This window comes from Cibotium barometz, chromosome 40 (assembly GCF_041138505.1).
Source record: "Cibotium barometz isolate CiBa-2024 chromosome 40, ASM4113850v1, whole genome shotgun sequence".
Taxonomy (NCBI): domain Eukaryota; kingdom Viridiplantae; phylum Streptophyta; class Polypodiopsida; order Cyatheales; family Cibotiaceae; genus Cibotium; species Cibotium barometz.
The window spans coordinates 43,045,626-43,117,714 of record NC_141085.1 but is presented as its reverse complement, the minus strand read 5'-3'; the positions used below and the strand labels follow the sequence as shown (position 1 = coordinate 43,117,714).

Sequence of the window (72,089 nt, the reverse complement as noted above, 5' to 3'; positions counted from 1 at the left end):
AACAATCTGACGCATAAGAGGCACCATGAGAGCCAGAACGAGTGCGACTAGACAAAGGGGCATCCAACTTGCTGTCACGCAAAGTCTGCACCAGCCATCTAGGCATATTCCTAGAGCCCTCAATCTCTTGTCTCTCATCCTCAAGTGCATCATGCACATCTGCATCAGATATAGGCTGATCTGTGCCATCATTTAAAACCTGCATAGGCTGAAAAACTGCCTCATGAGGTATTGCACTTGACTGTGCACCACTGAAAAGAGGCAACAATGTATCATAGACATCACGTGAGCTGATATCTGTCTCCTTAGTACATGAAACCAAGGGCTGAACTGCATCTTCCACAAATACAACATCACGGCTAACCAAAATGCGCTTTGTCTGTGGATGATACAAACGATAGCCTTTGCTCTCAGCACTATATCCAACAAAAATACATTTGACAGCTTTGTCATCCAATTTTCTGCGATGTTGCACAGGCACTAATGCATATGCCAGGCAACCAAAAACACGTAAATGGCCAACAGATGGCTTGCGGCTATGCCAAGCCTCATATGGAGTGACAACCTGTAATGCTTTGGTGGGACACCTGTTTAGTACATAAGTGGCACACATGACAGCCTCAAGCCAAAAACCATGTGGTAGACTTTGACTCTTAACCATACATCTTGCCATTTCCATGAGAGACCTGTTTTTTCTCTCAGCCACACCATTTTGCTGTGGTGTATACGGCACTGTACATTGGTGTTTTATCCCACGCTCAGCCAGAAATGCATTAAATTCTGAAGACATATACTCCCCCCCTCGATCTGAACGGAGGGTGCCCATCTTACTTTCTGACACATTTTCAGCCATAACCAAAAACTGTTTGAAGCACAAAAACACTTCGGACTTTGCCTTCAAAGGATATACCCATGCATGCCTGGTAAAATCATCAATGAAAGTCACGAAGTAAAGGTAGTTTCCAAATGATGGAGTTTGCATGGGACCACAAACATCACTGTGAACAAGCTGCAATCTGCGTTCAGCTCTCACTGATCCATCTTTGGGAAAGGAAGCACGCTGCATTTTACCCAATATGCAGCCCTCACAAACATGCTTGACAGGTGCCTCAAGCTTAGGCAAAGAAGACACCATTTCAGATTTCTGCAGGCGCAGCAAACTTGCAAAATTCAGATGACCAAAACGTGCATGCCACAGTTTTGCATTTGAAATAGCCTGCGTATCCATAATAGCACATGCTGAATCCTCTACACATTTGCCATCCATATTGAGCTTATACAGCCCTCGACATAGTGAACCAGATGCTACAATGATGTCACCACAAGAGAGATCATGAACAGTACATCTGTCATCCACAAATTTTACAACCAAACCTGTTTTGGCAAATGCGGATACTGACAGCAGATTCTTTTTGATCCCTGGCACATACAATGCATCAAAAAGTGTAAAGGTGTTGCCATTTGCAACATTCAGCACAATCTGTCCAACTCCTTCAACGGGATAAGAGGAGTTATTGGCACAAGTGACAGTATTCCCTGTGGGAGCAGACTCAAGGAAAGTGAATAAACTGCGCTGCGAGGTGATATGCTTAGTGGCACCACTGTCAAAGTACCATACATCTGAATCTACTGCAGACATACATGTGTCATGCAAAGATGGGTCATAACTGCACTGCGCATTGAATGCCCATTCTGTATCTAGCACAACATTAGCAGATTCATTGTTAGAAGGAGAGGCATCTGCAACAGCCATACCAGCCTCTTTCTTCTTAGCCTCTTTCGCAGCCAGCTTAGGACACGCTTTGATGACATGATCATTTCCCTTACAGTACTTGCAAAATGTCTTCTGTTTGTCACCCTTCTTCTCATCTTTGTCTTCTTTCTTTGGTTGCGCAGCATTTGCAGATTTCTGCTTACTAGAAGAAAAGCCAGCTTTACCTTTCCCGCTTCTCTGACTAGCAACGAAAGCTTGATCTGCGACACGCATAATATTCCTGTTTTGCCTTGACTGGTCTTCTTGCAGCAAAACAGAAACTAACTCCTCAAATGATAAGGCATTGGGATTGCCTTTCATCATCAAGCGAAGAGTGGAAGCAAAACCCTGATAAGAATCTGGTAGACCATTCAAAACAGTCTGCACAAGTGAACTGTCTGACAGGATTTCATCTGCAGAAATGAGCTGCTCTTTGAAATCCTTGATCTTTGTCAAAAAGCTATCCATAGAATCACCTTCGTTCATATGCTCACTCTCCAACTGTTTTCGGAGGTAAGCAACACGAGCCTCATTTCTTGCCTGATACAATGTGGCAAGTACATCCCAAGCATCCTTAGAAGTCCTGCAGGAGCGAATATGTGGGATAATGGTACGTTTGACAGACAGCGCAATCAAGGCATGAGCCTGCGCATCTCTACCATCCCAACGAATCTGCTCTGCTGAAAGTGGTGGTTCTCGAACAGCTGCTACATCACTTGTGCCTGCACCATCATCAACAGTACCTGTTTCTGATGTGTTTGCAGCATTCCCAGCCACAATAGGACGTGCATCAATACCCTGCACAATGTTCCATAACCCCTTTGCTACCAATACATGTCGCATCATATATGCCCACAATGGATAGTTGGTGCCATCCAACTTATCCTCAGCAGCCAACATGCGGAATACATCATTGTTGTCAGCCATGGCCAATGACTGTACTACTAGATGTAAATGCTGTCTGTAAGAGGTAAACCTGTATAAAATCGACCTGTGCTATGCAGCACAGGTCAAAACAGACGAATGGGCACCTGTCCTGCAGATTTTAATCTTGACAGAAAATCTGCACAGTAGGACGATTTTGCCTGCGCAGTACTTGGAATGCAAAAACGGAGGGCGAAATGACTTCAGATCAAAATTCTGAAATGACCGAGCCCTACGGGCTCGCCCACGGCATATACTAACCTGCAAACGCTCGTGAAACCTCGTCGCAATCGGAGGAGATGAAGCGGCAGGTGCCGGTGATGCTGCCCGGGAGGAGGAAGCCTGCTCTGATACCAATTGTTGGAATTAGGGTTGCAGGAATGCACACACAACTTCAAGAAGATGAGGAAGCTTGAGCACAACACAGTAGTGTATTATGAGTGCCAAAAATGAAAGATAACAAGCCCTAGAAGATAATGGGCGTATATACAATGCACGGGGGAAAAAACCTCCTAGTGAGGGAAAAAGTGCCCCGGCGGTCCTAAGTGTGTTCACACACATCACTACTATAATATGGTAACAAAACCTGGCCTGGTGACCGTCATGTAGATCAAGCTTCCTACTATGTGCCTATACATAGTAGGATTCTCCAAAATCTCTCCTGAATCTGCACTCAACTTGCCATTCTGATCCAATGGCACTGAGATAGGCTTACAGCCTCTCATCCCATACTTGGACAACATGTCCAAGCCATACTGTCTCTACAGTAATCCAATACCATGTGGTGGTGACCTAATCACCTCAACGCCCAAGAAATATCTGAGCTCCCCCAAATCCTTCATCTCAAACTTCTGTCTAAGCAATATCTTTACATCAAAGATCTCTGCATCATGGTCCCCCGTAATGATCAGGTCATCTACATAGATGACAATAAGCACAACCCCTCTATCACTGTGTCTCACATACAGCGAGAAATCTGCATTGGCTACATGAAAGCCAATAGTGACAAGATATTCAGAAATCTTGTTAGACCATGCTCTTGGTGCTTGTTTTAAGCCATACAAGGCTTTCTTCAACTTGCAAACATGCTTAGGGTGACTCACATCCTCATAACCAGGTGGCTGCAACATATACACCTCTTCCTGCAAATCCCCATGCAAGAATGCATTCTTTACATCCATCTGACTCATCCTCATAACCAGGTGGCTGCAACATATACACCTCTTCCTGCAAATCCCCATGCAAGAATGCATTCTTTACATCCATCTGATGTAAAGACCATTGCTTTGACGCAGCCACTGCTATCACAACTCTCAACTGTTGCCATCTTGGCAACTGGGCTGAAAGTTTCCTCATAAAATCAATGCCATATGTCTGCACATATCCTTTGGCCTACCAATCTAGCCTTGTACCTGCTTATACTTCCATCACTGTTATGTTTTACTTTGTACACCCACTTGCATCCAATGGCTTTCTTGCCTTCAGGCAATTGCACTAAATCCCAAGTCTCATTTCCATATAGTGCATCCATCTCCTCATCCATAGCTTTCTCCCAACACACATTTCCAACAGCCTCATCAATGCATGCAAGCTCTACAACCTGCACAACTTTTGCCATGTATGCATAGTGATGTGCCACATAACCATCATAGGTAAACCTCTGCATAGGAATCTTCACTCTTCTAGATCTTCGCAGCTTTGCATTCACTTTAAACTTTGGTAGCCCTATCACAATTCCTTTAGACTACATAGACTTCATTCTCTACACATTCACATGTCCAATTCTTTTATGTCAAATGTTTGTGTTTGCAACAATTCCTGAACCATTTGCAAACATCGCAGCACTCACTTTAGGCATGTTTACATTCAATGTAAACATTCTGCCCACTCTGTTGCCTTTAACCTATACTTGTCTTTAAAGTCTTCAACATATGGTAACCATCAGGGTTAAACCGAACCTGCAAACCCTGCTCAAGCATCTGGCCAACTGAAACCAGATTCTTTGTTATGTTCGGAACATGAAGTACATCTGCAAGGTACTTCACTTTGCCATTATGCAAAGACAATGGCACATCTCCAACATGGGCAATTGGATGAGCAGTGTCATCCCCTGTTTCCACAAAACCTGGTCTTTCAAGGTTTTTCATCTCCTTGAACCACTCCCCCCATGACTTGTTGTGGTTTCGAAGCACTTGAATCAACGTACCATACATCATCTTTATGTGCTGCTTCAACATTTTCAGACATGGCATTAATGACATGCTGCATAACAAACAACCTTTCATTATCCTCATTGCTTCTGCTCGAGGATGCATAGTTGTTCAGTTCAGGTACATTCTTTAGTGTTGCTACAATGTTTTCATAATCTCCTTTATCCACACTCTTCAAAAGTACAGCTAATGCTTCATCATCTTCTACCTTTTTGCCAATAGCTGCCAGCTGTTGCTTAATGCTTTTATATTTGTTCAAGTGTGTGATTAAGGGTTCACTTTCCTTCATGTCCAATTTGTAAAATTGCATTAATAGATTTATCTTGGAATTTTTTTGCTTGTGTACCAAATAATTTATTGAGTTCATCCCATGCATCTTTTGCCCACTGTATCCCTGTGATATGAATGATCTCATCATTTAAACTGAGTGCAATAAGCCCCAATGCTTTTTCATTCCTACTCTTCCACTCATTTTCCCCTCTCTCTGGGCATTCATCTCTCCCTTCAACTAATCCCCACAGATTTTTCCTCATCAGCAAATACATGGTTTTTGTTTGCCATGTATAGAACTGTTCTCCATTAAATTTGGCTATTTCCTGTGCTGAATTCATGGTGAAGTGAAGGGGGTCTTACCTCTTGATCCAAAAACAAGATTCAAGGGCAGTGTCTACCCTTTTACAACTCAATCTGGTGTTTAATAGATGATTACAACAATTTTATCAGCATAAAATCACCAGAAATTACATTAAATTGAGAGTAACCAATTTGTACGGGATGGTTGGAGTATCAAACCAACTCCGATTTGAAATCTGAAGTTATAGGGATCTGTATCAGATACCTAATGGTTAATTTGAACCCTCAATTGCACCAAAGTACAGTGATTAGCACTGATTAATCACTGATTAGCAAATTAATGCTCTGGTTTATGTGCAGAAAACAGAGTATGCGGGGAGCTCAGATCTGGTGCCTTCCACTTCAAATGAGCTCAAATGCTTTGAAAGGCATCAATAGCAATGAGTCTAGTAGAGGATTAAGCCAAGAAACACAAGATTTGACCAAATAATGAAAGCTTAATCTCTGTTTTACCAAAGTCACCTGCAGATTTGATGAAGAGCTTTGATCTCTCTGTAGACTTGATGAAATTGATTTCTGTCTTCACCAGCTTGTAGAGCATGCTTGATTACCCCTTGTGCTAGGAGGAATTAGCTCAATTTGATTGGAGCAAAGAGGAATCTGCAGTTTGCTTCAGAAAAAACGCGCCGGTTCAAACGTTGATTTCTGCTTCATTTCTGCGCGGTTTGCAGCGCCGTTTCCATGGGCTGGTAGCCAAGGGTGTTGGCTAGCTTAAGCTAGAAGCTCATGACCTAATTTGAAGTGTGCTAAGTGCTAGAGACCCTCCACTGGCTGGGGGTGAAGGGGAAGAGTGAAAACTCACTAAAAACTGATTTTTTTGCTAATTATCTTACTAATCTTGATTAATTCACTAATGGGCTCATAAATCTAGTTGATTCTAGGCATGGCTCTGATACCATGTTGAAATTTGAGCTGAATGATGAGCTATGGTGGATCAAACACTAGAATCAACATAATTAACAAAGTGATAAGCAAGTGATTAAGACGTAATTAGTGAAAAATTAGCACATAGATTAATGTAGGCATGGATACTCAAAAACCAGCAAATTCTCATTAGGGCTATGCCTCAATTTATAGAGTTTACATCAAGCATCAAATCCCATTGATTTCTCCATGATTCACTCCCTGAATATCTCCACCTCTTGCCTGATTCTCTCCACCTCTTCTCTTTTCCCTGAATATCTCCCAGAATAACTCCACACTCCTAAATTCCCTCATGCTACCCATTATTCTCTCCCAGTAGATTCTCCTAACCTTTTCACAGGTTCTTTCACAATTACATCTCCTCTTTTACAGCCTCTATCCAAGAGCTTGTTCCCACACACACCCTTTTCACTTGTATATTTCAACAGTAATGCCCGAGCTCGAGCATTACACGTGGAAGTTGCCACATGTAATACACGTGGCAAAGGATTACACGTGGTGGTGCCAAATCACGGGCATTACTACACGTGGCAATGCCACATGGCGTGTGGCTGTCCGCAAATGGCTTTAAAGCCATTGGACAGCGGAGGGCTCACAAAGGGCCCCCCTCTCCTTCCTCGACTTGCCCCTTCTCCTCTCTCAGCACATGGTAGCCCCCCTCGACTCAAACCCTCTCCTCTCTCAATGCATGGTAGCCCCCCTCAACTTGTCCCTCTCTCCTCCCTCAACGAGTGGCAACCCCCTCTCCTCTCTCAACGCGTGGCAGCCCCCCTCTCCTCTCTCAATGCATGGCAACCCCCTCTCCTCTCTCAATGCATGGCAACCCCCCTCTCCTCCCTCAACTTTCCCCCTCTCCTCTCTTAATGTGTGGCAACCCCCCTCTCCTCCCTCAACTCACCCCTCTCTCCTCCCTTAACACGCCCTCATCATGGAGTATAAGCAGTATAAGGAGCATTGAGCAAGGAGTGATGGATTAAAGGAGCAAGGAGTTGATTCAATCATTCAAATTCTTGAGGTATTCTTTTGTGATTAATCTAAATGGCATAATAATTACTAAATATTAAGAAATTATATGCATAGAATGGATGCCTTGGATCAGTAATAATTAATCATGATTAGGGACTAATTTAAGTACTTTTCTTAATTATGACTACATATTAATAACTAAAGGACATATATTAATTACTAATCGTATTTAAAATTTAATTAAAAAAAGAAAGAATATGGTTGAAAAAGCTTATGTTGAATTTTTCAAGGTGGCATCTTTCAAGTGTCTGACTTTCAAGCCAAAATGCCTCCCTGGACTCGTTTGCATTCGAAGGGGTTCACCAAAAATCAAGATGAGGTCGCATTATCGCAAGGCGTTGGCATATCACAAGTGGCCACATCAAGCGAGGTAGCGAACACCTCTCAATTGCAGTTGACTCTGGGGGTTGGTTCTTCAACATTCGTCGACAATCGTGTGGCTAGCAGTAGTGCCACGATTTTTGAAGAAGAGGATTCTATAAAAGAGAGTTTCGGCCAAGTGGTTGATCGACACATCTCCAAGAATTGGGTGGAGGACCACTTGGTCGATAATTATAACCACCTTCCTTAAGTGCCACTTTGTCACCTCCTTGTAGACCTCGTAATGCATATGAACGAGGATTCCATCGAGGGGTTAATCAAAAGCATGGAGGAGAGCACATACCAATCGACAATGGTGGCATTCATTGTCTCTAAGGGATTCCCTGGTAAAGAGCCCATTTCATTTTACTGTCGAAGTGTAGTTGGTCACGACCTATTATTGTCAGGTGAGTTTGACACGATACTAGAGGATGGCAACACATGGTTGGGAAGATGTTTATTGTTTGGTATGGAAACCATCAACTCAAATCTTGGCAGGAATGGGCAAAAACTACTCGAGTTGAAAGAGAGAAGATTCCCAAGGTGAATTGTAGAGTGGTCCAATTCCTTGAGGAGGAGGAGGTAGAGTTCTTGTTGGTGCTACGCATGATCAACAAGTAGATTGTAATTTTTTTTTTTTTGTATCAAATGAACAAACATTGTATATGTCATCATTTACCTTGTTTTATATGCATGTAAAATTTCCAAGGTCACTACCATTCATGTGCCGAACACAACGGGCACATGATGTATTTATGGTGCAACATGTGGGTCTTGCCGATCCACAATCCTTGTTGTCAAAGTTCAATGACGTTGATCTTGCATGGGCCCAAAAAGCTATTACTCATCGGGGACCTAACAGATCCAAGTGGCTGAAGCTTCCCACATCTCTTTCTTAAACCATAGTAAAGCCATGTTTTGATTTCGAAATAGGTTTCTTAAATATAAATGCATTACAGTGAGAGTTGGATGCCGCATACCAAGCCAAGATCAATGCCTTGCCTGAGCGAGGGAGTAGAGAATATCAGCTAAATGTATAAATGTTCGACAAGAACTATAGAGATGCCCTGAAGGAGATAGAGGCACTATTTACTAAGAGGGGACATGAGCTTGCACAAATTGCCCAACCCTGACTGTGGAAAAGAGTTTTTTTAAAAAGTGATCTTGTACCAGAGTTGGGTTGAAAAGGCTAGCAAATTCACTACTCCTAAGCTAGTAGAGATTGCTCGAGCACATATTTCAAATGGAGAGTAAGATCTCTAACTCTCTCGATGCATTATTTTTTTTTAAATTATGTAGGTAGAAACATAATGCTCGTTGATAATGCAGGAAATGTAGGCTCCTTGACATATTGGCTAGTGGCGAGTTCGCTATGAGGGATGCCTAGATTCCGCCATCCGACAGAGCTTTCTTTGTGTGGATCAATCGTCAGGTGTACTAGTTCCAATTAACCAAGTATACACTACAATTGTACGTGAAGTTGGAGACAGGCTCACCTGCTCTCCGGCATGCATGAGAGTGCCATAGTGGACTCTGGAATAGGTATCAAGGATGCCCTAAAATCGTACAGGAGGAAGACTCATTTTGAGAAGGCATTCATAAGGTGGAAAGGAGGGCAAATGTGTGCCACCTTAGATCCTGACCAGCAACCACAACTGCCATGCATAGCACAGTGCCTCTTGCACAGGTATATAGTAGCACACCTCTTATTTTTTTGCCTTATGTGGTGGAGAAGTTGTTATTCTTATATAATGTTTTTGTATTAGGTGGTGTAGTGTGTGTGATTGGGTATATGTTCCCGAGGCACCCTTCAAATGCATGGGTGCTGTCTGAGACAGAGAAGACATGATTATACCCCGAAGAGTGGATTGACGAGCTTCAGGGCAAAAGCACATGGATACTTTGCCCATGGTGGATAGACTACCCAGAGGGAGAGTTTCCTACACAAGAGGCAAAGCAGTTTCAGAGAGTACGTTTCATTGTGTATAGTAGATCATTTGTATGAAGCTTATTTTTTCGGAATTTAAAGTTAACATGTTGGTTGAATGCAGTAGCAAAAAAGGGTAAGAAGCCTAGAACCGAGTAGCAATCGGCCCCTGAGAAGAAAAAAAGTAAGAAATCAACAAATGAGGAGCCTCCATCATTCACAACCGAGACACCAACACCCAAAAAAAGGTCATGGAAAGTTGTTCTAGAAATCTTATAGTATTGCAACAATTCATGGGATCTCTGTGTGACGAGGTTGGAAAGCATGGATGCCTTCAATATCCTTGGAGGCATGTGCTTGGTGTGGGCCGATTTTCCAAAAGATCTTTGTCTCTGTAAGGATGATGTTGTGGTTCCTCGGTGGAATGTTTTTAGGGAGGTACTTGTGGAGTCGGCTTTTATGCTTGTTGTAGAGTTCCTATAGGCCGATGGCACTATGGTGTACACTCTACATGCGGAGCAGCTGGGGATTGCTATGCGAGAGGCAGGAACTTGGAACTTCACATTGCAAAAGGACTTTGTTCTTGCGCTTCCCGCGATATTTGTATGTCATGTTAGAAGATGGCTAAGAAGAGGTGAGCGCAAGAGTGATTGGTTTTTATTAAAGTGAAGCTCAATGATTTCCCTCCCTAACATACTTACTAGTGTGTGCATGTAGGTCACTGTTTTGGTTATCACCATCTTCACGCACCCCAGTGAGAGTACATCTTCACGCACCCCAGTGAGAGTACATCTAGTCATCCAAAGCATGACATGTGGGGAGGCGAGGTATCTGCAGATTGTTCATTTTTGAGGTGGACGACGATATCTTCTTGGAGCTGAAACCACAAGAGGAAACCTCGCCATACTAGTTGGATGCAGACAGGAATCCCATCTGAGATGCTATTGAGCATAGCGAGCCTTTCTCAAGGTAATTACAACACTCACTTCATTACAATTCAATTTGAGTAGTGTAATCATTATAAAGTCATTGCCTTAAACATTGTTGCCCATTTATATATATGCCAATTGTGAGCTTGTACTATGGAGGTGGTTACTTAGGACATTCACTGATCATCGTCTCGCGGGGATGTAGTCCTAGATTGCTTTGCCGGTTCTGGGACCATGGCTAGAGTATACAGAATACTGCAACAACATTACATCAGCATGGAGAGCGTTGAGATGTGCCTTAGTTTATGTCTATGACCACTTGCCTATGTGCACGGTGCCTATGTGCACGATGCCTATGTGCACGATGATTTGGGTAACCAATTTTTTAAGGGTGAGGTCAGTGAGTATGCTCGACAGGAGCAACAGACGGATGTGGGGGCATTGTCTCCACACGTTTCTCAGCCATATCCTCCAGTCCTCCCAGTACCCCATGAGCCCAACACAATCAAGTGCCTCATCATGTGGCCACCACACCTGGTGTTCCAAGGGAGCCCCAATATCGACATGTCATGCCACATATATCCCCCGTGGGTTCTTTTACATTGGCCTCATCATGGGTACCATGGCCTAAACTTGCGAGGTTGCTATTCCCACCTGCACACCTGCACTATTTGGTAGAGATCTCTACCCCATATGACCTTTCTTCTTCCACCAACACCTGCGGTGTCTGTACTGATATATTTCACTAGCTTGTATTAAAATATATTATTTTAGACATTATTGTTGTACACTCAAATTATGTCAATGGCATTGTTTTTAGCTTCTTTTGTAACCATTTAGGTGATTAAATTGATAATTGAGAGAGATAAAGCAATTGCAAAGAAGTCTCAAAACGACGAGAGAGAGAGAGAGAGAGAGAGAGAGAGAGAGAGAGAGAGTGAGTGAAAGAGAGTTTGAGCGAGACCTTAAAATAATTACATTTATGCTTAAAATAGTAATTTTCATGCTTAAAATCATAATTTTTATTTCTAAGAAGTTATAAATACAATGGAGATTGCCATGTTCCAATACTCTTCTTCTAGGCACACATCCCACCGCACCCTCCCCCCCTTATATCTTTATATTTTAATAGGCTCTTTGTAAACTCTTTTACCATGGCTTCATCCGGCAATCCCTCTAATACTACTATGTTTGCAAGCATCTTAAGTAAAGCTCTTTAAACTTTCATGCACCTCAAAGAAAAGGAACCTAGATTAACATCTAAAGTGTAGGAGCTCTACAAGAAGCTTAGAATAGAGAAAACGACAGACCTTGCTAGCAAGAACATGCTAGAGGTGAAAGCAACAACAACCATTGGGATATGGAGAGCTTTTGGCATCATTGAAAAGGAAAAGGAGGTTTCTCTTCAAGCTGAAGTTGCCACCTTCATTGCAAATTTAGGGTAGACGGAGAAGGCAAAGATGATAGCTGAGGTCCAAAATGCTTTCATATAGTGTTGCATGTGTTTGACATAGTCACGGTGTTTGTCATAATATGCTACAGTATTGCTATTTTTATTTGAAATATAATGGAAGTTGCATCTCTCTATGGTATGTTTGTGATGAAGTAGCAACGATAGTTGTGTGTTCAACATCTTGTCCAGAGTTTGCTATGTAATGCTGTGATTTGTAAATAAGATTTGGAATACAATGCAAGTTTTAGACTATAATATGGTGTTGTCTAAATGAGTTGCAATGATAGTGGCCCATGGAAGTAATATGGTGTTGTCTAAATGATTTGCAATGATAGTGGCCCATGGAAGTAAAGAACATTGTGTACACACATGTTTTCATGTATTGTTGCCTGTGTTCAAGTACCGGTAGGTGTTTGTCATGCTTTGGTCTTGTAAAATTTGATTTGGAATGTAATGGAAGTGCTAGATCATAATATGGTATCTTTGTAAATGAGTTGCAAACAATGATAGTGGCCCATGGTGTGTAGTGCTCAACATCTCGTAGGTGTCATAGTAGAGGGAGAGGAGTAGACAAGAAGTGCAGAGAGAGAATCTTCTCGCCTGAACATGAAAAAGTGCTCACTAAAAAATGCTCGCCAAAAAAATACACCCGTCATGATACATTAGCATTGCCAAATCTTTGCATCCCAATGTCATGCTACATTAGCATTACCAAATCTTTGCATCCCAAAGTATATTGAGAAAACAAATGTCTTAAAGCTTTAAGAAGTGGAAGGAGTTCCATGTTGATAGATGAAGGATCATCCTTATACCAATAAAACGAGGAGAAGAGACAATACCCAACACCATGCAATTAAACAATTTCAAGTTAAACCTTAAGCATCCTAACATGGAAAGAGAGGTTTCACCACCCTTTCCCACATCATAGATGTCACGAATTAATAATATAAGGCTAACCCCAATCTTAAGGAGGTTTCACTTCTTAACTTCCCTAAAGACAAATCTTAAGCTAGGAAGTTTAGGAAGTGAAAGTAAGATGCTTACATGTAAAATAGCAAAATATCAAGTTAGGAAGTGGTTCAGAGTGATTGGATTTTGTACGTCAAAACACGTAATGAATCAATTATTCTTGGGGGTAGTAATGTAAAATGGAAAAAAATTCCTATGTTTCTTTAAGATCATATAATTAAAAAAGGGAGAGAGAGAGAGAGAGAGAGAGAGAGTAGAATTAGAAACAATGTTTTATCTATTTTTGTACCTCAAAACACGTAATGAATCAATTTTTCTTGGGAAGTAATATGAAATGAAAAATATCCTATGTTTCTTAAAGATGTGTGTGTGTGTGTGTGTGTGTGTGTGTGTGTGTGTGTGTGTGTGTGTGTGTGTGTGTGTGAGAGAGAGAGAGAGAGAGAGAGAGAGAGAGAGAGAGAGTGTTTAACCTATTTTTGTACCTTAGAACACGTAATGAACCAAAAAAAATTTTGGGAAGTAATATAAAATGAAAAAAATCCTATGTTTCTTAAAGATGTATGTGAGAGAGAGAGAGAGAGAGAGAGAGAGAGAGAGAGAGAGAGAGAGAGAGAGAGAGAGTGCAATTAGGAGACAATTAAACAAAGTGTGATTAACCAAATAATATGGGTTCAATAAATTTACATATGAAGTATAATGCACAAAATAAAGTAGAGAAAACAAAGTAGTGTGGTAAACCAAATAATAGGAGTTTAACAAATTTACATGTGAAGTATAACATACAAAATAAAGTAGAGAAAACATTTTAATTTTTAAAGATATGCTACAAAGATGATGTTAGTAAAAATAACTACTAGAGCATAAACCTTTTGAATGCCTTTATTGAAGAAGCATTATTACAAAGAATAATTCTCAAAGTTTAGAGCAAGGTTTAATGTACAAAGATAAATTGACCATGATCATAAAGGTCAATGTATAGGTTATCATAATCTAACATGTATGCAAGTATGAGGAAGAATATAAGCAACTAGGCAAACATGCCTTTATTGAATGCCTTTATTGAAGAAGCATTATTACAAAGAATAATTCTCAAAGTTTAGAGCAAGGTTTAATGTACAAAGATAAATTGACCATGATCATAAAGGTCAATGTATAGGTTATCATAATCTAACATGTATGCAAGTATGAGGAAGAATATAAGCAACTAGGCAAACATGCCTAGTTGCCTATATTCTTCCTCATACTTGCATACATGATCATAAAGGTCAATGTATAGGTTATCATAATCTAACATGTATGCAAGTATGAGGAAGAATATAGGCAACTAGGCAAACATGCCTAAATCGTACAACATGGTGTGGGTAGCTCTATCAATAATATCCCTAATTATGCTAGGAGAGTTAGCAATACATTATAGAGATATGATATTACTACTGTGAGGGAGACTAGAAAAGCAACAATCATGGCCAACTTATGTAGTAGCTTAGAGTAGCAATCTAGTTACACAAACTACTACTAAGCTTTAAACAAATTTCGATCTCAATGCTATAGAGCTATGGTGCAGCCCTAGTAGAAGGAGGCAATTACTTGGGTATAGCAAGAAGGGGGCTAGCCATTAGCGTAGGCTATGAAGAAGTGAAGCAAAGCTAAGATTTTCCACAATCGTGACTTGGGTATGCATTAAGAAACTTAAGGAGATGGCAATCGTACATAAGGCTTAGAGTTAATAAATCTACAGTCGGTGACTCGGCACCATCATTTGGTTATGGACCCAGTAGTTGTGAATATCATAAAGAGATTAAATAAACAATTAATATTTAAAAGTGATTGCTATAAAATATACCAACATTTTCTTTGCCTTTTCATAACCTTATGCATGTCTCTATCATCTATGTAACAAAGTGAGTAGAGTACAATGGCTTTTCAAGCATGCTACGTGGGGGCTACATCTCATGTGGAGGTACTTGGTTCTAATAATATAGTCTCACATTATCTCTCCCTCCTCTTTCTTGAGGTTATAAATGTTATGTATTATGGAAATTATTGAAATATTTTTATGATACATTTTTCATGGATATTTTTTTATTTTATTTTACACATGGTCAGTGACTTACCCAGTCGCACCATGTTAGGTAGATCATCCATGGATATAATCTTATGCATGTTAGGTAGATCATCCGTGGATATAATCTTGTGCATGTGTTTTTGATAATAGATCAGTAGAGGGAGGGCTTCAGCGGGCGGCATGATGATGGTTGCACATTTTTGACATGCATATTGGATGCACATTTTGGCATCACTATGTTTATGACGATATTTTATTTTCCAAACATTATATTTATGGCGATATTTTATTTTTCAAACATTATATTTATGTAACATTTTATGTAGTAGCTTGGTGGCCGTCATTATCTTGTACATAAAACGATGACACACATATTTATTATGCACATTTGTTATTATAGGGACATATTTATTCAAATGGTTTGTTTACCCTTTGTAGATGGCCCATATTAATTCATGCATGACACTTTGCTAAAGTCAAGGGCCAAGGATGGTTCACATTGCTTCATGCATAAGACTTTCCTAAAGTTTAGGGGCAAGGCCTAAAGTGGAGTGTAAAACTTATTTTTGGCTCACAAAGTAATAAAAAAAGATATCTAAATACACTTGCTTGAAAGCGTGCCATCAAGATTGTACCCAATGTGTGTCGTGCGTCTTCTCTTCTTTCATGTTCATGCAAGTTTATTTCTCAATAAGCTATGTTATTTTGAGAGAGGTAGAGTGAGCTTTTGTGCATGAGGACAACAACCCTCCTGCACAGTGGTATCAGAGCCAGGTCCACGTTCAGAAGTGCTACAGCAATCAGTCATCGTCGATAAGTGTGTCACTCGCTGGGTGACAAAGAATCAGTCCTTGGTAAGTGTGCCACCTGCTTGCTGTGCGCAAAGAAGCATCCAAGAGACACGTTGCGCGAACGCTAGCCTAGCCTACAAAACTGGGTACATCGTAGCATAGACTGACAAAGGCCCCAAGGCCCAAGACCCAAGGCTATGTAGTAGAGGATCAAGGTAATTAGTAGGAGCGAGTAAAGCCCACAAGCTCTCTCCCTTCTCTTTCACCTCTTGGATATATGCAGATGACACCAACACATTGTATATACCCCTGTTCCAACTCCCCATATTTTGGCTTATGGGATTTGTCCTTTTCCTTCTCCCCTCTCCTTATTGACCCTCCCACTTTTTCATAAACCCACCCCCTCCCAAAAATTCTCCCCAAATTATACTATTTTGCTTCTAAAATCCACATCGCACCTCCAAATTCACTTCTATAAATTTCCCCCCTTTTCACCTCATCAACCCCGTCATTTTTTGAGCACCTACACCCCTATTTTATTTTAAATAGCATTAAAAATAATAATTGTTAATTCATGTGCAAAGGAATTTGTGAACTTCATAAGCAATGTACTTTTGTGAATGTGCTGGCCTCTCCATCAACAATTTCACTCTCAAATCAACCCTCTTGCTTCATCAAAAACACCTTTAAATCTTTATTTTGCGGGGTGAAAAAGCAACAAATTAAAGTAGATTGGTCTTGTAATCTATTCAAAGCAAGGTGATCCTCTTCCCACATTCAACATTCGACATCTTTTTTCTTAACTGTGCAAATGAGGTAACCAATTTTCCAAATTCAAAATGAGTTCTTCAAGTGATGATTTGCATATGGAAAATGCTCATGGCTTCACCAATTCTCCACTTCCTGAGTCCACACTCGATCAAAGACTTTCTTTGATGCAAGCTCAACTCCAAGAAGAGCAACAACGCCGCATGCACACATAATCCTTATTGGAGCATGACAAGTGTGCAAATGCCATTGATTCTCTAGAAGATGATTGTCTCACCAAGATTCTCAAAGCAGTTTTTGAAGCCCAAAGCACATGCAAGGAATCAAAGATAAATCATCGCTCTTTCACTTTTACAAAATTTGATGGTAGAAAGGATGGCCGCATTGTTCTTTCATGGTTAAGCCAATTTGATGATTACTTTGCTAATGAAAACTTCTCCGAAAAAGAGACAAAATTAAATATGCCATTAATCACATGGTTGATAAAGCATCTCTATGGTGGAATGTACTCTGCAATGCTGCTAATAAGCCAACCACTTGGCTTGAGTTCCAAGACAAAGAGTCTTTCCTTCCACCTTAGTTTCATGCAAGCACGCCGTGCATGGAGCAAATTCTCTTGGAATAATCGTGATAATGTGTCACAATATACTGAGTATTTTTGGCAAACATTATTATATATTCACATGCTAAAAGATGTGCATGATGACACTTTGCACCAAAAGTATGAGGATGGTCTTGAAGAAGGCTTGCAAGCAGAGGTGAATATGTTCCAAACTTCTTCTCTCTATGAGGCTATTTCTCTTGCTCATGATGTACAGAAGAAGCTTCGCTCCATTGTAAGGTCCCTCCCAAGCCATGTATGTATGTGTCTCTTTTAATATAGAATTCAATAAAGAAAGAGAGTGTAATTAGAGAAGAGTGAGACAACAAGGCTAGAAACATTAGGAAAGGTTAGAATAAAAATATTAGCTCCAAAAATCCTAAAAGAAATAAGAACATAAGAATAGTTCTATTAAGAGATAAGTATTCTCAAAAATAGAATTTTGAGTTTAGGTGATAAGAGGTCATATTTAGAGTACTTTTACACATTTAGAGTCCATGCATACTAAAAATGTGGAAAAACAATGTGTTTCCAAAGATGGCGCGTTTGTGGCTATATACAGACGTTTTTGCCTATTCTGCCCGCGATGGCTTGTAGACCAAATGCCTTCCCGTTCTTTTGACTGGTTATATGACCATATTATGAATTTTTATTAGAGAGTTATGGCCGAAACAATTTGCTATTTCTGTCAGGGTCTTTACATAGAGAAAACTGTGAGAAGACAGCAAGTAGCCTCAAGGTAATCCTAGAGTTTGAGATGCATATATCCCTTCATTCTTATCTAATATCTCAGAAAAGAAGCTTAGATTGCTATAGTCTTTCGGAGGAAGAGACCAAAACTCCATAGCTTTTCTTTTAGAGAAAAAGAATAGTATGTCGTAGCCCTGTAAGAGAAGGCTATTTTGCCATAGATCTTACTTAGAAAGAGAGAAGAGTCATAGTATGAGTAAGAGGAGATAAAGCTTGGAGATGATTGGATGATTTCAATCAAAAGACAAGGTATATTAGAAGACTCTATTCTCATATGTCAAGTTCTAAAGCTCTTGTTAACGAGCAAAGGCAATGATAAACGACAAATTTCTATAAGGTATATACTTATTTTATTTTTCAATTATATATCATTCTTAGGGGTTGAGGTATGGCCCCGGCTTCTCTATTGATTGTTACAGTGATCTAATTGATTGATTTACCATTTAAAGTTTGTATTCTTTTAAACAACAGCATATGCCTTAATAAAGAATGTCTTATCGCAATCTCAAGTTGAAATGCTAAAATCTGTGTGAGAAAAGGATTGTTTTCTTAAGAAGGTAACATGGATTCTAGTCCTATGGTTTAGTGAGTAAATGGATTGTTATCTTGGTTAAATTAAGATACATGTACAACTTCTCCCTGCCTTGACGCTGCCCCGTTCTTGTGCTTGTATAGCCGGACGACGGAGACGTTAGTAAGGCCCGGAGTTGGCCCATGGTATCCCTCATACCATCAGGAGAATGAGGTTTGCCGATTGAGGCGAGTGATTATGATGCTGCCTAGTTCTGAGGGCCCAGGCTAGTGCGGTGAATTAGCCCACCCTAGTGCGTAGACATCCCTCTGAGGGACGGGAGGATCAAGCGATGGAGCCTGAGAGGGCGACAGGCCAACTTGAGTCCTCGCCCCAGCGGCCGACGATGAGGTGTATGGTCCCGTAGGGTTTTGCCCAGCATGTAGAGGCTGGAAGGTCGAATTCTAGATCATCGGCGGTATAAAAGAAAAGAATAAGAGAGCCGGTTTGACTTGTATAAAATTGATTCATGTTTAAACTTTGTTTTTATAAATCTTGTCTTTGGTATGATTGTATTGTAAAAAAAGGTTGTTTTAACAAACCTTGTGAAAAGGGTCATGTTTTTTTATGTCAAACAGTGTGGTAGGATTAATTAGAAAACAAATTGACGCGTGAGTAGGGTGGAAAGTGGGAGGATGGAATGCCTCGACGGCACCATCCTACGGACGGGTGGACCCGATTAGTCGGGTAGCTTTCCAACAGATTAAGTGAAAGCCCTACGCTAGATAAATAGGTTCTCGCGCAACTCTATTCTAGAAGACTAGGCCAGTGGGCGGCTGTGCCTTGCATGGATGAGGAAAAAAAGCGTTGCCTCTAGAAATCAAGTCTTGTAGTTGCCCAATTTATGTGATCAATTACCCTATGGGTGATTTGATTTTAGAAGACCACGCTCCCCCTGCGGGATAGAACTAGGTCTTACCTATGAATCGTATCCTTGACTCTCTGTATGGTCAAGGTGTCGATGAGTAGGAAATTTTCTCTAAGATAAGACTTAGTGGACTATCTTAAGCGTTTCCCCTATTTGTGGAAGGGGGGAACCTTACATCCATCGGCAAGTTTGTTAGGCGGCAAGTTTGTTAGGCGGCCTATGCAAGGGCCTAGTTCAACAAATTGGCAATCATATTTTGTGGATAATAATCGTTCATTTAGACGATTTTTTCAACCTAATTCTTTCAATTCAAATCGCAATAGCAATGTTCAACACTCATGTGCATCCATTTAGTGGGGCAACTTTAAAGCCAAATTTTATAAATTCAAATCCCAAGCCTAGTCACAATAGTGCTCATAATGTCTCATCAAAAGCACCTAGGCCTACTCCTACTTGTCATTGTTGCCTAAAGACAGGTGCCATATTGCAGCAAATTGCTTCGCCAAGTTACCACCTCCAAAGAAACCAACCATCTCAGTCCACTACATTGAAGAAGAAGCTCATGAGGTCAAAGATGCCACCATTCTAGAATGGACGGATGAAACTCTTCATGAGATGAGATTAATCAAGAATCAAACAACCCTCTAGGTATTCCTCAATCTATCCATTCATTATTATGCTTGTAAGGTTCTATCAATGGTCATCAAGTTTGTGTTTTGCATGATGACGAGAGTTCGCATGATTTTATTTCAAAAAATCTTATAAGAAAATTACAACTGCACGTATCTCCCTCTACATATAAAGTAAAATCTGCATTCCAAGGAACTCGTTATTAACAATGTCACTTGTGAAATTAAAAATCTTGAAATTCAAATTGGGTCATATAAAGAGCATCGTAATTTCTTGATTGCACCTTTACATTCCACGGACATCATTTTAGGAATGCCATTCCATCATTAACACAATCCTAACATTGATTACAACACTCATACTATCACACATAATGGCACATTGATTTCTCTTTCTAGTGACTCTTCACTTGAACTTTTTTCCATTGATTACACATACACAAGAAAAAAGAGCACTTAGAAAAGAGAAAAAAGAGCACTTAGAAAAGAGAAAAAAGCATACATGATTTATGTGAATGAGGTAGAGAAAGTAAATCAAAGACTCACACCACATCAACAACACTTTCTTGATTCTTTTCATAATTGTTTTGTTAATAACTCTTCCCCTCACTTACCTCCTTCTCGCCCCCGAGGACCATGAAATAGAGCTCTTGCCAAACAATGAAGTCAACCACCACATTGTGCACCTTATAAACAAAACCCAACAACAAGAAATTCAACGTTAAATTAAGGAATTTCTAGATAAAGGATTGATAGGACCTAGTAGTTCACCATTTGGAGTACCAATCTTGTTAGTTCAAAAAAAGAATAAGACTTATCGCATGTGTCGATTACCGTGCATTAAATAAAGTGACTCAACGTTTGTTATCCTATTCCTAGAGTAGACAATTTGCTTGACAAATTGAAAGATCCATGTGTTTTTAACAAGATAGATTTAAAATCAGGTTATCATCAAGTGCATATGGACCCCACTGATATTTATAAAACTGTATTTCGCACTCTACGCAAGTATCCTTGACATCTAACCTCGCTTCCTAGATTGATCCTTTGAATAGCCCATAAATGTCAATTTCAGTCCTTGATCTCTTTTATTGCTCTCTTTGGGATGGCTTAGGTTGTCTTAGCCTTCGAGTCACATACTCATACTCTATATGATGTGAGTCTCCATCCTTGATGGGAGTATGGATGCTTCCTAGTCACTTTCGTGCATCACCATCTATGGAAAATATTCTTTTTGCAACATTCAACTCTACTATTGCCTCCTAAGTTCTATGATGTTGCTTGGTCCAAGTGGCATTGAAGACATTGAGGCTCCTCTTTTTTAAATTTTCTGTATATGTGGCCCACACACTTTGTGCCCACCTTGAGAAATGAGTCATATTTGGATTGTTGCAAAAGGGTTGTCATAAGATCACCTTGACAAGCATTATACAAAGAGATATAGTTTACTCCATCATTTGATGCCAACTAGCTACCATGCACAGACTCTACCAAGTTTGTTCTTGGCACCAAAAAATTCTCATTGGTCTCCATTATCTATTGACAAGAGAACCACACACAATATCTTTATCAAAAAGTTTAACAAGTCCACATTTTTTAATCTACAAGTGTACAAATTCTTGAAATTACGATACACCATATAAAAAGATAAGAGTACACACAATATGAAAGGTACTCAACCAAATACAAACTAGGGTTTTCTATAGTGTGAACCCAACTAAATGAGATGGCGCTATAACTATGCCAGTCTCTAGAATGGCCGTCACACACAGCCTGTCATCCCACTGGCTGCATATCACCCATGATCTCACAAACCATGCTGCCAGTGGTGTAAGTGTGGGGCCTATCCCCCGAGTGGGTCATCACTCTCATCAGTGTCCACCGCCTCACTAGATGAGCTCGATATCTCAACACTCCCCCTCGACCATCTCATGTACACCAAGCGAAGCCCTGAATCTACGGAGCTTCTCTCTACCCAATGCTTTGGTGAAGATGTCAGCGACCCGATCCTATGTGTGACATAAACAAGGTCAACGTCTCCTACCAAAACCTTCTCTCTGACACAATGGTAGTGGACCTCTATATGCTTTGTGCGAGTATGAAAAACTGGGTTCCTGGCCAACTGTATACTGTTAATGTTGTCACAGAAAATGACAACTTGTCTATCCACTGATAGACCCAAATCTGCAAAGTAGCTTTCTCAACCAAGCTACCTCACATGTTGCCATAGCAGCACCTCTGTACTCGGCCTCTGTACTGGATAGAGCAACCGTAGGCTGCTTCTTGCTGCTCCAAGTCACAGCAGCACTCCCCAAAGAAAACATGAAGCCACTAGTAGATCTTCTATCTAAGATACTACCAGCCCAATCAGCATATGTGTACCCATGTACACATATCTCTGTCCCAGCATATGTGTACCCATGTACACATATCTCTGTCCCAGTTTCATAAAATAGTCCACAATGCAAAGTAAAACTCACATACCTCAGTATGCGTCTCAATGCATCCAAGTGCGGCTTCCGAGGAACCTGCATAAACTGACTCACCAACCCAATAGCATAGCTCAAATCTGGCCTGGTGATCGTCATGTAGATCAAGCTTCCTACTATGCACCTATACATAGTAGGATCCTCCAAAATCTCTCCTAAATCTGCACTCAACTTGCCATTCTGATCCAATGGCACTGAGATAGGCTTACATCCTATCATACCATACTTGGACAACATGTCCAAGCCATACTGTCTCTATAGTAATACAATACCATGTGGTGGTGACCTAATCACCTCAATGCCCAAGAAATATCTGAGCTCCCCCAGATCCTTCATCTCAAACTTCTGTCTAAGCAAGATCTTTACATCAAAGATCTCTGCATCATGGTCCCCCGTAATGATCAGATCATCTACATAGATGACAACAAGCACAACCCCTCTATCACTGTGTCTCACAGATAGCGAGAAATCTGCATTGGCTACATGAAAGCCAATAGTGACAAGATATTCAGAAATCTTGTTAGACCATGCTCTTGGTGCTTGTTTTAAGCCATACAAGGCTTTCTTCAACCTGCAAATATGCTCGGGGTGACTCACATCTTCATAACCAGGTGGCTGCAACATATACACCTCTTCCTGCAAATCCCCATGCAAGAATGCATTCTTTACATCCATTTGATGTAAAGACCATTGCCTTGACGCAGCCACTACTGTTGCCATCTTGGCAACTAGGCTGAAAGTTTCCTCATAATCAATGCCATATGTCTGCGCATATCCTTTGGCTACCAATCTAGCCTTGTACCTGTTATGCTTCCATCACTGTTATGTTTTACTGTGTACACCCACTTGCATCCAATGGCTTTCTTGCCTTCAAGCAATTGCACTAAATCCCAAGTCTCATTTCCATATAGTGCATCCATCTCCTCATCCATAGCTTTCTCCCAACACACATTTCCAACAGCCTCATCGATGCATGTGGGCTCTACAACTTGTACAACTTTTGCCATGTATGCATAGTGATGTGCCACATAACCATCATAGGTGAAGCTCAGCAGTTTGTCCATCAACCTACATTTCCAAAGAGAGAGCTTCATCAAGCATTGTGGTTGGTGTATTAAGATGCACGATGGAGAAAGCAATGGTCTTATTCCATGTGTGATGGAGAACATATCACATATGTTTTTATAGTTGTATTATCCAAATAGTATCTACACACACCTTGTTTTGGTCATGAAGTATATGTCTTTTTACAACCGTGGTAGGTACAGTATGTCTTCTCACATCTTTTTTGGACTTCAAATGATCTATCTTATTGAGATGCAGGATGGAGAAAGCAATGGTCTTATGCCATGGTTTCCTTGTGAAATATGTCATATTTTATCATTAAAGTTCACTAATTTTATAAAGAGAGAGACCCTTTTTTTATAAAGAGAGAGACCCTTTTTTTCCCACTGCTTGTATTTCTCATATAGTTTTTCTCGTATAATGCTTTCCCCCAATTTGTTATTACTTATCCTCATCATCAAGTGGGTTCGTCTTTCATTCATGGGGCAGACTAGCCAACCACCAGGTGTGTGAGGTGTTAAACCTTACCCTTAGTTCCACCAATAGTTATTTCCTTTATATTTATTCATTATTCAACCGGCATACTGAAAGTATGTGTCACTTTGTATCTTAATTGGAAACACCTTATGGCGCAAAGCACAATCACTTATTTGAAGCATATGTGTATTCAGAGAGAAGCAGCAATATATGCAGAGATACAAATGGTTTGTCGACTACTTGTCTTTTGTTTACTTATGTATAAGCTGTTACCCATTTATCTTGTTTGTCTGTAATGCATTAATATGAATAATGGTACACGTTGGCCATCCGCCAACACCTAGAGCCATGTGTTTTATCAGCATTGGCTCATTTTCTTCTAAAGATCCTCGCATGAGGTGGATCTAAAGGAGTTTAACAAGGGAGCACTTTGCTGAGTGCTAGTTATTTGCTGGGATCAAATACTTCATGGATTTGAGGAAGTGTCGATTGATGCACTATAGTTGATTGTATTCTTGTTTCCAACAAATTAGTCTAGATTGGGTTTTCATCAAAGGTCCTTGGTGTCTCTGGTGTAGGTCTGAAATAATTTTTGAACACATTTTTTAAAAATTAAAAAAATGTGTGGTTTTTTATTCTTGCTTCTAGGATCATATGTGTAGGTTCCTATCTCTAGGCTTATGTATGTAGGTTCACGTATATAGGCTTATGTACACAGGTACATGTATCTAAGTTTACGCCTCTAGGCTCTTGTCTCTAGGCTCCCACGTTTGCATTAGACTCATGTATGCAAATTCATGTGTCTCTCCGTTCACATGTCCAAGTGATTCACCTGTGTAGGCTCCCACGTTTGCATTAGACTCATGTATGCAAATTCATGTGTCTCTCCGTTCACATGTCCAAGTGATTCACCTGTGTAGGCTCACGTACTTTCCTTATATAAAATAAGCCTCCCTGGGGTATGAAAATGTAGGAACTGAGCCTATGATAAGGTTGGTATGCATTTACTTTAATTTCCTAATACTTGTGGATGACAAGAATTTTCCATGAAATTTGTAGCCGGCATAGATTATATGACAAGAAAATATTCTAAGGACATGGGTAGGTGTGTCCATAGCCGGCATAGATTATATGACAAGAAAATATTCTAAGGACATGGGTAGGTGTGTCCATAGTACGAGTCTTTATTGTAGTAATAATTAGTTTGCACTATATTATGTATACCTATGTCTAAACTCACGTCATCTTTATGGTAGTTCATACTATGTTACGTATACCTATGTCTAGACTCACATCATTTCTAGGCTCATGGCTCACGTGACGAGGCTCACATCTATAAGCTCACATATCTAGGCTCATGTCTTTTTGTAGAGGAATGTGGGCTCATGTCCCCTACTTGAGAGCTGGTTTTGCCTAGTTTTTTAAGGTTTTTTAGATTTTCTAGACTTCATAGGGTGTGATTAATAGTCCTAATCCTAATTAAGGGTTGTGATTTGTTTTTTGATGATTTAGCATGCTTCTAGTCTACCAATTCAAACAATGCATGAAAATTTATGAAATACATAAATAAAAATTAACAATCCCACTCTAATTTAACCTAATGGAGCTCAATGCTTTTGGAGTCCACTCCTAATCACAATTGCTAAGCCAATACTTAGCTTAAAGCAATGAAATCTAAGCCCCTTAGGCTCTAATTTCATACAAATAACCAAAGAATCGGAATTTTACCTTACCAATATATGAAAATAGAATGCCCTAATATAGAAAAACTTCAAATCAAAATCAAACACACATCTAGACACATCTAATGGCTCCAAAACTATGGCTCCAAAACTGTGTGTTTTTCAGAGTGTGACATCTTAATCAATTTCATGCAATAGTGGGTTGTCCCAATAGTGGGTTGTCCCAATAGTTTGGAATGGATTAAAAAAATGGACCTAAGTCCTAGGATAGTCCCCTGTAGTGCCCAATATGTTCAAGTCAAGAGCTTACCTTAGCCTTGTCAAAGCATATGTTGTTGGGTCTTGCCATAGAGTCATAGTCTATAACTTCCCTATGTGGGTGCACTGGCTCATCAATTGGGTCCTCACTTTGTTGTCACATTGGAATGCTCCTTTGCTAAAAGGGTGAAGGGAGAGGTCTCTATGCCTTGATGGAGGCAACAAGAGATCCATCTTCATGGTGATTCTCTCTCACAAAATATGGGGGAAGAAGAAGAAGAAGCTAATGCAAGATGCAAACTTAGAATCAAACCTATCTTAGCATGCATCCATCATAAAAGGCAGGGGAAGAAGAAGAAGAAGCTAATGCAAGATGTAAACCTATCTTAGCATGCATCCATCATAAAAGGCAGGGGAAGAAGAAGAAGAAGCTAATGCAAGATGTAAACCTACAATCAAACCTAAAAAGCAAGCAAGATTCATGGCATACAACTAAGCAACAAGATGTAAACCTATAATCAAACCTAAAAATGCAAGCAAGATTCATGGCATACAACTAAGCAACAAGAGGGAAAAGGAGATCTCAAAAGGAAACTATTACAAGGGAATGGTTGTCTTGCTTATTGTTAAAAATGACATAGACAAATCTGACCAAACTTAAAAATGACATAGACAAATCTGACCAAGCTTATTGTTAAAAATGACATAGACAAATCTAACCAAACTTAAAAATGACATAGACAAATCTAACCAAACTTAAAAATGGTCCAACCTTTATTACTAGTCTTAAGCAACTATTGATTACTAGTCTTTATTACTAGTCTTAAGCAACTATTTACACTAAGTCTGTAGACTTTCCCTATTAAACATTAAGTGTAGAATAAGGCTGCTTAATATGTTCTAGTGACGTCTTATAAAAGTTAAGTGCCCATTTTGAGTGACTAATATGAGAAATTGCTTTAGGAGAGGTCGGGCAAGAAAACCATGTTAACCTATGGAGTGGTACAATTCTACATGAGAACATCAGTAAAACCTTGCCCACTTGTTTTATATGTGTAATCACCAGAAAGAATGGGTGCTAAAAATCAGGTAGTCTAAGGACTGGTGCACGAGTCAAAGATTTCTTGAGTTTAGAAAAGGAAAGGTCATGTCTTTTAGTCCAGTCAAGTGTTTCATTTTTTAAAGAAATTCAGTCAGTGCAATATAGTATAAGCTAAGAAAATATAGTTTGTGAATATCACACGATTCGGGATAAGTAATAATGCTTTTGATCTTTTTAGGGTTTTCTTGAATACCATTAATTAGAGATGTCCTAAATATTCAATTTTCATAAAGCTGATTCTCTTGAAGAAGAAGTGAGGGCACTTTTCTAAATGCTATTCGGCTCTAATTTTGTATAAATCACCAAGGAACTAGGGTTTTGCCTTACCAATAGATGAAAATAGAATGCTCTAATGTAGACAAACTTCAAATCAAAATTAAACACACATCTAAACACATCTAATGGCTCCTAAACTATATGTTTTTTGGAGTGTGACATCTGAATCAACTTCGGGCAATATTGGGTGATCCCAATAGCTCGTAATAGATTTAAAAATGGAGCTAAACCTTAGGCTACTCCCCAACAATGCCCAATATGTTCAAGTCAAGTGCTTACCTTAGCCTTGCCAAAGCATATGTCCTTGGGTCTTGCCATAGAGCCACAATTTACAACTTCCCCATATGGGTGCACTAGCTCGTCCATTGAGTCCTCACTCCGTTGGCCACACCGGAATGCTCCTTTGCCAAAGGGGTAAAGGGAGAAAATTACTTGAGGCTAGGGGAATGATTTTAAGCTTTACAAAATATTAAAAAGTAAATATTACCAAAGTCTATGCTTCGAGTCTAAGCTTATGAAAATAAATAAAATAATGTGCAGAAGCTTGTAAAAAATTGTGAATGTCTTCCAAAATAATTCTTTATGTGCATTCGCCTTGCTCAAAATTGTGAATGCCTTCCAAAACAATTCTTCATGTGCATCCGCCTCAATCTGTCCTCCTTACCTATAAAAGATCTAACAAATAAATTTGGTAAATTCAACATAGTCTATAGGCAAACAAACCACTACCACACACATGTTCATCAAACATAAGTCCTCTAGGAATCACCCTACCATACAAACTAACTGTAACAAAACACTAAAGGCCCCAAGCATACATTAATGTCCACCAAATGTATTAATATTTTTATGACATCACCTACGATATTATCATAATTTGCATGATGTAAAAACAATTGGGGTGTCCCCAAATTAGTTAAGTGGGTGGAATAATATTTTTAAGAGGGATTAAAATACATTCTCATAACACTTGGAAGGAAACCAAAAGTTGTTACCCATGGCTTGCCAACATATGTGCCTAGCGTGCTTTCTATAGTCACTACTAGTAACCTTGGAGACCCAAGCATATGTCAATGTGCAACAAACATATTAATATGTTTAGACATCATCCACGATATTAACATAATTTGGCATAACACAAAAACAATCCACGCGTTCCCAAATTCTTTAAGTGGGTGGAATAATATTTTTAAGAGGGATTAAAAATATATTCTCATAACACTTGGAAACCAAGAGTTGCCATGATTGGCCCCAATATATGTGCATAACGTACTTTCTACAGTTGCTAGTAACTTTGGAGGCACCCACATCTCTCGCGGAGTTCACTTTCTATAGAAAGGGGACGTTACCTGCGTGCATGAGACTCATAAAAACCCCCTATTTAAGTTTCTCTAAAAAATAAACTATACTCCTTTCTAAGCATGAGTCCCAATTATGAAATTTAAGTACCCCTATTTAAGGTTAAGTAGCAGATATTGATATTATACATGTGACAAGTTGTAGCTCATGTAAGTAGCATGGATGTAAGTGCTAGAAGCACAAAGGCCTACATGTACTCTCCAAAAATTGTTCCATGTGTGGTTAGCTTAAAAGAGTAGTAAACCAATCAACTTTTTAAACTACACCACTAGATCACATATTGTAAACTACAAGAAACGAAACCCCTACTTTCATTCTCCCCTGCTCCCTTGTCCCCCCTCCCCCTGCCACCATAAATCCCCCTCACCCCCTAACTTATAAGCTTAAGTCCCCCTTCTAAAAACCCCCCTCCCTTACACTCACATGATACCATTAAGATATTGCTGAATCCCTCGGGACACATTTTTATGGGCATGTAACATAGAAAATGGTATGCTAAGACAAGCCCCCACTTTGCCTAACTAGCCCTCCATTCTTCCACATTTCTTTGCATGTAGGAGTACTTAGTATCCCTATTCCCATCTTGTAATCTTCACCACCCATGTGAGATTTTCACCTCTAACACCCCCCTCTGATTAAGCATAGAAGGAAGTGGATCGGGACCATGAATTGGGGCTCTAGTACCACGTTGAAGACCAAGAGTTACCACTATTAGCTCACAACAGGGCTGAACTCACACACACACACACACACACACACACACAATGCTCAATGACAAGAACACAAGGGTGTAGAGTGTGAGAGATAATGGCTAGCTCAAAGAGGAGAGAGATGAAGCTTTCTACAGTACAAAAGAGAAAGTACAAATGAGCAGCAACTCTAAACAGGGGTGTAGAGTGTGAGAGCCAATGGCTAGCTCAAAGAGGAGAGAGATGAAGCTTTCTATACTACAAAAGAGAAAGTACAAATGAGCAGCAACTCTAAACAATGGATTAGATTGCTTGTATGCTAGTTAACCCTAAGGTGTCTGTTCACACCTAGATGGCCGTGGGTAAAGACAAAAGTACCCATTGCATCAGTACATGGCCTCACTGTAGTACTACCATAAATATCTAACAAACTCCCCTATAGTACAAATATGAGGTTTATAGAGATTACAGATTAGTCTCTGAAAGGGATGAGGCCCAAAGCTTTGTGGAAGGCCTCAAACTTTTGACGTTATAAGGCTTTAGGGAAAAGATCTTGCCACATTGTCATGTGTATTACAATAGATCAGATTGATCTCACCAATTTCTTTGTTCTTGCCTCTTGCTTGCCTTCTTAGCTCTCACACAAACTGGAGCTTTGATACCATAAAGAGAATGTGGGGGAGAGGGAGAGCTTGAGTTCCTTGTTGCAAGCAAATACACATACACAAGAGAGACTAAGACACACAAGAGAAATGGATGGCTGAATTTTCTTCTATCTTCTTCTCTTCTCTACAACCATATAAATAAAAAGATAAGAGTACATACTATAAGGGAAAGGGCTCTCCTATAATAACATACAATGGTCAGTCCATAGTGTGAGCTTGACTATATGAGCTGGTGCTAGAACTACGCCATAACTCTAGTCCATAGTGTGAGCTTGACTATATGAGCTGGTGCTAGAACTACGCCATAACTCTAGTCCATAGTGTGAGCTTGGCTATATGAGCTGGCGCTAGAACTACGCCATAACTCTAGTTCTCTTAAGTGGCTGTCACACAGCCTATCATCCATTGGGCGGCATATCAACCATAATCTCACCAACCATGCCAGTGGCATAAGTGCAAAAGCTATCACCCAAGCGGGTCATCAATGTCCGCACACTAGTTGAGCTCGATATCTCAACAAATTTGAATTGCATGATTGGACTGAATTGGTTGGCGATTATAGAAGTTAAATCAGGTGATTAAAGAACTTATCTACCAAGTGTCAGATTCTGGTGAAGCAGTGGCATGCATGATTTATGGAGCTACATACGTAATCTTGATGGGCCATTGATGAAATGTGATGTTACAACAAGCCGATTGTTAGAGACATCACCGATTGCATGATGTGAGAATCTAACTGCTGAGAGGATGTTGAAGATGAGTCATTGTGTAGCCAGGTGGACGATTGCAACAAAATCCAACCAGAGCTCGAAGTCATTGACGTTGGAGATGACTAAACTGCAGTCCACTATGAGTCGTTTGAGCTGGGATTGCAACATGAGAGCTGCAAAGCTTATAAAGAATCTAAACACCAAGTCTCTAACACGAAGAAAACCACCATAGCCAAGAAGAAACCACTAAGGTTCTAATAGAGAATCTGAAATGGAAGCTACAAAAACAGACAGGCCCTAAGCAGTAAGAAGCAAGCACCACCAAAATTAAATCTCTACTCTGATACCACTGTCAGCTCACAATGCAACTGAACTCATAACACACAATTCTCTATGACAAGAATATAAGGGTGTAGAGTGGGAGAGAGAATGCCTAGCTAAAAGGGGAGAGAGATGAAGCTCTCTACATGTACAAAGGAGAAAGTACAAATGAGCAGCAACCCTAACCAATGGATGAGGTTGCTTATATACTAGCTAACCCTAAGGTATCCGTTCACACTTGGATGGCCATGGGGAAAAACACAGTGGAACAAAAGTGTCCATGGCATCAGTACATGGCCTCTCACTATTACCATGAATATCTAACCACCACGTCATCCTTGATGTGGCATGGTTCTTACACCACGTTCGGGTACAATTATTGGCCAACATATGTGCCCATAACGTGCTTTTTAGAGCCAACACCCTGGAGCACACATATCCGCATGGGCCTGCAAGGCTGTAGCATGAAGGTAGGTCCCCACTTTATTTAACTAGCTCTCCATTATTCGTTAAAAAAGGCAAGCATGGGAGGTAGGTCTCCACTTGCCTAATGAGCCCTCCATTCTTCAACAAAAGACAAGGATGGGGGAGTTGAAAATAGGAGGAGTGCCTTTGGACTATCAATAAAACCTTTTATCTTCCACACTGCCTTTGCATGTGGGATTCCTTGGTATCCCTTTCTTTTTCCATCTTACAATCCCCACTACCCATGCAAGATTTGCACCTCTAATATCCCCCTCTAATCAAGCACGGAGGGAAGTGGCTTGGGACCATGAATCGGGGCTCCGATACCCCATCTTGGAAACCAAGAGTTTCCACACAATCCAGGATGTATCATTGTGCACACACCAAGGAGGATATAGACAACTGGCCAACATATGTGCCCACCCGCCCAATGTGCTTTCTAGAGCTACTAGCACATGTGGAGGCACACATTAAGGCAGGCCCCCGCTCTACCTAACCAAACCCTCCATTCTTCCGCAAAAGACAAACTTGGTGGAGTTGAAGATATGTTGATGAACAATATACACCTTTTCATCTTCCATACTACCTTTGCATGTGGGATCACTTAGCATCCCTTTTCCATCTTGCAATCCCCACTACCCATGTGAGATTGCATCTCCAACACTACCTTGGGCGTATATTATCTTGAAGATTTTTCTAAGTTAAGGTCTTTCATATTTGGCACGAGGAATTAACTTTTGTTGTCTATGTTGATTTGCAAGTGCCCAAAATTCTTGCAAAAAAAATTGGGGAATTATCTATTTTTATTACTACTAGTTGTTTAACAATGTCATCTGCCTTATTTGCTATCCTATGGATAACATATTTCTACACGATAACATATTTTTAGATCACAGAAAGTGGATGTGGGCATTTGTGAATGTGATGAGGCTTGCAGATAACATCGCCTCCTATAGAATTCAGAACCCCAATTGGGAGCTGACCTTGCGTAGTAGAGAACTCTTGCTTTTTGTGGCCACACCAAAAGAAAGATTACCATGCTTAGCATCACCTACCATGATAGCATCCAATCGCTCCCCTTAACAATATCTCCCTAACCAAATTGCTTAAGAACCATTATTTGGTATTTTTTGAATTATTTACTATTTTCTTGTCTCTCTCTCTCTCTCTCTCTCTCTCTCTCTCTCTCTCTCTCTTCTAATTCTTTTAGTTCTCTATATATCATCATCTTTAGGCATTTGAGATAGCAAAAAAGAACTATGTGGCGAGTATAATGCATCGAAAACAAAGAGTTTGAGCTTACACATTTTGTAGCACTCTGATGAAAAGAAATCCATTCTCAACACTTTTAACACTGAAAGTGACTTTTTAAACGGAGAAAGGGCATGTTTCCCTATGTTTACAAAACTTTCTTCGACGACGAGCGGATTAACGATCAAAGTGCCTTGTTCTTGATTAAGGTTAAAATTCAAATAGGTGCACTTCTAAGAGCATTCTTGTTTTCAAAATAGTATTTTTTATTTATCTTAGGTAATTCCATAAAATTATCTATGTTTCTACATAGCATTACTATTTTTTATTTTAGTCTTAGGTAGTTCCATAAAGTTATCTATGTTTCTACATAGTATTACTAAGAATGAATCATCAACCTATTAGTAGTGTCCTATGAATATGGATTGATTAACAACAATTTTAAAAAACAATTTTAAAAACATACTACATGTGATTTCATGGACTAGGATAGCTACGTAATTGCTCAATAAGCACATTAACACACTTTCATTTTTTAAACATAATACATGTGAATTCATGGACTACGTAATCGCTCAATAAGCACATTAATGTACTTTCAAATTTGTGCATCTCCTTAGTACTGTGTACATTTTAAACACACAGTACTGTGCATCTCCTTATGTGCATCTCCTTAGTACTGTGTACATTTTAAACACACACACAAGAGTCCACAAGCATAGCTGCCGAAGCAATCTAGTACTACAACATTCTTAATTCAACTTGTCTACATTTTAAATATACACATAGGAGTCCACAAGGGATAGCTACTCAAGCATTCTAGTACTACAACATTCTTAATTCTGCTTGTCTCTCACTGTCATCTTTTCTAAATCGAGAAAACACATTGTGGCTACCTGTGTATTCTAGTTAGCCTTCTTGCAAACATGGCCAATAAAAAGAACCTTGAACCTATGTAGGTACGTACCTACCATGGTAGGTACGTACCTACCATGGCCAATAAAAAGAAAGAGGGTGAACCCTTGAACCTACTATGTAGGTACCTACAATGGTACTTAGATAGAACATTCTAAACGAGGTTATTACCCCAAATATACACACAGGAGTCCACAAGGCATAACTGGCCAAGCATTCTAGTACTACAACATTCTCAATTCTAGTCCACAAGGCATAACTGGCCAAGCATTCTAGTACTACAACATTCTCAATTGCAACCCTATTTTCTAAGAGGTCTTCTCTAGAAGGTTTGAAGGGCTCTGAAGGCTTCAAATTTCAGCACTGATTTAAATTTCCCCGCCTCGTTCATTCCGTGTCCTTGTGGGTGTGGCTATGCCCACCTATTTTCTGGCTCTCCGGCGTCGCTCATTCCGTGTCCCTGTGGGTATGCCCACCCGTCATGCCAATTCCAAGACAGCTATCAATAGAGAAAGCTCATTCCGTGTCCATGTGGGTATCAATAGAGGAAAATCATTGGTTGTTGCCTTCACCCACCCACTTGATTACGTTGACCGGGGTAAGACGGTGGCCTGGACACCCCTCGGGTCTATATGGCACGGTGCCTTAAAGAGGCTCCCCAAGTGGGATCTACGGGTGAGAGGGGCCGATTTTGGGCGGGGGTGATTTGAGCCGTCGGGTCCCCGAAAGTAAACCAGGGTCCGAAAGTAAACTAGGGCTGCCGCGCACATATATTAATAAAGGCCGAACACACTAGCTAGTAGAAATTATAGCCTAATGGTAAGACTATGGCCGCTCTAGCGGCACGTCGTGGGTTCAAATCATTCTTTTGCAATTTGAGACTTAGGCAAAAAAATTATAAGTCCAAACTCGGACACTGGAGTAAACTAAGCAATTTGGCAAGCCCCCGACAAAAAAAACTCGGCCTGCGAAGTAAACTAGGGATCCTACAAAAAAAAAACTCGGCCTGCGAAGTAAACTAGGATCCCTAGTTTACTTCTCAGGCCGAGTTTTTTTCGGCCCTAGTTTACTTTCGGGGATCCGACGGCCCGGATCGGCCCCGCCCAAAATCGGGCCCCCTCAGCCGTCGATCCCACTTGAACCCCCTCTTAAATGCACCGTGTGATTTAGAGACGAGGCTGGACACCGACCCTGCTGACGGTGGTGTGGCTTGCAGGTTTGGGGTCGTACAAAACAACGAACGCTTTTCTGTTCTACCTGGTCGCGTCGCTTTGCATTTCGATTCTGCAACCGTTTAGGCTTTTTCTATACAGTGAGGTTTTTTTAGGGTTTCCTCTGCCGTATTTAGGGTTTTCTCTGCAGGTTTTAGGGCTTTCTGCATCGCTGATCCCCTCGAAGTTCTGCTGCTCCTTCAACCTGTTCTTGATCTCGGTTACCTGCAATGGCAACCGCCGTCTCCGACACTTCCGTGACTGACGCCCCCGTTGAACAGGTATGCGCTGTGGCTTCGATCTCTCTCTTCGATAATGTTTTCTTGTGTGTGCCAAGTCTTCGCTTGCTTGCATGGCCCAATAGCCCTAGCAATTCTCTGGATCTCGTCGACTGTTCTATTCATCCGGATGTGGCTGAGTCATGGAGGCGCCAATCTGGTTAGGCAGGAGTCTGATTCAGCAGGAATTGTGACACTGTCTGAATTCTATCTTGATACTCCTCACTCGGTTTATCTGGATGCCGATCCATGTATCAGATTTGTCCCAGGCCTCATGAATGGATTACATGTACGCCTTAGTTTTATAGGTTGCATGCGCATGTGATCCCCTCGTAAAAAGCTCCATCATGTGTGTACATGTAAGGCGTAGTATTAACCCATCAGTTTTTAGAGGACACGGCCATGTGATCCCCCGGTAAATGAAATTATACGTATGTCTTTCATCAGGTTTTAGGTGGCGTCGCCATATGACTCCTTGGCAAATGTGTTAGCATCCATGGGCTTGTACTATTCCGTCCACGTATAGGTGGCATTGCCATGTGCTAGGGAATCACATTGGAGTTTGCTGTCGTTTACAGACAGTAATGTTCTGTTAAAGTTGTGAAACCTATGGCCAGGTCATGTACTATCAGTTCATCTGGCTGTGGGCATGGTATAATCTTCAGTTGCTTCTGAGGGCTTTTAGAAGCAGTCAAATTTTTTAATATTCGCTTGAATTGTTCAAAACTTTGGTTTGATTTTAATCTATCAGATTGTCCTTACTGGGTATGACTATCTGTCTCTCTCTTTGCAGACAGAGCAGTCAGGTCTCAAGTATCTTGGTGTCGTGGAAGTAGCTGTTGATAAGGCTACCAAGTACATGGCCAACATCTATGAATTTGCCAAGGACAGCTCAGGCCCACTCAAGCCTGGTGTCGACAGTGTTGAAAGCACCGTGAGGACAGTGGTTGGGCCTGTCTATCAGAAGATAGAGGGTAAACCATATGAGATATTGCTGTTTGTTGACAGAAAGGTAATTGTGTGTGATCCCTGGTGTCTTATGTATGCCTGCATGTGTGTGTCATTGCTTGAGTGGGTCATTTGAATGTGTCATTTGTAAGTCATTTTTGTGTGGATGCATATGCCTTTTAGGTGTTCCATTATCCTTCCATTTCCATGTCCAATTTTATTGCTTGATGTACATGTCAGCATTTGTGGGAAATACTTTAGCATAGGACCTAGTTTATAGTATTGTCTGTCTTGCTGTGTTAGTTATTTGTGCTTATGGATACTTTAGGTCGACTGGTTTGCCATCAGTCTTATGTGTCGATGCTTCCATGTTCTTTGCATCTCTCTCTTACTTTGATGTATCTATGTGTTGGTTTTTTTTTAAACACTCATGCATTAGGTGAACCATTCGATTTCAGTCCTTACCCATGTAATTATGGTTCTAGGTTGGGAAAAGCTTTTCATGTTCCGTTCATTAGGTGAACTGTTTGAGGCACGTGTTATGGCCTTTGTTTATGTATATGTGCTCTATGTGAGTGCATAGGAAGTCTCTTAGTTGTATTTTTATTCATTTTTTAATGAATACATATGAAGTCCCCAAGGCAGATTTTCATGCAACTTGCAGGTTGATGATGCAGTGGGGGCCATAGAAGGTGTTGTTCCTCAAGCTATCAAAGAGAAGTCATCTCAGGCATATGGTGTTGCCAGGCAAGTCCCAGAAACAGTGAAGTCTGTTGTTTCAGATTTGCAGACTAATGGCTTAGTAGGAACAGCTAAGTCCTACTATGCAACCTATGAGCCTGTGGCAGAGGAGTGGACTTATGCTGCCTGGAAACAGTTTTTGAAACTGCCCTATGCTCCTCAGGCTGTGCACTTTGTGGCTCCACCCACACTTTTGTGTGCTGAGAAGTTCAATCAAGTTGTGGAGGGCTTGAAGGGGAAGCAGGTACCTCTTGCAAGCTATATTCCAACTGTTCCAGTGGAGAAGCTGGAGAAGGCTGTGAAGGTGGATGCTGCCTAATAAATCAGAGAGTTGCTGCAGCATGGCAAGGTCTGAATTGTGGATCACATGGGAGTGCCTGCGGATTGTTGATATGCACCATGTATATTCTTTTTTTTCCTTAGCGCATATTGTTTAACTTGCATCTAATTCCCCATGTCCATGCTGATGCTCATGGGTGCTTTTGATCTTGGAATTTATTTCTTGACTTCATCCAAGTGGATTTTGTCACATACTGTAAAACGACACTTTTTTTAAACTCTAGTTATACAGTCTTTATTATTATTTATTGGAGTAGTTGCTTTTGTTAATATTGGAGGGTTCTGACTTGTTTGATATGTTGAAACATGTGATCTGTGCTAGTTGAAACACGAGGTATGTGCTCTGTCAAATAAGTCTTGTTTGGATGCTAAAACATGACTATGGTGAATGGAGTCTAAAGTTTCTCCTGAAGTCTTGTAAAAGCTGCTTTTAAATGGAGTTCACATAATGATGTGGGCTATGATGGAGACATGTCTCCCTGCCTGAAAGAGGCATGCTACATAATGATGTGGCTTTATGGTGGAGACATGTCTCCTCGCCTTGCTTCACATAGCTGTATTTGTAGTCTCCCAGTGGCTGATGTGAGTGCAGGGTTCGACATGGGGCAGATGAGAAGAACTAGTGGGTGTGGGTTCAAATTATATGTATACTTGAACTGATGGATGTGGGTTTAAAATGTGTACCATTTTTTGAACCAATGTGTGTGGGTTCAATATGTGTGACTATGTATACATACAGGTATACACATATATATGAACACGACAACAAATCAGGCTCAGCTGTAACTATGATTTTTGTTAGAAAAGGAAGTTCTTATGTGATTACTTTTCTCATCTAATTGTCTTGGTATGTTGAATATGGATGCTAGGAATTCTATATAACCATATTTCAATCCTAAGAAAAGAGAAAAGGGTACACTCAGACTACAAAAGGCTGCTAAACTGATAGTATTCTCCAAGCCCTTGATCAAGCAAGGATTGTAAAGTGCACCCAAGCTGGGTGCAATTAGATCGTATTGCATTTAATGTAAAGCACTACATGCTTTTAAAGATCAAAGTTCTTAGGATCATCACTGCTTAATGAATGATCGCCTTATGAGATTAAACTCTCGATCACATGTTGTTTTGCAGCCTCTAGTTGAAATGATGCTAGCTGTCTATTGACGATATGATGCTTTTTTGTATTTTACAATTCAGTTTCAATATTGTGAACATCAAAGTTTTTTGTCTTATAGATATGGGTTTATGATGTTTTGATTTATGATGCTTCGATTACTTTGTATGATGTTTTGATTGATTTATTCTTTTAGTTGTCTCTGTCCATAAAGTTTTACGATGTGGCTTATGCTTTTTGATTGTCTATGCTAATGTTGTGAGTTATATTGATCACATGTCTCATTTGTTGTTCATTTGAACTGTTAGGATAATGGTTGAACAGGAAGGTTTTGAGGCACCCCAACAAATGCCCCTAAGAACTTCACAAGGTCAAGGAGAAAGAAGAGCTACAGATCAGGATGACGAAGTGGCACAAAACGAATACAATGAACGAGTCTGAAAGGCATACGAATGTATGTGTTTTCTTGCAGTAGGACTGGGGACAAGGGGGCCTCAAGAACAGCTGCACGCTACTCAGAATGGGCAAATCCAACAAGGATGTAGTGGAAGCAAATGAACATACATACAGATCACCACTCAAATGGTAGGTGATATATGGCCCTATCACAGATGTGAATATGAAAAAAGGAAGATGAAAGGTAGATAAATGCTAGAAGTGTATGGCTATTTTCTCCATCATGCAGATTGTCCATTACTTTTGGCAAAGTTGTATATGCATTTTGTCAGAGGTACTGCTGTGGACTTTAGCTCTAAAGAAGCCACACAAACAGTGGTAGACATCCGACAAGAAACTCACATTCACTCGGGAGGACCTCAATTTTGCATTGCAAGGAGCAAGGCTTGGGATGCATGAAACAAAAGAAGAGCTAAGTTCACAAATAAGAAGCCAATCGACCAATTTGAAAAGGTGGCAAGATCTGGCCACACAACCGCACCTGCTGCTTCACGAGAGGAGACATCACTGAGAAGAGAGCTGCGTACCCTACAAGGAAAGTTGGATAATATGTGTGAGAAGCTTTAAAGCCAATTGGGGGGACATAGTTACATATCAAGCCATGTAACTATGACGCAAATAATCTTTGTCCAATATGCACCAAGTCATTTGATAATTGGAGTGGCTACTATACGTTGCCACTGTGTGGCCACTCCCATTCAACATCAAGCGATGCATGTGCCGTGTGGCCATTACTATCATTTATCTTGCTTGGTGCAATCTATGATACTAGATAATCACTACAAATTGTATCAGTAATCCCTACTTGAAGGTTTTTATACAATGTTGGATACGCAAGCTGAGTACAAGCGTCTCATGGAAGTAACTCGACAACCTATCCCTAGTGCAATTAGAAATGTTCCATCATAGTCTTCACTTTCAAATGTTCCATCATTGTAATACATGTACACCAACTTTTCGGTAATGTCTGCAAGAAGTTGATTCCGAACAGTATTGTGCACATACTTATAACTCCTTTTTCTTTCAAAGCTAGAGTTTGTTGCACTTTCAAATACTCGCACGATATTCCATGCAACATCCACCACTTGAACTTGAGTTGGTTGGTTGTTTGCAAATTTTGAACAAAAGGATTGGTGAACTTGCCTTCCTTCAACTTGAACTTGAGAAATCCAACGACACAACTTGCAGCAATATCATGACCAGTGTTAACATCATCATAAAAATCCTATAAAACCTCTTTATTAGTGTTAATGCCCATAGCCCAAAACTTAGGGTCTAACAAATATGCCACACGATGCAGAGGACTATGCACTGTGGGGCCCATTGCACATGCAAATACTTCAACATGATGGATCACTGTTTATTGTTAAATTGTGGTCGCCATCCTTTTACAACTAAGTCCTTGAGCTCGTCAAGTTTCTCTAGGCTTTGTTGGACACTCCACCATGTCATCCACACTTTTCCCAAATAAGGTCCTCTAGAATCCAAAGCAGAAGTTGCATACATGACATGAATCATAACATGGTATGCATCTTCCATATTAGGTCCTCTAGAATCCAAAGCATGAATTGTATAAATAATAGGCATCATAACGTGGTATGCATCTTCCACTCTGCCAAAAAGTGACTCTTTTAAGCATGACATGAAGTTCTTTTACGTTTGCGCATGAATCTTTGTTGTTTGTACTTCTTTCCACTTGCGAAATGCAGTGCATGTAAAAGTCTCTGGCACTCCATCTCTATTTTGCAAGAGTGATTCTAATGTGTAATAATGAGTGCAAAATCTAGTTTTAGTAGGGAATTTTAGCATGCATACCTTATACACCTTGAAGAAATCAAGGACTCTTTGATGCTTTAGCACAGATCTACTAACTTTGCAACAATCACCTATAATGTTTTTAAACCAAATTGTATCTAGAATATTATACCATTCATGTAGTACAAGATTTAAACTGTGTATTACATCCAGATGCATACAAGTGTGGATAGTGAGTTTCAATAACGTACCAAAAGATCTATAATTTTTGGCATTGTTCATCATAACATGAACAACATTTGTTGGACTCACATCTTCTATAACTTATGCAATAACCTCTACTATGTATGCACTTGAGTTTATTTGCCTTGAACTATCAATTGCCTTTATGAAACATTCTCCTCATGACACAAATATGATGTTGAGGAGGGGTCGTTGTTGCACGTCTGACCATCCATCACTGATAATCGTGCATCCCGACAAAGACAAATAGTTCAAAATCAATCTCTCAACCCCCTATTTGAAAATTTCAAAACATTTATCTAGCAAGGAGTTTCTCATATGATGATATGATGAAGGAGTGAAGCTAGCACCATACTTACTTTTCTTTTTCCATGCAAGTTTCCAATCCTCACAATCAACCATAGACATTGATGACCCAGTGAAAAATATAACCTGAGCTAATGATAATTGTGCCTCTTCAAGTGCAGTTACCCAAAAACTTTCTTGGCAGGGAAGTTTGCCTCATATTATTACCAATTGCACTTGCATGCATTGAAAAGTGTCATGTTGATGTCATACCTTAGCTCGTGATCACTATGTCCATATATAATGTTGCAAGTGGTGTGGTAGGCATGTATACATAACATGGTCAGTTACACTATGGACGCGGTCTCACTGTCTGCATATCAAGAACATGGCCAACCATCCGCCCCCACTAATAATGAACTTAGGTATCCTAGTGAATATTCCAATCGGGGCTCTGCCCCACGTCCCAGCTAACGCTTGCACCCCGAACCATCTCCTAACAATCAATGGTCACAATAACAACCCATTCGACACGTGCACCAATGCCTTCTCCTCATAATGGGGGCGTTTACAAATGTACACCAAACATAGATGTGAGATATATGTTGAGAAGCAGGCCATTGAGTGTATACTAACACTCCTCTCAATGTCTACCCGAAGACAAATTATGTTCTTGGCCTAACACCAAGTTGATGAAGATGTCAAGCCGATATTATTTTTTATGATGTTGCTATACTTAGATTGCATCGCGGCTTTTCACTTTGGATGTGCTAAGGCTTCGTCCAAGGTGGCTCCCATTATCTCAGCCACAACATCAAGGCCATGTTGACAATGAGATCAAATGCTCTTCTCTGCTCCTCCATTCTCCTTGATTTGCATGGTTCATCTGTTCCTGAACATTATGGCATCTTAGGTACTGGGTTACACTTATAAAAGAGCTATTGTCTTTTCGTGTGGTGTATAGACGGGTGTGATGTGTGAGTCTTCATCCTGTTGTGAAAACTCCTCCTCCTTAAGAGGAAATCCAGCTGGTGGGTTGGGCTCATGGTGGATTATCTCTCTGGCTGATGATAGAGTGGATGGACTTGTCTCCTCCACTGAATGTGACTACTCCACAAACACCACATCTCGACTAGTGATTATCTTCTTCACCTCAAGATCATAGAGTCAATAAGCCTTTGACTCTTGATTATATCCAAAGAAGATACACTTCTTGCTTTTTGTGTCAAGCTTCTTCCTAGATGCATATGATATATACACATAACATTCACAACCAAATGTTCTGAAATGAGATAGTGAAGGTTTTCTACCAAAGTAGACCTTTTACGGTTGAGTGCCTTTGTGTAGCTCCGATTGAGGATGTAAACTGTTGTGCTTACTACTTCAGAGCCTAGAAAGTGTCTTATAACCCTTTCTCTTTTAGCATGCATCGAGCCATCTCCACACAGTTCGATTACAACATTCTACAACACTGTTTTTTTGAGGTGTGTGAGAAATTCTGAGCTGGCGCTTGATGCCATTCTCCTTAATCAAATTTTGTTGAAAGGAACTCTCCTTCTTAATCTGTATGAAAATTTTCACCTTCTTTCTTGTCTCATTCTCCACAAGCTTATGCCACTGTTTAAACTTGCCACCAAGAGCTTCAACCTTATCCTAAAGGAAATAAACCTACATCTTCCTATTGTAATTACCAAACTGATAGCATAAAGTAAGAAGATCCCCCCAATGCAATAGTAAAGCATGTACTAGCTCTAGAGGAGTCTTTTCCCTATTGTTGCTGCTTTCCTGTGAAAATACCTTACGTTGATGCTTTCCCATCATTTGCGATCCTCACATGGTTCTTGCAATTCTGAAAATATAGAAAAATTAGCTATCATTCACTTTTTCTACATCTCCTTCAGCAATATAAATCTGATATAACCAAATTTGTGAGATCCATGTCCCCACCATGCAACAGATTCGGATGCTAGCAAGCGGAAGTAGCACATCTTGCGCGGCCAGGGGTCTCACACTCGGGGCCTCGCCCACGGATATCCGGACAAGAAACTAATCCGTCGGTTGTTCCAAAACCGAACCCGAAAAAAAACTTCCTTTACCCGGAAAGCACGGGCGATTCCACCAGGATAACTTTTTACTCTAACATAGTCAAGACCATTTCTGATCAAGCTGATCCGACTGCATCTATAAAGATACTCGGTCAGATCAAGGAAGAAACTTGCACTTGGATCATTGGGATCAACGCTTTTTTTCCCATTCAAGAGGCACAGCCGTTGATTCCTATCCATAGAACAATTACTGTCCGGGATTTACTTTATCTATCGTAATAACAAAAATTGAGTCTCGATTTACGGATCCATCAGTCCAGCCTAACCCCATCCAGTCCCATGGGTTAGCCAACCGCCCAACCACTCTAGTGATGGGATCCAATTTAGAATTTGATTTTTGTCCCGGGTACCAGGGAAAAGAGTTCCCAGGCCCCCTAGCCGGATGTTCATGCAAGAATATGAAATTGCCTTTTTCACAGATTCAACCAGTTTTAAAACAATCCTTTAATGCAACCATAGTATCACTGATCACAATCTTCCAAATTATCCGGTTGATTCTTAATTTCCCATCATTCCTTCATCAGAGTATCTATGGCATCATTGGCAACCAGAACGCTCACCACCTGTCCACTCAGGGGCCTTTTCAATAGTTCCTAGCCCATAATACTCGGCAATATAATCACTTATCAAGATGGACTCTTCGTTGAAGATCAGCAAGATCAACCAACAGATCCATATAAAGAGCCATGGACTCATCCATTGAAGACCAGCAAGGTCAATCAACCAGATCCATGCCCAGTTTCAGAAAACAACTCTTACTCCTTGTTCCAATATCTTCCTCGACGCACGTGTGGGTATCCTAGGCGACCTAGAGCCCAAGCACCGTATGGTCAGCTTCACTCTTCGCAGGTGACCTAGCGCTTCACTCATAGGCCGCTTCCTTGGTCCCTCATCCACCGTACCGGAAGCTCACCATTTTAATCGAACCGAGGCTGGTCAAGACCTCGGCCGACTTTGCTACGCGAGACGTCCTCCATTGACTCTCTGTCAGCAGTTGCAACTTTATCAGTTAGGTCTGCACGACCTTAATCACAAGACGATCAAAATGCTTCCCCAGCATTCTTGACATAAAACAGCCATTTACAAACAGTTTACAAATACAATTTCTATATTAACTCTCATTTTTCCACATTATCCCTCATCAATCCACTTTACTTATTCCACATTCCTTTTATATGTGTACTCATCCAATCACATCATTTTCCATCTTGAAAGAATTCCACCTCAGACTGCAGCAGCAGCCAGAGCAGTCACAATTTCAGATGAAGTAGAAGAGGAAAAAAGGGCAGATCTTTACTGCAATTGAAAACCAGGGGCTTAACCGACAGTTCTCAAGTCATCCATACTCCAGCAGAATACCAGGGAAAAATCGACCGTCCACTTCCAAGGCGTAACGCTGGAAGTGATTGAAGAAGAAGAAGATGATGAAAGAGATCATACTCCACTTGCGAGATGAGGACATCTCGCATTTTTTAAGTGGGGTAGAATGTAAGATTCCTCCCCCAACCCCTTTTTGATGTCTAGTATCTTCCCGTGTAATTAAATCCCTCTTCAGGAATATAACAGATCTTGTTTCTAACTGTTTTAACATAGAGAGAGAGAGAGAGAGAGAGAGAGAGAGAGAGAGAGAGAGAGAGAGAGAGAGAGAGAGAGAGAGAGAGAGAGAGAATATTCTAGAGAGAGAATATTCAGATTTTTAATAATTTTGGATAGAAAATTATCTCATCCTATTAAAATAAGTTCCCCTGAAACAGAAATTCAAAAAGAAATTTCCAATGTGCAATTGGATCAATTGGAAATGGGTATAAAGGACCTTAGCCTAAGGGTCTAGATTTTCAGAAATTTTAGATTATGGTCCAATTAAGGTTCCTATGGGCCAATAGGATCAATCCATGTGTAGGGAGGAGATAAATCCAATTTTATAAAAGAAGATACCCAAAAATGAGTAAATGCTCACATAAGATGAAGAGTTGACTATGTACAAGGTTTATTAGTAAGAAACTATGAGCAATATTAAAAGTATGAGATATTTTGGGTATAATGATAGGATATTTTGGGTATAATGATTCCATTTTGACACCTAGGTAAGGAAGGTGAGTCCCTTCAATGCTCACATAAGATGAAGAGTTGAAAATGTACAAGGTTTATTAGTAAGAAACTATGAGCAATATTAAAAATATGAGATATTTTGGGTATCCAAAAATGAGTAAATGCTCACATAAGATGAAGAGTTGAAAATGTACAAGGTTTATTAGTAAAAAAACTATGAGCAATATTAAAAATATGAGATATTTTGGGTATAATGATTCCATTTTGACTTATATGTAAGGAAGGGGAGTCCATTAAAGGAGGTACATATTTCACATGCTTGAATGAGTTTTAAACTCATAAAAATTGAGATATTTTGTGAGGTCCCCCTGTTCCCACCGAGCAACGGATTCGGGTACTAGCAGCGGAAGTAGCACTTCTCGCGCGGGACAGGGGTCCCACATTCGGGGCCTCGTCCACGGATATCCGGACAAAAGACTAATCTGTCGGTTTTTCCAAAACCGAACCCGGAAAAACTTCCCTTATCCGGAAAGCACGGGCGATTCCACCAGGATAACTCTTTACTCTAACGTAGTCAACATCATTACGGATCAACTGATCTGACTGCACCTTTAACGGTACTTGGTCAAATCAAGGAAGAAACTTGCACTTGGATCATTGGGATCAACGCTTTTTTCCCCATCAAGAGGCACAGCCGTTGATTCCTATCCATAGAACAATTTCTATCCGGGATTTACTTCATCTATCGTAATAATAGAAATTAAATCTCGATTTACGGATCCATCAGTCCAGCCTAACCCCATCCGATCCCATGGGTTAGCCAACCGCCCAACCACTGTAGTGATGGGATCCAATTTGGAATTTGGTTAGGTTTTGTCCCGGGTACCAAGGAAAAGAGTTCCAAGGCCCCCTAGCCGGAAGTTCATGCAAACATAAAACTAGCCACACCACTTACACACCCAATATGAAATTGCCTTTTTCTTAGCATCAGCTAACTTTAAAACAATCCTTTAATGAAACCATAGTACCACTGATCACAATCTTCCAATTTATCTGGTTGATTCATAATTTCTCATCATTCCTTCATCAGAGTATCTATGGCATCATTGGCAACTAGAACGCTCACCACCTGTCCACACAGGGGCCTTTTCAATAGTTCCTAGCCCATAATACTCGGCAATATAATCACTTATAAAAATCAAGATGGACTCTCGTTGAAGATCAGCAAGATCAACCAACAGATCCATATGAAGAGCCATGGACTCATCCATTGAAGACCAGCAAGGTCAATCAACCAGATCCATGCCCGGTTTCACAAAACAACTCTTACTCCTTGTTCCAATATCTTCCTCGACGCACGCGTGGGTATCCTAGGCGACCCAGAGCCCGAGCACCGTATGGTCAGCACCCTCTAGGATCCTTCGCAGGTGACCTAGCGCTTCACTCATAGGCCGCTTCCTTGGTCCCTCATCCACCGTACCGGGAAGCTCACCATTTTAATCGAACCGAGGCTGGTTAAGACCTCGGTCGACCTTGCTACGCGAGACGTCCTCCATTGACTCTCCGTCAGCAGTTGCAACTTTATCAGTTAGGTCTCCACGACCTTAAACACAAGACGGTCAAAATGCTTCCCCAGCATTCTTGACATAAAACAGCCATTTACAAACAGCATTTACAAACAGTTTACAAATACAATTTCTATATTAACTCTCATTTTTCCACATTATCCCTCAGTAATCCGCATTACTTATTCCACATTCCATTTCCAATCACATCATTTTCCATCCAGATTCCTTCACATCACATATCATATATTCACATCCATACATCCACATCACATGTTTACCTCCATTTTCACATCCTCGTTTATACATCCACATCCCATATCCACATATCCACATTCATACATACACATCCATTTTCACATCCATACATCCACATCCACATGCATACATCCACTATCACGTCCTCATTTATACATCCACATCCACACACATACATTCGCATCCACATTCCCATTCATATCTATACATCCACATCTACATCCACATACATACATACATCCACATCCACATTCCCATTCACATCTATACATTCACATCTACATCCACATTCACATACATCCACATCCACATTCCCATTCACATCTATACATCCTTATCTACATCCACATGCATACATACATGCACATCCACATTCCCATTCACATCTATACATCCACATCCACATCTACATCCACATTCACATACATCCACATCCACATTTCCATTCACATCTATACATCCATATCTACATCCACATTCACATCCACATTCTCATTCACATCTATACATCCACATCTACATCCACATACATATATACATCCACATCCACATTCCCATTCACATCTATACATCCACATCTACATCCACATTCACATCCACATTCCCATTCACATCTATACATCCACATCTACATCCACATTCACATACATCCACATCCACATCCCATTCACATCTATACATCCATATCTACATCCACATTCACATCCACATTCTCATTCACATCTATACATCCACATCTACATCCACATACATACATACATCCACATCCACATTCCCATTCACATCTATACATCCACATCTACATCCACATTCCCATTCACATCTATACATCCACATTCACATACATCCACATCCACATTCCCATTCACATCTATACATCCATATCTACATCCACATTCACATCCACATTCTCATTCACATCTATACATCCACATCTACATCCACATACATACATACATCCACATCCACATTCCCATTCATATAACCCCATATGCCTTCACATCTAATCTTTTACATCACATCCATTCTCGCCTTATCACAACCCATATACATCTTATCCTATCACATACACTTCTTACCTCATCCCATACACATCTTATCACATCTTAATTCATCTTATCACCTCTTAATCACCTCTTATACACCTCTTATACACCTCTTATCACATCCTATCACATCTCATATCTATTTATAGAATACAAGAGAATTCTTATATTTGATATAAGATTTCTTTACACATTTACTTATGCATAAATTCCATTTAAGGAGATTAATACTTCCGAAGTAAAATCAATCTTTTATGCATCTTCCTATGCATAAATTCATTTTAAATGAAAATGACACTTTTGAATTAGAATTCAATCTTTTATGCATCTTCCTATGTATAAATTCAATTTAGATGAGAATGACACTTTTGAATTAAAAATCAATCTTCTATGCATCTTCCTATGTATAAATTCAATTTAGATGAGAATGACACTTTTGAATTAAAAATCAATCTTTTATGCATCTTCCTATGCATAAATTCAATTTTGTAGGAATTACACTTTTAGAATAAAAGAATTTCTCTTATGCATCTAAGTTATGTATAAAATCCATTTATGATGAAAATCACACTTTTAGTATAAAAAGAATATCTTTTATGCATACCTCTATGCATGAAATCCAATATGATAAAAGTAACACTTTGATATAAAAATTTATCCATTATGCATACTTCTATGCATGAATTAAAAATGATAAAAGTAACACTTTTGACATAAAAATTTATCCTTTATGCATACTTCTATGCATGAAATAAAATGATAAAAGTAACACTTTTGATATAAAAAATTATCCATTATGCATACTTCTATGCATGAAAATAAAAATGATAAAAGTAACACTTTTGACATAAAAATTTATCCTTTATGCATACTTCTATGCATGAAATAAAATGATAAAAGTAACACTTTTGATATAAAAATTTATCCATTATGCATACTTCTATGCATGAAAATAAAAATGATAAAAATAACACTTTTGATAATAAAATTTATCCTTTATGCATACTTCTATGCATGAAAATAAAAATGATAAAAGTAACACTTTTGATATAAAAATTTATCCATTATGCATACTTCTATGCATGAAAATAAAAATGGTAAAAATAACACTTTTGATATAAAAATTTATCCTTTATGCATAATATTAAAATTCAATTTCTCCATGATTATAATGAAATTCTTTCAATTAATCTAGGATGATGATTCCTAGAATATGGTAGGAAGTCCTCTTTTTATGCTTTGAATGAAATTTTTTTATGCATAATTTTTATAAAAATTTTGCCATAGCTCCACTGCTATGTGACTGATAAATCTCAATTTTTCTAAGGGATAAAGCTTATCATTAAGGAAATAATTAAAATGATTCTCTAATTGGATCCTTAATCCATAATGGATTGAATCATCAATATACATAAACTAAAAGCATAAGAAAAAGCCATTAATTTGGCCTCAAGCATAGCTTAATCTTGGGTTAAGGAAAAGCTTTATGAAAAGCTTGATTTGGATTGAGAATGGGTCATGAGTATGACCATTTCTTGAGTGAGAGAGAGAAATTACATAATAACCATTAGAATTTAAACATAAATGAAAATTAACTTCAATAGCATTTATTAAATTATGTAACTCTTCACTACTATTCACCAATTAACTTCAATAGCATTTAAAAAACCATACCAATTAAGCTTCTCAAGCTTGAGAGGGGTTGAGAAGAGAGAAACATTGAGAAATTATAGAAAAGATCAATATTCACTAATTACCTTACAAATTGCTTGATTCTTTGTTCACGATAGAGGCCCCCAACCAATCAATTGGTTAAGTATGTTGATGGAGCCACTAATGGGGATTGAAGAAAGAGGGAAGCTCCAAAAACTAGTGAATTATTAATGAATTCATAGTTCTTGGCTTAGGTGGAGTAGAGTAACGACGCATAAACACTATATATTTTTCAACAAGGGGGAGGCTTCTATTTATAGGAAAAATTGAGCTCCTAACCAAACAAACTGATTCTAGAATTTTCTAAATCAGTTTGGTCAATATTTGACCATTTTTAGGTCAGTTAAGCTAACTTTTTGGAACTAGACTTGAATGAGGAGAGAGGAGAGATGAAATATCTCAATTTTTATGAGTTTAAAACTCATTCAAGCATGTGAAATATGTTGGAATTAGGGTTGCAGGAATGCACACACAACTTCAAGAAGATGAGGAAGCTTGAGCACAACACAGTAGTGTATTATGAGTGCCAAAAATGAAAGATAACAAGCCCTAGAAGATAATGGGCGTATATACAATGCACGGGGGAAAAAACCTCCTAGTGAGGGAAAAAGTGCCCCGGCGGTCCTAAGTGTGTTCACACACATCACTACTATAATATGGTAACAAATCCCCCCTGGAGTGATGCGGTGAACAAGAGCTAGCACTCATGTATAGGGAAGTGTCTAGCTATGTGGACGAATCCACAAAAGGGAGTAAGCCCAAAGCTTTGCGAAAAGCTTCGAACTTCTCACGAGGCAGAGCCTTTGTGAAAAGGTCTGCAAGGTTATCCTGTGTTGGCACATAAGCCAAACTGATCTCTCCTGCAGAGAGTCTCTCCCTGACATAATGGTAGTGCACCTCAATGTGCTTCGTACGAGCATGGAACACTGGGTTCCGCGCAACTGCCAATGCGCTCTGACTGTCAGTGAAGATGGTGGTGGCAGATGGCTGCCCAACACCCAAATCAGCCATAAGGCGTCTGAGCCACACACACTCAACCGTAGCTGTGAAAGCTGCCCTGTACTCAGCTTCACAACTAGAAGTGGCCACAGTAGGCTGCTTCTTGCTCAACCATGATATGCATGAGCTTCCAAGCATGAAGCAAAAACCACTCGTGGACACGCGTGTGTCATAACAACCAGCCCAGTCAGAATCTGAAAAAGCATGTAAATCTGGCGGCAATGATCCCCCCTTGGGATAAAACAACCCAAGATGCCGAGTACCACTCAAATAGCGAAAGATACGCTTCACTGCCTGCCAATGCTTAATGCCTGGGCTATGCATAAATCTGCTCACTTGTGAGACTGCAAACTGAATGTCTGGCCTCGTAATGCATACATAAATGAGGCAACCAACAGCTGTCTGATAGAGTGTGACATCAAAGTGATCTCCAGCATCATGAAGACTCAACTTCAAACCTGTCTCCATTGGAGTAGCAATAGGCTTGCAGTCTTCAAGGCCAAATCTCCGCAACAATGTTTCAATATACTTTGTCTGACACAAAGCAATACCTCCATCACACTGCTTAAATTGTATCCCCAAATAATGATGCAAATGCCCCAAATCTGACATCTCAAAAGAGGCATTCAAATCAGCCTTAAAATCAGCAATATGACTCTCATTTGGTCCTGTGAGCAGCATGTCATCGACATAGAGAGCAATGATTAGATGTACACCATCCACACGTTTAGCATACAAAGTGCTTTCTGTTGGACTATTCTGAAACCCATGTGCAGTCAAATATGCATGTATTTTTTCATACCAAGCTCGTGGAGCTTGCTTTAAACCATATAAAGCCTTTTTTAACCTGCACACTTTGTTTTCCTGCCCTCTTTGAACAAAACCACGAGGCTGCGATACATACACCTCCTCATGCAAATCTCCATTTAAGAACGCAGTCTTTATGTCCAGCTGATGTACATTCCAACCATTATGAGCTGCTAATGCACAGATGCTACGAACAGTGGTCATACGACATGTGGGAGCAAAAGTCTCATCAAAATCAATGCCCTTCTCTTGAGCATAACCTTTTGCAACAAGCCTAGCCTTATGGCGATCCACTGTGCCATCAGGCTTACGCTTCAATTTGTATACCCACTTAGTGCCAATGGCCTTCTTGCCAGGGGGCAAGTCACATAAAGACCATGTACCATTCTTCATAATAGCATCGTATTCTGCTTGCATAGCAGCCATCCAATTTTCTGAACTTTGTGCCTCATCAAATGAAACAGGCTCACTTTCATCGCACATACTAGAAACAGCCAATGCATAACAATCTGACGCATAAGAGGCACCATGAGAGCCAGAACGAGTGCGACTAGACAAAGGGGCATCCAACTTGCTGTCACGCAAAGTCTGCACCAGCCATCTAGGCATATTCCTAGAGCCCTCAATCTCTTGTCTCTCATCCTCAAGTGCATCATGCACATCTGCATCAGATATAGGCTGATCTGTGCCATCATTTAAAACCTGCATAGGCTGAAAAACTGCCTCATGAGGTATTGCACTTGACTGTGCACCACTGAAAAGAGGCAACAATGTATCATAGACATCACGTGAGCTGATATCTGTCTCCTTAGTACATGAAACCAAGGGCTGAACTGCATCTTCCACAAATACAACATCACGGCTAACCAAAATGCGCTTTGTCTGTGGATGATACAAACGATAGCCTTTGCTCTCAGCACTATATCCAACAAAAATACATTTGACAGCTTTGTCATCCAATTTTCTGCGATGTTGCACAGGCACTAATGCATATGCCAGGCAACCAAAAACACGTAAATGGCCAACAGATGGCTTGCGGCTATGCCAAGCCTCATATGGAGTGACAACCTGTAATGCTTTGGTGGGACACCTGTTTAGTACATAAGTGGCACACATGACAGCCTCAAGCCAAAAACCATGTGGTAGACTTTGACTCTTAACCATACATCTTGCCATTTCCATGAGAGACCTGTTTTTTCTCTCAGCCACACCATTTTGCTGTGGTGTATACGGCACTGTACATTGGTGTTTTATCCCACGCTCAGCCAGAAATGCATTAAATTCTGAAGACATATACTCCCCCCCCTCGATCTGAACGGAGGGTGCCCATCTTACTTTCTGACACATTTTCAGCCATAACCAAAAACTGTTTGAAGCACAAAAACACTTCGGACTTTGCCTTCAAAGGATATACCCATGCATGCCTGGTAAAATCATCAATGAAAGTCACGAAGTAAAGGTAGTTTCCAAATGATGGAGTTTGCATGGGACCACAAACATCACTGTGAACAAGCTGCAATCTGCGTTCAGCTCTCACTGATCCATCTTTGGGAAAGGAAGCACGCTGCATTTTACCCAATATGCAGCCCTCACAAACATGCTTGACAGGTGCCTCAAGCTTAGGCAAAGAAGACACCATTTCAGATTTCTGCAGGCGCAGCAAACTTGCAAAATTCAGATGACCAAAACGTGCATGCCACAGTTTTGCATTTGAAATAGCCTGCGTATCCATAATAGCACATGCTGAATCCTCTACACATTTGCCATCCATATTGAGCTTATACAGCCCTCGACATAGTGAACCAGATGCTACAGTGATGTCACCACAAGAGAGATCATGAACAGTACATCTGTCATCCACAAATTTTACAACCAAACCTGTTTTGGCAAATGCGGAGACTGACAGCAGATTCTTTTTGATCCCTGGCACATACAATGCATCAAAAAGTGTAAAGGTGTTGCCATTTGCAACATTCAACACAATCTGTCCAACTCCTTCAACGGGATAAGAGGAGTTATTGGCACAAGTGACAGTATTTCCTGTGGGAGTTGACTCAAGGAAAGTGAATAAACTGCGCTGCGAGGTGATATGCTTAGTGGCACCACTGTCAAAGTACCATACATCTGAATCTACTGCAGACATACATGTGTCATGCAAAGATGGGTCATAACTGCACTGCGCATTGAATGCCCATTCTGTATCTAGCACAACATTAGCAGATTCATTGTTAGAAGGAGAGGCATCTGCAACAGCCATACCAGCCTCTTTCTTCTTAGCCTCTTTCGCAGCCAGCTTAGGACACGCTTTGATGACATGATCATTTCCCTTACAGTACTTGCAAAATGTCTTCTGTTTGTCACCCTTCTTCTCATCTTTGTCTTCCTTCTTTGGTTGCGCAGCATTTGCAGATTTCTGCTTACTAGAAGAAAAGCCAGCTTTACCTTTCCCGCTTCTCTGACTAGCAACGAAAGCTTGATCTGCGACACGCATAATATTCCTGTTTTGCCTTGACTGGTCTTCTTGCAGCAAAACAGAAACTAACTCCTCAAATGATAAGGCATTGGGATTGCCTTTCATCATCAAGCGAAGAGTGGAAGCAAAACCCTGATAAGAATCTGGTAGACCATTCAAAACAGTCTGCACAAGTGAACTGTCTGACAGGATTTCATCTGCAGAAATGAGCTGCTCTTTGAAATCCTTGATCTTTGTCAAAAAGCTATCCATAGAATCACCTTCGTTCATATGCTCACTCTCCAACTGTTTTCGGAGGTAAGCAACACGAGCCTCATTTCTTGCCTGATACAATGTGGCAAGTACATCCCAAGCATCCTTAGAAGTCCTGCAGGAGCGAATATGTGGGATAATGGTACGTTTGACAGACAGCGCAATCAAGGCATGAGCCTGCGCATCTCTACCATCCCAACGAATCTGCTCTGCTGAAAGTGGTGGTTCTCGAACAGCTGCTACAGCACTTGTGCCTGCACCATCATCAACAGTACCTGTTTCTGATGTGTTTGCAGCATTCCCAGCCACAATAGGACGTGCATCAATACCCTGCACAATGTTCCATAACCCCTTTGCTACCAATACATGTCGCATCATATATGCCCACAATGGATAGTTGGTGCCATCCAACTTATCCTCAGCAGCCAACATGCGGAATACATCATTGTTGTCAGCCATGGCCAATGACTGTACTACTAGATGTAAATGCTGTCTGTAAGAGGTAAACCTGTATAAAATCGACCTGTGCTATGCAGCACAGGTCAAAACAGACGAATGGGCACCTGTCCTGCAGATTTTAATCTTGACAGAAAATCTGCACAGTAGGACGATTTTGCCTGCGCAGTACTTGGAATGCAAAAACGGAGGGCGAAATGACTTCAGATCAAAATTCTGAAATGATCGAGCCCTACGGGCTCGCCCACGGCATATACTAACCTGCAGACGCTCGTGAAACCTCGTCGCAATCGGAGGAGATGAAGCGGCAGGTGCCGGTGATGCTGCCCGGGAGGAGGAAGCCTGCTCTGATACCAATTGTTGGAATTAGGGTTGCAGGAATGCACACACAACTTCAAGAAGATGAGGAAGCTTGAGCACAACACAGTAGTGTATTATGAGTGCCAAAAATGAAAGATAACAAGCCCTAGAAGATAATGGGCGTATATACAATGCACGGGGGAAAAAACCTCCTAGTGAGGGAAAAAGTGCCCCGGCGGTCCTAAGTGTTCACACACATCACTACTATAATATGGTAACAAAATATGCACCTCCTTTAAAGAACTCCCCTTCCTTACATATGTGTCATAATGGAACCATTTTAATATTGCTCATAGTTTTTTACTAATAAACCTTGTACATTTTCAACTCTTCATCTTATGTGAAATATGCACCTCCTTTAAAGAACTCCCCTTCCTTACATATGTCATACTTTTAATATTGCTCATAATTTTTTACTAATAAACCTTGTACATTTTCAACTCTTCATCTTATGTGAAATATGCACCTCCTTTAAAGAACTCCTCTTCCATATGTCATACTTTTAATATTGCTCATAATTTTTTACTAATAAACCTTGTACATTTTCAACTCTTCATCTTATGTGAGCATTTACTCATTTTTGGGTATCTTTTTCAAATTGGATTTATCTCCTCCCTACACATGGATTGATGCTATTGGCCCATAGGAACCTTAATTGGACCATAATCCAAAAATTTCTGAAAATCTAGACCCTTACACATTTCCAATTAATTCCAATTGCACATTGGAAAGTTCTTTTTGAATTTCTATTTCAGGGAAACTTATTTTAATAAGATGAGATAATTTTCTATCCAAAAATATTAAAAATCTGAATATTCTCTCTCTAGAATATTTTCTCTCTCTAGGTTAAAACAGTTAGAAACAAGTTATTTTCTCTCTCTAGGTTAAAACAGTTAGAAACAAGTCTTTTATATTTCTGAAGAGGGATTGATTATAGAAGAAGATACTAGACATCAAAAAGGGGTTTGGGGGAGGAATCTTACATATTTCATCTCTCCTCTCTCCTAATTCAAGTATAGTTGCAAAAAGTTAGCTCAACTGACCTAAAAATGGTCAAAAATTGACCAAACTGAATTGGAAAATTCTAGAATCAGTTTGTTTGGTTAGGAGCTCACTTTTTCCTATAAATAGAGGCCTTCCCCTTTGTTGAAACTTAACAATGTTTAATGCATTGTTACTCTACTCCACCCAAGCCAAGAACTATGAATTTAATTAATAATTCATTAGTTCTTGACATTTCCCTCTTCCAAAGATTGGTGGCCACTCTTGTTCAAACAAGAGTTGAACCCTCAAACCATCAAGCCAAAGGAAAGCTATCAAGGTCTTTAGTAAGTTGGTGATTCTCTTTTTATGATTTAAATGGTTTTTATGCTTTATGTCTTCTCTAAGAATGTTATGCCTCATTACAAAAAGGCATTCCCCTCTCTTCTCTAACAAAACCAACCATTCTCTATCCTAGGTGAATGGTTAATTGATTAATGTCAAGTTTTTTTAATAATGATTATTTTATTATAAAAGTGTTATTTTTAGCATAATTGAATTTCATGCATAGAGGTATGCATAAAAGATGATTATCCTATTATAAAAGTGTTATTTTTAGCATAATTAAAATTCATGCATAGAGGTATGCATAAAAGATGATATAAAAGTGTTATTTTTAGCATAATTGAATTTCATGCATAGAGGTATGCATAAAAGATGATTATTTTATTATAAAAATATTACTTTTAGCATATTGAATTTCATGCATAGAGGTATGCATAAAAGATGAATATTTTATTCTAAAAGTGTAATTCCTACTAAATTAAATTTATGCATAGGAAGATGGATAAAAGATTGATTTTTAATTCAAAAGTATCTTTCTCATCTAAATTGAATTTATGCATAGGAAGATGTATAAAAGATTGAATTTTAATTCAAAGTGTCATTCTCATTTAAAATAAATTTATGCATAGGAAGATGCATAAAAGATTGATTTGATTCGAAAATGTTAGTCATCCTTAAACAAAATTTATGCATAAATAGATGCGTAAAGAAATCTTATATCAAATATGAGAATTCTCTTGTATTCTGTAAATAGATATGGGAAATGATAAGATGTGATAAGATGCATATGAGATGACTTAGGATGTGATAAGATGAGTTAAGAAGTGATAAGATGTGTATGGGATGAGGTAAGAAGTGATAAGATGTGTATGGGATGAGGTAAGAAGTGTATGTGATGGGATAAGATGTATACATGTGGATGCATGAGTGTGGATGTATGGATGTGAATGTGGATGTGTATGTGTGGATGTATGAATGTGGATGTGGATGTATGAATGTGAATGTGGATGTGTATGTGTGGATGTGAATGTGGATGTATGGATGTGAATGTGGATGTGTATGTGTGGATGTATGGATGTGTATGTATGGATGTGTGCATGTAGATGAGGATGTATGGATGAGGATGCATGAATGTGCATGTAGATGTGGATGTATGGATGAGGATGCATGAATGTGCATGTAGATGTGGATGTGGATGTATGCATGTAGATGTGAATGTATGCATATAGATGTGGATGTATATGTAGATGTGGATGTATGAAATTGGATGTAAATTTATGCATATAGATGTGGATGTGGATGTGGATGTATGTATGTGGATGTGAAAATGGATGCATGGATGTAGATGTGGATGTATGGATGTGAATGTGGATGTGGATGTGGATATAAAATGGATGGGAATATATGATATGTGATGTGAAGGAATCTGAAGTGACGAGATGGAAAATGATGTGATTGGATGAGTACACATATAAAAGGAATGTGGAATAAGTAAAGTGGATTGATGAGGGATAATGTGGAAAAATGAGAGTTAATATAGAAATTGTATTTGTAAACTGTTTGTAAATGGCTGTTTTATGTCAAGAATGCTGGGGAAGCATTTTGACCATCTTGTGATTAAGGTCGTGATAAAGTTGCAACTGCTTACGGAGAGTCAATGGAGGACGTCTCGCGTAGCAAAGTCAGCCGAGGTCTTGACCAGCCTCGATTCGATTAAAATGGTGAGCTTCCGGTACGATGGATGAGGGACCAAGGAAGCGGCCTATGAGTGAAGCGCTAGGTCACCTGCGAGACGAAGGATCCTAGAGGGTGCTGACCATACGGTGCTCGGGCTCTGGGTCACCTAGGATACCCACACGTGCGTCGAGGAAGATATTGGAATAAGGAGTAAGAGTTGTTTTCTGAAACTGGGCATGGATCTGGTTGATTGACCTTGCTGGTCTTCAATGGATGAGTCCATGGCTCTTTATATGGATGAGTCCATGGCTCTTTATATGGATCTGTTGGTTGATCTTGCTGATCTTCAACGAAGAGTCCATTTTGATAAGTGATTATATTGCCGAGTATTATGGGCTAGGAACTATTGAAAAGGCCCCTGAGTGGACAGGTGGTGAGCGTTCTGGTTGCCAATGATGCCATAGATACTCTGATGAAGGAATGATGAAAAATTAAGAATCAACCGGATAATTTGGAAGATTGTGATCAGTGATACTATGGTTGCATTAAAGGATTGTTTTAAAACTAGTTGAATCTGTGAAAAAGGCAATTTCATATTGGGTGTGTAAGTGGTGTGACTAGTTTTATTTTTGCATGAACATCCGGCTAGGGGGCCTGGGAACTCTTTTCCCTGGTACCCGGGACAAAAATCAAATTCTAAATTGGATCCCATCACTACAGTGGTTGGGCGGTTGGCTAACCCATGGGACTGGATGGGGTTAGGCTGGGCTGATGGATCCGTAAATTGAGACTCAATTTTTGTTATTATGATAGATAAAGTAAATCCCGGATAGTAATTGTTCTATGGATAGGAATCAACGGTTGTGCCTCTTGAATGGGAAAAAAAGCGTTGATCCCAATGATCCAAGTACAAGTTTCTTCCTTGATCTGACCGAGTATCTTTATAGATGCAGTCGGATCAACTTGATCAGAAATGGTCTTGACTATGTTAGAGAAAAGTTATCCTGGTGGAATCGCCTGTGCTTTCCGGGTAAAGGAAGTTTTTTTCGGGTTCGGTTGACGGATTAGTCTCTTGTCCGGATATCCGTGGACGAGGCCCCAAGTGTGAGACCCCTGGCCGCACAAGAGGTGCTACTTCCGCTGCTAGCATCCGAATCTGTTGCATGGTGGGGACAGGGATCTCACGGTTGGTATCAGAGCAAATTGGCTAATAAAGATCAACTAAGAAGCCAAATATGTCAAAAATTTATCAAGAAGCACAAAAAGGTTGTAATTGTGTGAGATAATTCATACAATTTGATTTTTAAACTGAAAATTCGTAAATTAGTAATTGGGTCTTCAGATAGAAGTATCGCAATTCTATGGAACCCTGACTTGCTTGAGGCCTAGACATGATGGTATTTACCTTATAGTTCCGAGTATCATGACTACCCGTATATACCGAGGGTGTAACTGTAGCTCTTTACCAACAGTATATACGAGTAAATCTAAGACTTGAAATTATAAGCATTAATGCTATCCAGATGATGATTTCGAATGTGGTTGATATGATTTTTAATTCTGTTTGAGAACTGATGAGTTGATTTGGATTCTGATTGAAAAATGATGATCCCTGAAATTTGGTTGAAATGTAATAAGCTGAACGAATCCTCAATGAGGATGAATGGGACGAGTCCCTGTGATGATATTCATAAGTGGAATGATGATAATGATTTCAGTAAATCGCTTATGAGATTAGTGGATTGTGCTGTCAAATTACTACTGTTAACAATTGACACGGTAGATCAAGTTAAGGGATGACAATTTGAGAAATTACTTAACTTAAAATTCCATGGAGGAATGTTCAGAAAGAAATTTTTCGGTTTGATGGACCATTATCGTGTTAATGATATGGATGATATGATCTGAATGAATTGTTATTTAATGATGAGTTCTATATAAGGGATATTTTATCCCAGTATTCTGTTGGGTTGACCAGAATATAAGGAACCTCAGAATAAATTGGATCTTAAGAAAAAGAGTTGTCCTCTACCTTGAGAGATGAGGACATCTCACACTTTTTTAAGTGGGGTAGAATGTAAGATTCTCCCCCAACCTTCGAGGTATACAGGAGTAAGAACCTCCCTTTCTGATCTTATAAATATTCCCTCTCTAAAATAAAAGAAAGATTCTATTTAAAAAGGAAGACCCTTTCCCCAGAATATTTCTCAGGAGCCCCACCTGTTTTAAGGATTCAGAACGAAGTAAGAACCAGTGTTTTAGATGCCAAGGATCAACAGAAGCAGTATGCAGATAAGAAAAGAACAGTGAGAGAACTCTAAGAAGCAGATATGGTCTTCATTCGAGTACGTCCCAAAAGAAATTCTTTATCTCTTGGGAAGTATAAGAAGTTATTCCCCAGATATTGTGGACCATATCGGAATTCAATGAAAGTAGGTGACTTAGCCTACGAGCTTTTTTCTACCTCATCATCTCAAAGTTCATATTGTATCTCATCTAAACCTTCTATAGAAATATGTGCCAAACCCAAATCATGAGAAGATGGTAAAACTTCAGTGGCAAGATACCCCATTGGCTTCTAGGTTATGCTAGTTCTTTCTTTTATATAGGTCGTAACTCCTACTTGTCGCTCGCAGTAATCTTACTTCCATCGATTTCCTTTCTTTCTTGATCTCCTTTATGGCTTGGCAACAAGAATTGGTTTTATCCATGATGATTTCTCACCTTCAAGACGCAAGCGAGTCTGTGAAGAAGGATTTCATAGAACTGTATGAGCGCTCACTTTTCCCTCACTTGGGAACTTCTGTAGCTCAGACCAAATGGCGGACCTGTCGAGACATAACTAGGGTAACACCGTGGGGTCGGCAGAACTTTCGTAACAATGTCCGCTTGGCCATGGTTATTGAAGCTTTGGGTTTGGGTCCCCGATACTACTGCGTGATGAGATCAAGGCATGGTGGATTTTCTGAGCGGATCTTCTTACTATCGTGCTTTCTTCCTCACCAGAAGATATGCCTTTATCCCGTTTTCGGCTTGCCTCTTAGAGGTCCTTTTGTTAGATCACCTCATACCACTGAGGTAGGTGCTGCAATATCTAGCCGAGTTATTCCCATAGATGAGTTACTTTATACATGTGCAACTTGTGAGTGCTGCTTTTGTGACCATATGATGGACGGGCTTATGGAATTGTAAAAAGTTCTTCTATCTTACTGTATATGTTCCAAGAGTGAATAAAGTTGAAATCTTTGTTCTTGTCTTGAGTCTTGCTCTCTTTGAGACTTTTCTTAATCTTAATTAAATTTTCTCTCAGTCTCATATTCGTGCATCTTGCGAAATTATCCCCAGTTTGCAAGATGAGGACATCTCGCGTTTTTCAAGTGGGAGAGAATGTAAGATTCCTCCCCAGCCTCTCAAGATATCCAACATCTTCCCCTGTAATCAATCCCCTCTTCAGAAATATAAGAGATCTCATCTCTACCTGTTTTAACATAGAGAGAGAGAGAGAGAGAGAGAGAAAATATTCTAGAGAGAGAATATTCAGATTTTGAATATTTTTAGATAAAAAAATATCTCATCTTATTAAAATAATTTCCCCTGAAACAGAAATTCAAAAAGAACTTTCCAATGTGCAATTGGAATCAATTGGAAATGGGTATAAAGGACCTTAGCCTAAGGATCTAGATTTTCAGAAATATTTGGATTATGGTCCAATTAAGGTTCCTATGGGCCAATAAGATCAATCCATGTGTGGGGAGGAGATAAATCCAATTTTGTAAAAGATGATACCCAAAAATGAGTAAATGCTCACATAAGATGAAGAGTTGACTATGTACAAGGTTTATTAATAAGAAACTATGAGTAATATCAAAAATATGAGATATTTTGGGTATCCAAAAATGAGTAAATGCTCACATAAGATGAAGAGTTGAAAATGTACAAGGTTTATTAGTAAAAAAACTATGAGTAATATCAAAAATATGAGATATTTTGGGTATCCAAAAATGAGTAAATTCTCGCATAAGATGAAGAGTTGAAAATGTATAAGATTTATAAGTAAAAAACTATGAGCAATATTAAAAATATGAGATATTTTGGGTATCCAAAAATGAGTAAATGCTCACATAAGATGAAGAGTTGAAAATGTACAAGATTTATTAGTAAAAAACTATGAGCAATATTAAATATATGAGATATTTTGGGTATAATGATTCCATTTTGACACATATGTAAGGAAAGGGAGTCCATTAAAGGAGGTGCATATTTCACATGCTTGAATGAGTTTTAAACTCATAAATAATGTGATATTTGATCTCTCCTCTCTCCTAATTCAAGTCTAGTTGCAAAAAGTTAGCTCAACTAACCTAAAAATGGTCAAAAATTGACCAAACTGAGTTGGAAAATTCTAGAATCAGTTTGTTTGGTTAGGAGCTCACTTTTTCCTATAAATAGAGGCCTTCCCCTTTGTTGAAACTTAACAATGTCTAATGCATTGTTACTCTACTCCACCCAAGCCAAGAACTATGAATTTGTTAATAATTCATTAGTTTTTGACATTTTCCTCTTCCAAAGATTGGTGGCCACTCTTGTTCAAACAAGAGTTGAACCCTCAAACCATCAAGCCAAAGGAAAGCTATCAAAGTCATTAGTAAGTTGGTGATTCTTCTTTCTTTCAATTATTTTATGGATTTTTATGGTTTTAAATGGTTTTTATGCTTTATGTCTTCTCTATAATGTTAGGCCTCATTACAAAAGGCATTCCCCTCTCTTCTCTAACAAAACCAACCATTCTCTATCCTAGGTGAATGGTTAATTGCTTAATGTCAAGTTTTTTTTAATAAAATAATGATTATTTTATTATAAAAGTGTTATTTTTAGCATAATTGAATTTCATGCATAGAGGTATGCATAAAAGATGATTACTTTATTATAAAAGTGTTATTTTTAGCATAATTGAATGACATGCATAGAGGTATGCATAAAAGATGATTATTTTATTATAAAAGTGTTTTAGCATAATTGAAATTCATGCATAGAGGTATGCATAAAAGATGATTATTTTATTATAAAAGTGTTATTTTTAGCATAATTGAATTTCATGTATAGAGGTATGCATAAAAGATGATTATTTTATTATAAAAGTGTTATTTTTAGCATAATTGAATGACATGCATAGAGGTATGCATAAAAGATGATTATTTTATTATAAAAGTGTTATTTTTAGCATAATGGCATAGAGGTATGCATAAAAGATGATTATTTTATTATAAAAGTGTTATTTTTAGCATAATTGAAATTCATGCATAGAGGTGTGCATAAAAGATGATTATTTTATTATAAAAGTGTTATTTTTAGCATAATTGAATGACATGCATAGAGGTATACATAAAAGATGATTATTTTATTATAAAAGTGTTATTTTTAGCATAATTGAATTTCATGCATAGAGGTATGCATAAAAGATGATTATTTTATTATAAAAGTGTTATTTTTAGCATAATTGAATTTCATGCATAGAGGTATGCATAAAAGATGATTATTTTATTATAAAAGTGTTATTTTTAGCATAATTAAAATTCATGCATAGAGGTATGCATAAAAGATGAATATTTTATTCTAAAAGTGTAATTTCTACTAAATTGAATTTATGCATAGAAAGATGCATAAAAGATTGATTTTTAATTCAAAAGTATCTTTCTCATCTAAATTGAATTTATGCATAGAAAGATGCATAAAAGATTGAATTTTAATTCAAAGTGTCATTCTCATTTAAAATAAATTTATGCATAGGAAGATGCATAAAAGATTGATTTAATTCAAAAATGTTAGTCATCCTTAAACGGAATTTATGCATAAATAGATGCGTAAAGAAATCTTATATCAAATATGAGAAGTCTTTTGTATTCTATAAATAGATATGGGAAATGATAAGATGTGATAAGATGCATATGAGATGAGTTAGGATGTGATAAGATGAGTTAAGAAGTGATAAGATGTGTATGGGATGAGGTAAGAAGTGTATGTGTGATGGGATAAGATGTATATGGGTTGTGATGATAGGGTGAGAAGATGTATATGGGTTGTGATGATAGGGTGAGAATATGGATGTGGTAAGAAGTGATAAGATGTGTATGGGATGAGGTAAGAAGTGTATGTGATGGGATAAGATGTATATGGGTTGTGATAGGGTGAGAATATGGATGTGGATGTGGATGGATGAGTATGGATGTATGGATGTGAATGTGGATGGGTATGTATGGATGTATGGATGTGGATGTGAATGTGGATGTATGAATGTGGATGCATGGATGCGGATGTGTATGTATGGATGTATGCATGTAAATGTGGATGTATGAATGTGGATGTGGATGTATGGATGTGAAATGTGGATGTGGATGTATGCATGTAGATGTAGATGTATGGATGTGAATGAGAATGTAGATGTGGATGTATACATGGAAATGTGGATGTATGCATGTAGATGTAGATGTATGGATGTGAATGAGAATGTGGATGTGGATGTATACATGGAGATGTGGATGTATGCATGTAGATGTAGATGTATGGATGTGAATGAGAATGTGGATGTGGATGTATACATGGAGATGTGGATGTATGCATGTAGATGTAGATGTATGGATGTGAATGAGAATGTGGATGTGGATGTATACATGGAGATGTGGATGTATGCATGTAGATGTAGATGTATGGATGTGAATGATAATGTGGATGTGGATGTGGATTTATACATGCGGATATGGGATTGGATGTATGATGTGGATGTACGAACAGGGATGTGTATGTAGAATAATGAATGTGAATGTGTATGTGAATTAATGTGTCGTCGATATGACGGAATTTATGAGAATGAGTACACATTGAATGGAATGTGGAATAAGTAATGTGGACTGAGGAAGGATAATGTGGAAAGACGAGAGTTCGATATAGAAACTGTATTTTGTGACTATTTGTAAATGACTATTTGTATTTTGTGACTATTTGTAAATGACTGTTTTATGTCAAGAATGCTGGGGAAGCATTTTGACCGTCTTGTGGATTAAAGTCATGGAGACGTAACTGATAAAGTTGCAACTGCTGACGGGCGGAGAGTCAATGGAGGACGTCTCGCATAGCAAGGTCGGCCGAGGTCTTGACCAGCCTCGGTTCGATTTAAATGGTGAGCTTCCGGTAGTACGGTGGATCAGGGACCAAGGAAGCGGCCTATGAGTGAAGCGCTAGGTCACCTGCGAAGGATCCTAGAGGGTGCTGACCATACGGTGCGCGAGCTCTGGGTCGCCAAAGATACCCACACGTGCGTCGTGGAAGATATTGGAACAAGGAATAAGAGTTGTTTTCTGAAAAACCGGGCATGGATCTGGTTGAGTGACCTTGCTGGTCCTCAAAACGGATGAGTCCATGGCTCTTTTATATGGATCTGTGGGTTGATCTTACTGATCTTCCACGGAGATTCCATTCTGTTATATGAATATATTGCCGGTTACTATGAGCTAGGAACTATGGAAAAGGCCCTTGAGTGAACAGGTGGTGAGCGTTCTGGTTGCCAATGATGCCATAAGTATACCGATGAATGAATGACTGGAAATAAGGATTCAACCAGAGACTTTGAGGATTGTCATCAGTGACATATAATGGTTTCATTAAAGGATTGTTTTAAAGTTAGCTGATATTAAGAAAAAGGCAATTTCATATTGGGTGTGTAAGTGGTGTGACTAGTTTTATGTTTGCATGAACTTCCGGCTAGGGCCCTTGAAACTCTTTTCCTTGGTACCCGGGACAAAACCTAACCAAATTCTTAATTGGATACCATTCACTCTACAGTGGTTGGGCAGTTGGCTAACCCATGGGATCAGATGGGGTTAGGCTGGACTGATGGATCCGTAAATCGAGACTCAATTTCTGTTATTATGATAGATGAGGTAAATCCCGGCGGATAGTAATTGTTCTATGGATAGGAATCAACGGCTGTGCCTCTTGATGGGGAAAAAAGCGTTGATCCCAATGATCCAAGTGCAAGTTTCTTCCTTGATCTGACAGAGTATCTTTATAGGTGCAGTCAGATCAGTTTGATCAGTAATGGTCTTGACTACGTTAGAGTAAAAAGTTATCCTAGAGGAATCGCCCGTGCTTTCCGGATAAGGAAAGTTTTTCCGGTTCGGTTTTGGAAAAACCGACGGATTAGTCTCTTGTCCGGATATCCATGGACGAGGCCTCGAGTGTGGGACCCTGCCTCGCGCAAGAAGTGCTACTTCCGCTGATAGTACCCTAAATCCGTTGCGCGGTGAAAACAGGGATCTTTGCATTAAAATCAATCTTTTATGCATCTTCCTATGCATAAATTCAATTTAGTAGGAATTACTCTTTTAGAATAAAAGAATTTCTCTTATGCATCTAACTTATGCATAAAATCCATTTATGATGAAAATCACACTTTTAGCATAAAAATTTTCTTTTATACATACCCCTATGCATGAAATCCAATTATGATAAAAGTAACACTTTTATAATAAAATAATCAACTTTTATGCATACCTCTATGCATGAAATCCAAATATGATAAAAGTAACACTTTTATAATAAAATAATCAACTTTTATGCATACCTCTATGCATGAAATCCAAATATGATAAAAGTAACACTTTTATAATAAAATAATCATCTTTTATGCATACCTCTATGCATGAAATCCAAATATGATAAAAGTAACACTTTTATAATAAAATAATCAACTTTTATGCATACCTCTATGCATGAAATCCAAATATGATAAAAGTAACACTTTTATAATAATAAAATAATCAACTTTTATGCATACCTCTATGCATGAAATCCAAATATGATAAAAGTAACACTTTTATAATAAAATAATCAACTTTTATGCATACCTCTATGCATGAAATCCAAATATGATAAAAGTAACACTTTTACATTAAAATAATAATTTATCCTTTATGCATGTAATCAAAATGCATCTTTTATGCTTGAAAATGATACTTTAGAATATAGAAACCCTACGGATTATTCTTTTAGAAAGATGAATTTTATTTCACTAATTTTTAAATAATTTCGCCATTACCTCCTTTGTATGGCTGACCATTTTTCAAATTTCTAACTAATTAAAATGCACCAAAAGTATTGAAATTACCCTAAAGTAAACATTTGTTTCATTAAATTGAAACAACATTATAAAAACTTGACATTAATTGATTCACCATTCACCTAGGATAGAGAAAGGTTGGTTTTGCTTAGAGAAGAGAGGGGAATGCCTTTTGTAATGAGGCCTAACATTATAGAGAAGACATTAATTCACCATTCACCTAGGATAGAGAAAGGTTGGTTTTGCTTAGAGAAGAGAGGGGAATGTCTTTTGTAATGAGGCCTAACATTATAGAGAAGACATAAAGCATAAAAATCATTTGAAACCATAAGCATCCATAAAATAAGTGCAAGAAAAGAAGAATCACCAACTTACTAATAACTTTGATAGCTTTCCTTTGGATTGATGGTTTGAGGGTTCAACTCTTGTTTGAACAAGAGTGGCCACCAATCTTTGGAAGAGAGAAATGTCAAAAACTAATGAATTATTAATAAATTCATAGTTCTTGGCTTGGGTGGAGTAGAGTAACAATGCATTAAACATTGTTGAGTTTCAACAAAGGGGAAGGCCTCTATTTATAGGAAAAAGTGAGCTCCTAACCAAACAAACAGATTCTAGAATTTTCCAATTCAGTTTGGTCAATTTTTGACCATTTTTAGGTCAGTTGAGCTAACTTTTAGGTCAGTTGAGCTAACTTTTTAGGTCAGTTGAGCTAACTTTTTGTAACTAGACTTGAATTAGGAGAGAAGAGAGATGAAATATCTCAATTTTTATGAGTTTAAAACTCATTCAAGCATGTGAAATATGCACCTCCTTTAATGGACTCCCCTTCCTTACATATGTGTCAAAATGGAATCATTATACCCAAAATATCTCATATTTTTTATATTGCTCATAGTTTTTTACTAATAAACCTTGTACATTTTCAACTCTTCATCTTATGTGAGCATTTACTCATTTTTGGATACCCAAAATATCTCATATTTTTAATATTGCTCATAGTTTCTTACTAATAAACCTTGTACATTTTCAACTCTTCATCTTATGTGAGCATTGAAGGGACTCACCTTCCTTACCTAGGTGTCAAAATGGAATCATTATACCCAAAATATCTCATATTTTTAATATTGCTCATAGTTTCTTACTAATAAACCTTGTACATAGTCAACTCTTCATCTTATGTGAGCATTTACTCATTTTTGGGTATCTTCTTTTACAAAATTGGATTTATCTCCTCCCTACACATGGATTGATCCTATTGGCCCATAGGAACCTTAATTGGACCATAATCTAAAATTTCTAAAAATCTAGACCCTTAGACTAAGGTCCTTTATACCCATTTCCAATTAATTCCAATTGCACATTGGAAAGTTCTTTTTGAATTTCTGTTTCAGGGAAACTTATTTTAATAGGATGAGATAATTTTCTATCCAAAATTATTAAAAATCTGAATATTCTCTCTCTAGAATATTTTCTCTCTCTATGTTAAAACAATTAGAAACAAGATCTGTTATATTCCTGAAGAGGGATTTAATTACACGGGAAGATACTAGACATCAAAAAGGGATTGGGGGAGGAATCTTACAAAATTGCTCATGTTAAAGCCTACTCGTGCTCTTATTTGTAGTTGCCTATAAGGCATGCATATTGTTGTGCCTTATTCCTTTTCTGACTACCTTCTCAGTAACATCTAGAAATTTTGCTTTAGTTTTCTTAAAACGTACTTCAAGTCCACAATCTGTCATCAAGCAGACAACTGATAGCACATATGCTGCCGATAACTTCTTCTCTTCACTTGCAGTAGTTGCCGTAAAAGAAATGGTTCTAGACCCTTCGGCTAGTGTGCGCTTTTGCCGCACAGGTCGTAGCTGGGGACTTGCCAGACACCGTATGCGAGCCATGGATGGCTACAAGCATACAACCAGGGAAGGAAGCTCAAACAGAATGCCAAAGGGTGTGTCACTCACCGCTCAACTGCCGCCTTGAAGGATTCCCGCGTCGTAGCCGTGAAGGAGGAGCCGCCGTCGCCGCTCTACCGCCTCGCCGCCGCCGCCGCCATGCCGCTACACAGTGCGCTCGATCGCTCTCTCACTCTCTCTCTCTCTCTCTCTCACACGCAGGAGAAGGAAACCAAGGAGATAAGGCAAGAGCACTCTTGTATTCACAACACATGAGAATGAGGATTTTAGGGTTACATTTGACTCTTATAGGTGACTTGGCCGTTCACACTTGGGCGCCCATACATGGCTGGCCGATCCTAACCCTTATCCTACTGACATTCAAGGTGCGCCTCTCATCGGCGATCACCCAATCCCTTCATCCTTAACATATGGTGCCGACAAGCTCGGCCCATGACTCAGAATATTTAAATTAATGACGTAAAATATAGTACGTCGCAATGTCCGCCATGGGTTAACATGCCCCCCTTCCTGATGTAGATTCCGTCCTCGGAAGCTATGGTATGGTAAGCTCGAGAGGGTTGTTGTGGTAGACCGTCTGCAAAACAGGGAAGTAGAGTGAAGGTATGCTGGAATTCAAAAGATATAAAGTGTATAAATTCAAGCATGTGAGACCACAATGGATGTTGCTATGAGAACTTAGTTTAAGGGTCACATGAGTGAGCTAGTGTAGCAAATTAATAGGAGTTTAAAATTATTGAAAGGAATTCAAGAGTTAGCAAGGTGTCAAAAGTTAATCAAGGTTTATAACTAGCCTAAGTCAAGGAAAATAACCAAGCTTAATAAATAAACAGATGACCACACTGTGTCTACTCTAAGAACAAGTTAATACCACACGTCTAGGGACACAAGAAACATCAGAGTTACAGGAGTCTTTTGCCTTTATTTTTTTTATATGCACGTGACAATTTTTACACACAATGGCGACCTTCCTAAGGCAAAACTAACATCGATCCTGGTACCATGTTTAACACAAGGCATTATCCAGGAATCTATTAGCTCACTTTAGGCAAGGCTACCCCCTACCAACCAAGGCATCGGTCTGGAGTAGAATACTCCTCGCCTACCAAGTATCAATAAGGCGATAGGCCAACATTAAAGCACATCATAGACTTGTATTGCCATTTATTGTAGGCTTTTTTTTTAAAATCTATTTCTTTTGATCTTTGCTCCTGAACTATAATTTGTCTTGCATCCTTTCGACAAAGGGGTAATAGCTATGTCCTAGAGGTCAACACACACATGGCCAGGTGTCAAACATTAAGATGGTTTGACCCTAGACTTAAGACAATCGTATTCCAAGGTTAACTAAAGACATCATGCTGCCTAGGAATATTTCCAATAAAGTTAAGCTCATTAATGATTTACACTAGCATGCAAGCAACTTCAAAAACTAAGTAGTACATTGACAATTTTCATGTGGTCATGCATTATAGTTTATGCAATTGATTGAACAGTAAAAACGAAAGAGAGTGGGTATGGAAGAATTACACCTGTAATTGGAGATCTCCTTGATTTGACGAGACAGCTTGCAATTTGATGTAGATATATTTTGATGAACGTTGCGGCAGTCTCAAGACTTGAAAGCGAACCCACCTCAAACTTTTTAACCTGTACAATCAACTAACAAGCACTATACCTCGAGAGGCACATCAGTGTGAAAATTTCAAGACTTGTTTAAGGAATCTAAACTAGAAAAAACTTGAAAACGCTAACCTACCTACCAGTCACCACACTACTACTGAGGATACGGTAAGAGGATGTTGTAGAGTCCTGGCTCTAGCCCTAAGGCTAAGCCTCTATCCGCATCATCCAAACAAATAAAGTCAACCTCAGTAGTGCCATGAGTTTCATCCGTCCATTCATCATTGTCAGATATTTCCTTTTCATTTTCCCATCCACATAAACTCATCAAAAATGTAACCATGCGAGGATAGTCATCTTGTGGAAAAGGAAAGCATTGGGCTATCGGGGATATGTCCTCTACGGAGTAGGGGTCAGTCATGGTCAATAGGCGAATTAGCCATTCTAATTCCTCAACATTTTCTTCTCTGGCTAGTACATCTATATGATCCCATTCAGTTTCAATTACAGGATAGCACATGTGGAATATCTGAGAAAGGTATAGATGATACCTCTCACCAAAGGTAGGAGTGGATGAAGTGTATGATGATCGGGCATCTGCCATATCTACAAACACAGATATAGCATCAGTAGGTTTATGACAGGACAATCTAGTTCTTGATTGTATACGGATATTTCTCTTGTTTTTGTGCTCTTGCTCTTTTTACTATTTTTGTTTTTCTCTTTTCTTTTCTATGTATGAAGCTATATATATACATCCCCTTGAATTTGGCAATTACATGGTCAGGGGAGAAGGTTAAGGAGAAAGCAATAGAATTTCGAGCGTGAGTACATGCTCCCCCTTTCCTTGGGTAGATCATATTATTTGCAATGATGTTGCAGCCTCTTGGAACCAATTTGTCCAGCGGGTCATAGGTTGTGATGTGGGTAGATAGCTTTTTATGACCCTTGTGGCCACATCCAATTGCAGAGATGGTAGTGTACGCTCCCATTGACGAATGGAGGAAATGGTTTCCGACGATACTATTACAAGGGGAGACGTAGACTCATCGGTTTTTTGTTGGGTGTTGACAAGAGTAGGTGTAGAGCATGTAGAAACTTCTA

General features: G+C 39.2%; 1 protein-coding gene across 2 annotated transcripts; it reads left to right on the top strand.

Moving 5' to 3' along the window:
- Window positions 1–35,041: 35,041 nt before the first annotated feature.
- Window positions 35,042–37,638, top strand: LOC147615528 (small rubber particle protein-like). Of its 2 annotated transcripts, none has more exons than XM_086779629.1 (4): window positions 35,042–35,091; window positions 35,238–35,367; window positions 36,158–36,376; window positions 36,977–37,638. In XM_086779629.1, exons 2-4 carry the CDS (start codon window positions 35,317–35,319, stop codon window positions 37,370–37,372), a joined length of 666 nt encoding a protein of 221 aa, XP_086635755.1. In that variant the 5' UTR covers window positions 35,042–35,091; window positions 35,238–35,316; the 3' UTR covers window positions 37,373–37,638. The 2 variants fall into 2 exon arrangements, with proteins under 2 accessions (XP_086635755.1, XP_086635754.1); XM_086779628.1 differs by having other exon boundaries at window positions 35,050–35,075.
- The last annotated feature ends 34,451 nt before the right edge of the window (window positions 37,639–72,089 follow it).

Bases quoted from the DNA above. Each gene is read 5' to 3' on its own strand.
- LOC147615528 (XM_086779629.1), top strand. From the start codon at position 35,317: ATGGCAACCGCCGTCTCCGACACTTCCGTGACTGACGCCCCCGTTGAA. The intron at 35,368-36,157 runs GTATGCGCTGTG...CTCTCTTTGCAG, and splicing joins CTGACGCCCCCGTTGAACAG to ACAGAGCAGTCAGGTCTCAA. The intron at 36,377-36,976 runs GTAATTGTGTGT...TGCAACTTGCAG, and splicing joins TGCTGTTTGTTGACAGAAAG to GTTGATGATGCAGTGGGGGC.